Source organism: Agelaius tricolor, unplaced genomic scaffold, assembly GCF_023055355.1.
Source record: "Agelaius tricolor isolate 1412-34295 unplaced genomic scaffold, bAgeTri1.0.p SCAF_2, whole genome shotgun sequence".
In the NCBI taxonomy this organism is placed as follows: Eukaryota; Metazoa; Chordata; class Aves; order Passeriformes; family Icteridae; genus Agelaius; species Agelaius tricolor.
Genome location: NW_027269262.1, coordinates 94308925 through 94380798, shown reverse-complemented (window position 1 = coordinate 94380798; position 71874 = coordinate 94308925). Strand labels below are relative to the sequence as shown.

The following is a 71874-nucleotide window of genomic DNA, read 5'->3' as shown; positions in this document are numbered from 1 at the left end:
GGGTTGGAAGATCACCTCATTCCATGGGCAGGGACACCTCCCACTATCCCGGGTTGTTCCAAGGCCCATCCAATTTGGCCTTGGACACCTCCAGGGTTGGGGCAGCCCACCTTACCTGGGAAACCTGTGCCAGGGCCTCACCACCCTCTCAGAGAACAACTCCTTCCCAATATCCCATGTAAGCCCATCCTCTGTGAGTTTAAAGCTGTTCTCCTTTGTCCTGCCCCTCCATACCTTGTACCAAGTCCCTCTCCAGCTCTCCTGGAGCCCCTTCAGGCCCTGGAAGGGGCTCTGAGGTCTCCCTGGAAGCCTTCTCTTCTCCATGCTGGACATTCCCAGCTCTCCCAGCCTGGCTCCAGAGCAGAGGGGCTCCAGCCCTCAGAGCATGTCCACAGCCTCCTCTGGACTTGCTCCAAGAAATATACATGATATTTCCAACAGAGATACATGAAATCCTGAGACAGTCTTGGCTGAATTTGGGGCCAAAGGTGGAAATCCTGGATTTATATATATATATATATATATATATATATATATATATAAAATAATCCAAGATTTATATTTTAATTTTATATATTTATAATTTATATTATAAATATAAATTTTATATTTATAAATTTATATTATAAATATAATTTATAATTTATATATTTATAATTTAATTTTATATTTAATTAAATATATTTAATTTTATAATTTATATATTTATAATTTAATTTAATTTTATAATCCATAATTTATATATATATATATATATATATATATATATATATATATATATATATTTATACCTGGACACACTCTGTGGTGTGATAGCAGGCTGGGCCATTCCTTGTGGGGCAAAATGCCCTTCCTTGCATGAAAGAACTGAAAGAAATTTTCAGTTCCACAGTTCCTGGTGTGAAGAGCTCAGTGCCAGGATGGTGTGACTAAGAGCTGCTCCCTCCCTTTCACAGTACATATATTTAGATCTCTGTGTGCATCTCTATCTATTCCATATAGATCAGTATCTATAGCTACATCTATCTATATCTATATGACAGAATCATAGAATGGTTTGGGTTGGAAGGGATCTTAAAATCATCCACGTCCAGCATGTTCCACTATCCCAGGTTGTTCCAAACCCCATCCAATCTGGCCTGGAACACTTCCAGGGATGGGGCAGCCACAGCTTCTCTGGGAAACCTGTGCCAGGGCTTCAGGACCCTCACAGGGATGAGTTTTTTCCTAATATCTGATCTAAACCTATTTTCTGTCAGTTTGAAGCCATTCCCCCTCATCCTGGCACTCCATGCTCTTGTAAATAATCTCCCTCCATCTTCCTTATCATCTCTTTCAGGTCCTGGAAGGCCACAATTAGTTCACACAGATTCTCTTTTCTGGGCTGAACATTCCCAATTCTCTCAGCCTTCCCTCACAGCAGAGCTGCTCCATCCCTCTGATCGCCTTGGTGCCTCCTCTGGAGTCGCTCCAGCAGCTCCAGGTCCTCCTTCCCGTGCTGGGTTCCAGGGCTGAGGCAGCTCTGCAGGTGGGGTCTCACCTGAATGGGGCAGAGGGACAGAATTCCCCCCTCTCCTGCTGCCCAGACTGTGGGATGAACCCAGGACACTTTTGAATTTCTGGGGACTGGAGCACACATGGCTGGGTCATGTCTGGCCTCTCACCCACCAGCACTTCCAAATCCTTTTCCCCAGGGCTGCTCCATCTGCTCATCCCCAGCCTGGATTGATGCTGGGATTGACCCTGGAGTGGCACCAACACTTGGTCTTGTTAACAAAAGCTTAATACAAACACAATATTAATACAATTAAAATATTAATATTGGTACAATAGAAAAAATACTAATTTTTTAATGCAAGCCTATTTCCCACTCTCCTCTTTTTTTGTACTGGGAATGGAGATAAATTCCTCTTAAATCCTTTTATGCTTCCGGACCCTCTTTTTGCAGCAGCTCCAGAGCAGAAAATTAGAAATTTTCTCCCAGTTCCCCCTGTATCTCCTGTAAACCATGACTTGGAAGGCATCCCCTGACACAGCATATACAAACCAGCATTTTCTTCTCTGTCCAAACTGCTATCCCAGAGATTTGGAGGGTGAAAATCCTGTCTACAGCCGACCTCAGAAAAGGTTTCTCAGCAGGATGTGTGGCTTTCTCCTACAAGCTTCACTTCATAAATTATCTTTTGACAGAAATAATTTGAAACAAAAACAAAACAACAACAACAACAAAAAAGCAACTTTAAAAACAATGAATTGTGTGAATAATGAGAGAAGCAAATATCCTTGAACAGGTTGTCACCTGCCTGTACCTTGCTGAGGCTTTAGCAGGAGTCAGTGTGAGTTTAATTAACACCTTCCTTGGCCCAAAATCACTGCATTGTTCTCAAACAAGGAGTGACACCTGGGTGAGAGCCTCCAGGTTTTTGTTATTTGTTTACTTTTTGTTACTTGTTATTTGTTATTTGTTGTGAGCCTTGGTTAATCCAGGTTTTGCTCCATCTCCTGGGACAGCAGGCTTGCAGCAGAGTACCTGGTGACAGCCCTTGTCACACCAGGGCCTCCCAGATGTGCCCGGAGTCTCGGGAAGCCCAGGACACGACTGTGCTTGCAAACAGCATCCAGTGGCTTTGCTGGATCTGTGCCTCTGCTCCTCCTCAAGTGCCAGCAGCACAGGAGGGAATTTCTCCTCTGGATGCCCTCACAGAATTTTAGTGACAAGAGTGATGCCTCAGGTTTTAGCTTTTATATTTTTCAGATTTCGTTTTTCAGATTTTGTTCTGCTTTAGAGTGTGGGTCTGGGCTTCATATTAGGGGATGGTAAGCTCTCTTCACAGAGTGGGGAGAAAATTCCTTCTCTAGCTGGGGACCAAGGACAGCCAATCCAGATTTCAGGCCCAAGAGCATAAACAATGTGGACCAAAGAGAGAAAACAAGAAGGATGGGCCTTCATAACTTAAAGCTCTAATTGCACAATTAGCTCCGATATGCAAATGGACCAGAACTTATAAAAATGTGAGATGCCGTGACCGGTCGTCCATTTTGTGACCATTTTGTGTTGTGCTGCCCAAGGTGGATCTATTTGAGGCCTCTTAATAAATCCCTGCTTTATTCTTTAGCTCCATCTAGTCTCTGTTCTAGGTCAGCCTTCATGAGGTTGAGCACAAAGTTTGCAACACTGGAGTGGAATTGGAGCCTTTTGGAAAGCGAGGGAGGGCAGCAAGGTCCAGATGCTGGGGGAGCCTTGGCTGAACTCTGAGAGCTTTTCCTTTAAACAAATCCTCTTCTTATCTCCCGTTTTCCTGCAAGGCCTGGAAGGGGATTAGACTTTTGATGTTGGCCCACCTGGGAGCAGTCTCACCCCTTATCCATTTTGGTCCATGCTGTAGGATTTGACTTTGCTGTAAGATTCATCCCCTGACTCCCTGCCCTACTTTCTGGGGTCATGGGAAGGACATTGGACACTGGATGGTCCTTCCTGGCCGTGCACAGGATTTTAAACAGATTTAACATCTGCAGTCCCTGAGATCCAGGCTGGATCATTCATTTCTAGACAGGAACAAATGAAAAAATGGGATTTGAACTAAATTATCCTTAATGTCCCTCCTAACACAATCCAATCTCCGCTACTACAATTCTTAATTGTTTTCAGACCTTTCAGGAATCTGCCTTCCATCACAATTTCCATAGGAGACAAGTTCAGACTGTGTCTTCCAACAAGTCCAAAACATTTTAAGGCAAAAACTTTGCCTTTTTTTAAGGGCAATGTATGTTTTGCCATTTATTTTCAGAGGATGCAGGATTTTACCCGCTGATTTCAGCTTCCAGCAGACTGAGTCATCTCCTCAAGATCATCTTAGAGATTATAATTTCTGAAGGGTGAAAAACTGAGATAAACAGGGAGTCTTGGAAGCCAGATGTTGCATTAAAATTGTGGAATTAACCCAGGCGCAGTCACCTTAACTCTGACCCTTTCCCATTTCTCACAGTCTTGTAGATTTTGTATTTAAGAACCAAGCTCTAGGATGTCATTTTTGGTACAGATGACTGCAAATCCAAGTATGCTGTGCTATCTTTATGGCGTTTTTAGCATAATAATATATTCTGTTCAAAACTGGTGATGTATGAACATAAATATATCTTATTTGCCTATTAACGTTAGACAGGAAAAGTCATTCTTTGTGCAACATCTGTAATGTGATCATTTCAATTTTATCTTCTCCTTTTAGGTGTCTGAGCAATAAACCTTGAAAGATATTATTTATGGAATTTGGTGCAATACCATCACTGTTATTACAGAATAAGAATTTTTCTACTCAAAAGAAGTTCTAAAGGTTGTTTGTTTTTATTTTTTCTTGTCCCTCTAGAATTCTGATGTGGGATGATTCTGGTATGTATCAGAAAATGCTGGAATGGTTTGGGTTGAAGGGACCTCAAGGATCATCGAGTTCCACCCCCTGCCATGGGCAGAGGTTCTCTGGGACACTTTCCACTGCCCCAGGTTGCTCCAAACCTCTTCCAACCTGACCTTGGTCATTTCCAGGGATGGGGCAGCCACAGCTTCTCTGGGCAACCTGTGCCAGGGCCTCACCCTCCTCACAGGGCAGAATTTTTTCCCAATAGCCAATTTAAACCTATTTTCTGTCATTTTGAAGCCATTCCCCCTTATCCTGTCACTCCAGACTCCTGCAAAGAGCCTCCCTCTTTTTTCAAAGAGAAACCTTGCTGCAAGAGAGAGGGAAGGCGTCACTTCCATGATTTTAGGTTGCATTTTTGAACGAATGGGCACCATGGCCTTGAGCATCATGAACAGAAATTAAAACTTTACTAACAAAGAAGAGACTCGTCCTGGTTGGAGACAGCAGCAAACCCAGCCCTAAAAAAATGTACACACTACATTGGGATGAATAAATAAAACATATTTGAGGGGATTTTTTTGGCTCCAGGACCCCCTGAAACAACATGGATCACATCCAGGTGTGTGACCTCTCATCCTCATCCCCCTGAAAGAGGGAACACTGCTCCTTGGACTTGCTGGGAAGAGCCCCTGGCTTGTGTTGTGTCCAGATTATGACAATTTTTTTTTTAATCTGAACCATTAAGAAGGAATTCTTGTCTAAGAGGGCTGTGAAACACTGGAACTGGCTGCCCAGAGAAGCTGTGGATGCCCCATTCCTGGGAATGTTCAAGGCCAGGTTGGACAGGGCTTGGAGCACCCTGGGATAGTGGGAGATATCTCTGCCCATGCCAAGGGGTGGAATAAAATGGGCTTTAAGGTCCCTTTCCAACCCAAACCATTCCATGACTCCACCCTCAGTAGGTTTGATCATTTAATTATTAGTACACAGATCACCTGTGACGTTCTCACCACACCTGAAGGTTTTTATCTGCTCTCCATGTCCTGTGCAGCTGCACAGCCCAGTCACCAAAAAATCAATGTTTAAGTGGAAATGAATATGAAAATGATTGCTACTGTGAGGCAGGGAATAAAAGACAGAGGAGGAATATCTTTTCTAGTGATAACATGTGAATAAATCCCTGTGGCTTATTTTGATATCGCTGACATTTTTCATAAAGACATTCTCCAAGGAGCCAAAGACATCTGTCAGCACAGAGTGAAGTGTGTACAAATGAAGCGCAAATCCACCCTCCTGAGGTATGACAGAGGTGTCGATAATTTCAGTAGCTGGGAGGGAGCAGTTCTGATGCAAAACCTGGAGGAGTGAATCCCAGCTCGAGGGGTCCTTAGCTCAAAATGTGATCACAGTGACGCAATCGTGAAACGGCATCACCCTGCCCAAGGAAAGCTGCAATCCCTGAAAATGCACCAGGCGTGTGGAAAAGAGAGGAGAATTCAGGATATGGCATCATGCCTGGCTTCTGCTGTGTTTCTAAAAATTTGTCTTGCAGGTCTCTTTTGGGAAAACAATAATTTTAAAAAGTTTCGTTGTTTTTTTTTAAATATGACAGAATTCAGTGAAGCTGCAGAGAGTACCTGGTTCCTGGTGTAGTGAAAAGTAAGGGAACTGTAAGGAATCAATCAAAGGAAATTCCAGGGGGACCAGGGCAGGGGTTGTCCCTCTGTGCTGAAGTGTCCAGTTCTGGCCCCTCATGACAAGAAGGACATTGAGAGGTTGGAGCGTGTCCAGAGAAGGGAATGGAGCTGGGGAAGGGTCTGGAGCACCAGGACAGGCTGAGGGATCTGGAGGGGCTCAGCCTGAAGAAAAGGAGGTTCAGGGGGGGCCCTCTCACTGTCCACAACTCCCTGACGAGAAGGTGCAGCCAGGTGGGGCTCAGGCTCTGCTTGCAGGGAACAAGGGACAGGAGGAGAGGAAACAGCCTTAAATTGCATTCAGGTTGGACATCAGGAGGAATTTCTTCATGGAAAGGGCTGTTAAGCATTGGAAGGGGCTGCCCTGGGTGGTTTGGAGTCCTCATTCTTGGAGGTGTCCAAGGAAGGCCTGGACATGGCACTCAGAGTTCTGGGCTGGTGACAAGGTGGGGATCGGTCACAGCTTGACCTTGATGGTCTTAAAGGTCCTTTTCAATCTAAATAATTCAATTCTCTGATACTCAATTCTCTGATAATTAAATGTCTCTGTGAACCTGTCTCTTCCTTTGGCACTTACAGCAGTGATTTTTAGCCTGTCTGCCCATCTATTTTTCTGAAGCAGAAAGAAAAGCTCCAGGACAGTGACCTTGACTGCAAACATCAGCTGCAAAATATTTAAGGGCTGTAAACTGGGAAATATTAAACTGCCCCGGGGCAGCGTTGGAGGTGAACAATGCCCTCACATTAACCCAAGAGCAATGCTGAGTCACACCTGGAGGACTGCAAAACTCAGATTATCTTTTACATCCTCCAGAAAATACTTGGGAATTTTGTTTCCTTTAGAGCAAATCCCGGCACAAACGTGCCAGGCAGTGAAACTCCCACTAGAACCCTTGGGAGATTTTATTGTGGCGTAGAAGGTTCCTTTATTCTTCTGATAAGTCAGAATTTGGGGCTCTGAGTGGCTGGGGACAGCTGCATCCTGCAGCGATGTGTCTCCCAGGGCAGAGCATCCATTTGGGATAACTGAGGGAAATGGGAAATGCTGATGTTCAGCCACCAAAACTGATCCTGTGCTTCCCAAAGCTGCAGGAGAGTTTCACTGGCTACAGGGGAAGGGCTCCAGGATAGTGTTGGTTTCCCAGCTCCTATACCTTGGACATGTTTGGTTTTCAGGGATTAACCACCATGCAGGGATCACAGTGGGAATACAGGCAGATTCCAGGCTTTCTTCAAAGGAGAAACTTCTTTTCTTGATCTTGGCATCGAGATCTTCAGCCAAGGAATGGAAAATGTTGGGGCAACTGGGAGAAGTCACCAGCAGGTCCCAACAGGCACCAGCTCTAAGGAAGAGAAGTGCAAGAGAGGGATCTCAGGGTTGGAATTGTGCTTTTGTCTGGTTCACTTCACTCTTTTCCATATTATTGTTCTCTCCTTTCCTTTAAAATCAACCCCATCCTGGCACACTATGGGTAATATCCATTTAATTCACCTTTTATGGAGAATCTGCATCAAAAAGGGACACAGGATAGCTTGAAAAGATCATTTAACCCCTATTTCATATAACCATGGGACATTATGCAGCAAAAGGAGCCCCTGTGGATAAAAAAACTATATGAAATTTCCTTTAAAAATCTTGGAATTATGTAAATAGCATCGTTCACATGGGAGACCACAAGAATTCAGACGCATTTTTGCATTTCTAAAGGCAACTTTCTTAAAGGCCCCTCAAATATAAAGAAGCCTGGGGAAAAAAGGAAAAGTCAAATGTTTATCATTCCAAGCCCCATCCAGCCTGGCCTTGGACACTTCCAAGGATGGGGCAGCCACAGCTTCTTTGGGAAACCTGTGCCAGGGCTTCCCCACCCTCACAGCCAAGAATTCCTTCCTAATATCCCATCAAACCCTGCCCTCTGCAGTGGGAAGCCATTCCCTGTGTCCAAAGTCCCTCTCCAGCTCTCCTGGAGTCCCCTCAGGTACCAAAAAGCCACAATAAGGTCACCGCAGAGCCTTAAATTAAACTCTATCCCTATTTTTTTCATCTGAACATGAGAGTTGTGGGGTTTTAGGATGTGGGGATTGATTGATCGTGGAGTCATAGAGGAGCATCATGGAATTGTTATGGTTGGAAAAGACCTTCAAGATCAAGTCCAACCTTTGACTGTCACCACCACTAACCCATGTCCTCAAGGGTCGCATCCACAGGTTTTTGAACAATTCCAGGCGATTCCACGCCTGCCCTGGGTGGCCTGTTCCAATGATTTACAAACCTTTCAGTGAAAAAAATTCCTCATATCCAACCTGAACCTTTCATGGTGCAACTTGAGGCCATTTCCACTTATCCTATCCCTTGTTCCCTGGGAAAAGAGACGATCCCACCTCACCACAGCCTCATTCCAGGGAGCTCTGGAGTGTGATGAGACCTCCGCATGCCAGGTGTGATGCTCAAATTGTTTTTGAAGTTCTGCTTTGCCTCCATCGTGTTGCTCCCCAGGACCATGAAGGAATTCTGGAGCGGCTGGTTGGATGAAAATGTTCTTATCATCCAAGGAAAATCCAGGGATAAACTGAGCACTGTCTTGGACCATGGAGGAAGTTTTACTTTCCTGCTTTCTTTTTTTTTTTTTTTTCCAAACCTCTCATCAGGATCAGCTCTCCCCAGCAGCTCCAGGCTGATGCAAGTTCCAAGCACGCTGGGATTTATCCTTTTTTTAAAGCTCCAGTTTTAGGAAGTGGAGAGGGGCGGCTTTTGCAATTCCTGAATCATTGTGGAATTCAGTCCTGCCTACACACTTAAAAGCTTCTCCTATTTTCCATCAGGGCCTTGGCTCCCCTTTTTTTTTTCCCAAAGAGTTTGCATGATAATGCAATTGTTATTTTCTCAAGGTTCTCTGTACTGAGATGAATCTCAGACAGAGAGAGGAGAATGGTTAATTAGCCAGACTAATGAGACCTGAGATCCCCAGTTTCAGTGCAGAGTTACAGAGGGCTCATTAAAGCAGAAACCTCATGGAATGAGCCAGCTCCAACAAAAAGGAAGAAGGAGGAAAAGCGTTAACCCTTAAGGAGGCTTTGATTTCCATCCAGCATGGATGGAAGAAGGAAATAACACAGGGAATGGGCTAATTCCATCCTGAAATGGATTTTCTGGGCTGCTGAATGGGCAGGTTTCCCATGGAAAATAAACCAGCACTGTTCAAGTAGTGACAGTTTTCCCATGGGAAAGGAGGGAGAGGGATAAAGTGCAGGAGGCTGGGTGAGAATCCATTGGGGTTTTTGGAAGGGTACAGAGAGGAGCCCACATACATCAAATGCCAACAAAAAGGGAAAAAAAATAAGGGTTATCCTTTCCCTGTGAAATTCAGGGAGGCAAGGAGATCATTCCTGGTCAGCTGGGAATAATTTCTCCAGTGTTCAACCAAATAAATGATGAGACACAACCCAGTCATGGAGGTTGTGCTTTTCTCTCCTCTTTGCTGCCTTGGTCATTGCAACCTTTGGCACATTTGGGTGGTGATCTCCAGGTTCAGGTTAAATATTAGGAAAAATTTATTCAGTGAAAGAGTGGTTAAGCATGGAACAAACTTCCCAGGGAATGGTGGAGTTACCATCCTTGGAAGTGTCTCAAAATTGAGTAGACCTGGCATTTCACCATCTGGTTTAGTGGGAATGGCGGCACGTGGTTGAAGGTTGGACTTGATGTTCTTGGAGGACTTATCCAACCTTTAATAATTCTATGATTCTGTGATTCATTGTCTTCATTTCTGTTGCTCTCAAGCCCTTTTGCTGACATAAACCCCCAGCTCTAAGGGAGCAGTTTTTATGTATTTTATATATATATATATATAAAATTTTTAAATCTACTCTACAATGTACTAAACTACCAAGGGAACAACAAATTGATTTACACAAAGCCCAGGAATTCACAGAGCAAAATAAACAGACTGAACCTTTGCCTTGCACTTTTGGTTGTTACACTGGTGTTTTCTTTTCTTTTCTATTTATTAATCCCTGTTTTGAAAAACAGAAGGGGTAAGAAAGGGGGGGGAAAGCTGTCCAGGAGTTAATGAAGTGTTTTGTTTTGCTGCTCTTGCATCTTTTTTTCTCATCTGCTTACCAAAAAAAAAAAAAAGAGAGAGAGAGAAACACAAAGAGGAGCTGGTCTTTATACATTTTATCCTTTGGAAAATATTCCATAAGCTGTGTGCAAAGCCAAGCTAAGCCTAATTTTTAATTCTGCCCTCATTTACAGGGACACATCTCATTGACGTAAATCCTCAGTGGTGTAGAATCCTTTTCTCTGGGGGCCCTGGAGGATTGGATTCAGCTCTGGGGAAGTGGGTGGGAGCTGCTTGGATCAGCACAGCAACAAAGCCTGAGTGCTAAAGAAGATGCAAAAACATTTGAAGGAGGCAAAACTGGAGGAGGGAAATTGGGGAGTTTTAGAATTCCTGGGAAATTGGGGAGTTCTAGAATTCCTGGGACTACCATTCCTGGGCAGCCAGGGCTGGACATGGTGGTGAATGGCCCTGTTTAGGTTAAATGTGATGATAATGGCACGAATTATGCAACTTTTTCTCCTTTTCTGCTGTCACTGGGTGAGAATCAGTAATGGGCAGCTCAACTGTGTTAATTTCAGTGTTAATTAATAACACCCTCCCCGTGTAGATCACCTCATGGGGTAGAAATGGTTTTGGTCTTTTCTCCGACTTAAAAGATGGAAAATATTGATATGGGAGTTAAAACCAGCAGCTCTGCTCCACTCAGCCGATGGAATTTCTGTGATGGATGGGATAAAAATGTTATTAATGAGGCTTTTTGAAAGGACAGCACATCTACAGAGCATCAACACACAGAGGAGCAACAATGATGAACCCAAAAGGGATTCCAGTGAGAGATGATGGAAACCACCAAGAATCTCACACCGAGGGATGCTCATGTGCTTGGGGAATGTTAATGATCCAAAATGAGATGGAAAAGTCCTGTTCTGTTATATTACGATATCCTTAAATGTTGTATTAAGGAAACTGAGGCAAGGAGCCAAATGGTTTATCTGGCACCCAAAAGATCTTTTTGGAGGGGAAAATAATTGGTGGATGTGACCATTAATAAAATACATCTTAGTTTTCAAGAGCTAGGGAATGTGTTCGGAAACCTCACAGATTAGAGAAACTCAAATATAATCAAGAAATAGAGAGATTTTATAATGTAAAAGTAGATCTGCCCTCTCTCACTTTATTCATGGATGTGAGGATTGTTTGATCGTGTTTATTGTTATTGGCCAACTCCAATATCAATTTTCCTTATAAAAAACACAATTATTGAGTGCTTTCTTTCCAGTTCTGTACTACAGTTTACCATCCAGTAAAATATTTAGATTTGAGTAAATTATTCTGTCCAGAGAGATCTTGTGGATTCCCCATCCCTGGAAGAGTTCAAGGTCAGTTTGGACAGGGCTTGGAGCAACCTGGGATAGTGAAAGGTGTTGGAAGAGGTTGGAACTGGGTGATCTTTAGGGTCCCTTCCAAACCACACCCTCCCATAATTCTGTGATTCCCGAAGACAGAGAATCAATGAACATCATAAATAAACTCAACTTCTTTATGCGTTGACCTTTTGCTTTTATTTTTAACAAGTTTTTTCTTGATTCAATTTCAGTGAATTGCTGTTTTTTACACCTTTGTAAAACTAAAAACCCATAATATTTCCATTTTCTGTCTTCCTTCCTGTTAAATAAGTACTGGAGAATGGGAATTTTCGGCTTCACAGGGAACAGAGTGGGGACAAGGGACAGGAATTGTTAACAGTATAGGGTGGACACCCACTACACCTTTCTTGATCTCTTCCCAAAAATCCCATTAATTCAATGCTAACAGGATGATTTATCCTCTTCAGGTTTTTATGGAAAACTAAGTGCAACCCAATATTGAGCAGATATAAGCCCATTTCAGTCCAGTTTGAAATGGTGCTGAGTTAGCATGCAAATGAGTCACTAAAATTCAACAGGAAATTACAGCCTGGAATATGAATCATCCATCGATCCCACAACCGTTTGCAGGGATAAGTGAGAAATTTTGGAGAACAGTGTGGATCCAAGGGAATGATGTCAGAGAAAGATGAAATTGCTGGAAAAGATAATCAGAGTAGTTAAGGACATAAATTTTTTTTTTTATGTGCACAGCATGGAAAAAATCATACTTCAACCTGCAGAAATGGTCTCTTGCCTGCTTTTCCCAGGAAAAATGGAAAAAAAAAAAATGGAGATGGGTTAAATACCAATGGTGCTGCCTCCCAGCCAGGCAAAAATCCATATATCCTGAGGAAGTGTCCATCTCTATAGAGGCAATTAAGTTTTTGCTTTATAATTCAGGCTTATCAATAGCTCACGTCAAGACTGCTGCAGCACTATTTAAAACCCTGATTTGTAGATGGGATAAGACATCAGGAAATGTGTTGTATTTTCAGGGCAAGGAATAAAACAAGATGAAAAATAAGCTTTTTTTTTTTTTCCCTAAATCTTGTTACTTCAAGAGTAACAGAAAATTGAACAAACTCAAGAAGTAATTAGCAGGTGATTGGGGGAAAATTATTCATTTTGCTTCCTATTTATTTTCAAGGGGAAAAGAGAAATAATCCTTTCTCTGTTTAAAAAAAAAACCAACCTGTTATTTTGATGGAAAAATTTTAGGAGAAATTAGATATTAATAAATGCAGCCCTAATATACCTATCTCCAAAGGTAGGGTGATGCTACTTTATCTTGGCAGAAGAGTTGAAGGAATATCAGTTCTCCAGGAGACTTAAATATGCCTCAGATCTTGTGTCCAGTTCTGAGCCCCTCATCCACAAAAAAAAGATATTGAAGGGCTGGAGCATGTCCAGGGAAGAGAATGGAGTTGGAGAAGGGTTTGGAGCACCAGGAGCAGCTGAAGGAGCTGGGAAATGGGCTCAGCCTGGGGAAAAGGAGGCTCAGGGGAGACCAGAACTCCCTGATAGGAGGGTGGAGCAGGATGGGTGTCAGGCTCTGAGAGGACAAGAAGAAATGGCCTCAAGTTGTGTCAAGGGATTGGGTATTCAGAAAAAATTCCTCAGGGAAAGGTTGCAAAGCTTTGGAACAGGCTACCCAGGGAGGTGGTGGAATCACCACCCCTGGAAGTGTTCAAAAACCAGGTGGATGTGGCATTTGAGGATGTGGTTTGATGGTGAGCATGGTGGTGGTGCTTGACTGAAGGTTGGGTTTGCTCTTAGAGTTTTTTTCAAAATGTAACCATTCTGTGATTTTCTGATTTTCTCACTCACAGCCAATTGTTTCTTGTCCTGGTGTGGGTGACAAGTGCACAAAGCCTCAACAGCAAAGAGCTGGGATGCAGTGGTTTGGTTTTTGTTCAAGGTAATGAAGCCAGGTGTGGGCTTCATTAACTCAGCTGTAGTGAGAAGGATTTTGATTTCATCTTGGCCTGGCTGGTTGATGGAGCAGTGCAGGAACAACGAGGCTTTCAGAGCTGCTTTAGGTATTTTTACACTTGATTTTCACCTTGCTGTGCCTGACAACCCAACTCAACCAAGCAAACCACTGGAAAATGCAGCAACAGGCTGCATATTGGGATTCAAAATGGTTATCAAACCATCTGTAAAAAAACGAGTAAATACATTTCCAAATGAACAGGATCAGATAAGGAGTTCATATTTATATTGCAGCAGTGTTCCAGCTAAGAAAAAATAATCATCAATGATTTACCAGTAGTAGCTGAGTACAGAAGGAGATAAGGTTCATGGCATGACTTCAGGGCTTTGGAATAACCTGTCCTGGCACAATTAAGAATTTTAGAACTCCAGCATGGGTTTGTTTTTGCTTTTCAGTATCCTAGAGTGTTATTTCTGCCCTTCAGATTGTCAGTGTCTCAAAGGAAGACTGCTAACCAAAATCACCACTTTTATCTTAATTAAGACATGCCATGAAAACGAATTACCTGTGTAAATGGGTAAAAAGGAAACAAAGCTATTGGAAAAGCTTTTAAGATATTTGTTCTACATCAGAATAGAGCTGAATGAAGATATGAGGGAAATGGATCAGTGGAGCAACTCACAGGGGTGATATGAGCCAACAATGGGTCTAAAAACTTATTTTAGTGAATATATTCCTGATGAAGCCAATGGAGACAGCAGGATTTGAGGCCCTGAATTTTATATTTTTATAGATCCATTAATAAAGGGGATTGAGAACATCTGATGAGGAGCAGCTCAGGGAGCTGGGAGGCTCAGCCTGGAGAAAAGGAGGCTCAGGGGGCACCTCCTGGCTCTCCACAACTCCCTGACAGGACGGGAGAGCCAGGTGGGGTTTGGGCTCTGCTCCCAGAGAAGAAGGGACAGGAGGGGAGGAAATGGCCTCAGGTTGCACCAGGAAAAGTTCAGGTTGGATATTTGGATAAAATTATTCACTGGAAGAGTGGTCAAGCATTGGAACAGGAACCCTAGGGAACCAGTGGAGTCACCATCCTTGGAAGTGCCCAAAATGAGCAGATGTGGCACTTGGTGATGTGGTTTAGTGGGAATGGTGATAATCAAAGGTTGGACTTGATGGTTTTGGAGATCTGCTCCAAACTTAACGATTCCATGATTCCCTAAATGCCACTGAGGTCACTCACCAGCGACAGGAGTGGGAGTTTACATTGCTCATATCAATTAATCTATACCTTAACCTCCTGCTGATTTCACCCTCAAGGCTCTAATAAAAAATTTAAATGGGTATTAACCACTTCCTTATCTGACTCACACTTTCAAATCCATGTACCACAACTTTTAACCTACAAATGGAACAAGCTGATAAACCACACAGCTGAATATTCTGCAATTATACTTTTTATTCTACTTCTACCCTCTTTGCAGACAGCTTGTTCCAGCATTCCCCAAGGGATGCACAGCCTCTCAGTGGGCCTGAGATGCTGCTAACAATAATTTAAAAAATACAATAATTTTAAAAATTATTACTATTACTGTAATTTTCTCTTGAGATATAACCTGCCTGCACTGGCTGCGTCTGTCAGACTTTTTCATGTTGGACTATTATTTTCCACAGCATGGAATTATTAAACAAAACACAGGTTTTCCATGGAAAATGAGGGGATCAGTTTAATTGAATATTGTGGCAAGAGCAGATTAAAGGGTCAGGAGCCTTTAGAACAGAAATTGTCTGTTCCTAACAGAGATTTTAGAGTAGACCAAGTGAACTATACCAGAAAATTGCCTGATTTTTGTTAACTGTGAAAGACCCAAGGAGTGATCTGACGGGCATCTAAAGTGGTACAAACCTCCAATATTTCCCCCAGTTTGGAATTATCTTTTTATCTGTTTCCACTGGCAAGGGGAATGTAAAATTTATGGGGAAGTGTTGAGTCCCCCCAGCCCAGGGAATGCTCCCCTCTGCTTGGGCAGGGGTTAATGAATGCTTTGTGCACAACTTCCCGTTATTTTCCTAATTTTCCTGTGAGTGGGAACGTGGGGTTAAGCCACTTACTCTCGTGTCTGATAGTGTCAGTCAGGGAAGATAAGCGGTGTGGAACGTGATGAGGTTGTAGGAGTGGTGCACCTGAGTGCAATAACAGGTGGGGTTTGCTGGGATGCTCCTCTGCCAGGATACAGGGAAAATCCAGGGAGCTGCACTGCAAGGAAGTTGTTCCTTGCCCTACAAATGTTGCTTTATGAGTACATATATTAATGCTTTATTTTCTTCTCTTTTAATATCAAACAATTAAAAATTGCTGTCTAATTTCCACTTAGGATGCAGCAACAGGGGGTGAAGAGAGAGCAGGGTTTTGTCAATTAGGGGACACATAATTTTTGGAATTGATGAAGTTTGGAGAACAGTCTGTGTTACAGACATTGAGTGTCCTGAAAACACAGAATGGATTCAGTTTCCAGCTTTTTCAGGATCATGGAACCACAGAATGGTTTGGGTTGGGGGGGATCTTCAAAATCATCCAGTTCCAACCAGTTCCATTGGACCAGGTTGCTGAGGACCCCAAACTGGAGGCTTTTGGGACACTTTATGGCACCTTCCAGTGCCTAAAGGGGGCCTGAAGGCTGGAGAAGGACTCTGGATAAGAACATGTACTGACAGGACAAGGAGAAATGTCTCAAACTGGCAGAGGGCAGATTTAGACTGGATATTAGGAAGAAATCCCAATGATAAGGCACTGGAACAAACTTCCCAGAGAAGCTGCGGCTGCCCCATCCCTGGAAGTTTCCAAGGCCAGGCTGGATGAGACTTGGATCAACTTGGCTTAGTGGAAGGTGTCCCTGACCATGGCAGTGGGGTGGAACTGGATCATCTTTAAGGTCACTTCAAGCCCAAAGTATTATATGAGCCATTTAAAAACAAATAAAATACAAAAATCAAAAACTTTATGGTTGCTCAAACAAACCCCTGAGGTCCTTATGAGTGAAACCTGCTGCTCAGTTGGGTAGGAAGGAAGCTTCTGGAAGAAAAGCTTCTGGATTTTGATGGATCCCTGCTGGTCAGATCCATAGATTGCTCCTGATCCCAGATCTGGGATCTCAGAGCATAAAGAGCAGCTCCAGTCTGACAAAATGCAGTCTCCCAGCACCAATGTCTGAGTATTTCATTACAAGTATGTTTTAGTATTCCAACTGCCTGGTCCCATAAGCTTCAGAGAAGTTAGAGCTACTTGGGATTCCAGAGGAATACTCCCAGACTTAATAAAACTGTCTTGGGGACTAATGAATTATTTAAAGACTGCATAAAGAAAATGTAACCTATGCATTTAAAGTAGGAAAATCCACTTTAAAGTCATCATTCTTCTGTCTTTATCAATCTTACAACGTTTTTTCTTCATATATTGGTATTTTGTTTGTCTAGGATGGATGAATTCCGAATGGGAAGTATTGTCATTTAATTTAGGCCAATACTTGGCTCTGCATAAATGTATACTGATAATAAAGTCTTTTGCTTTATTTAGATATTTGCCATATTAAACAATAAAAAGTGCTTCATACAAAATTGGAAGGAATAACACAGAGGAATCACATACTCAGGTGTAACTTCCTTGGGGGTGTGGATGTTTTTATCCTGGAGCTCACCTTGACCATGAGGATCGAAGATCTTTTTCTTTTTGCAGAATAATGGGCTTGAATTTCAAGTGGTGAGAAATAGAAGTGTCTGGAGAGAAAACCAAGTAGCTCAAAAACACCTTGAGAGGTCAGAAACCTCCAGTGAGATGAATGTGGAGGACTGAATAGGGAAGAGGGGAAAAAAATAGAAGGTAAAGAAAAACCTCTGAATAATGTGATAGGCATGAAAACTGGAAAATCTGGGCTCTGATCAGGTGCTGAGCCTGCTCAAAGAAATGAGGAGAAAGTGCTGGAAAGGAAGGGAAAGAGAGAAAATTCCATACTGGGGTCTGAGATGAAATCGGCAGAGGCCAGAGAGCACGAGCAGCGATGGCATCCCTTCAGCTGGAGCTTTTGAAGCTTTTATTATTCGCAAAACCTTTGGGGATTAAACACAACCTCCCCCATGAAGCAGCTAAAGAGGGTGGTAACGTCCCTGGAGCTGGAGTTGTTTGGCATTTCTTACATCCCCTATGGATCATGGAATCACTGAATCACTGATTTTGGAAAAGACCTCCAAGATCAACAAGTCCAACTTTTGACCAAACACCTCCATGCCCAATAAAGAACATCATGAGAGCCAAATGAAATCTTTCCTTGAACAATTCCAAGGATGGTGGCTCCACCACTTCCCTGGGGAATCTGGGCGCTGGGGATAGAAAAAGAGGGGGGGAAAAAAGTGAGGCAGGTAAAGTAGGAAGCTGAGAAAGAAAGTATTTTGTGCGTTATGCACAATTTTCAGCTGTGAGCCCTTCCTGAAGCAGGATTGATTTGGTTTATCCAAAGTTTTGGTTCCTGTGATGGAAACTGCCATGTCCCACTCCAACAGGAACAATCCACTGGGAAACTTTTGCTTGGCAAATCCCCTTGAGGAGGCAAAAACACGAGGAATAGCAGATATTGCATTTCTTCAGCAGGTAAAGGTTTGTTTTTCCAGGTTTTCCAGTGCTGGATTGGGAACAAACAGCACACTTAGCAAAGAGCTTTCCCATTCAAGTCTATTAATCCTCAGTGTTTAAGATCTCCAGGAATCACTCCCACGACATCCCTGGAATGGGATGGAATGGGAAGCATCACCTTTGCTGAACAGAGAGTGACTGTATGAGGATAGAACTCCTTCAGGTGATGTCCTGCTCCCCAGAGAGAAATCCCAGGGGAGATTTCTGGAGAATTCAGGATGTTTGGGAATGATGAGCCTCGCTGTCATTTCAAATCCAGCCAGCTGATGGCTGTGTCGGGCAGGAAATGAGCTCCCAAAAGCAGTGGAAACTGCCGTTTCATCCCTGTAGGGAAACTGGGAGGGCGTCTGAACTTCCAGAAACTCAGATTGAAGCTCCAAAGAGCACCCAGAGCCTCTGCTGGGCTCCAAGGGGAGCATGGAATGATGGGGAAAGGTGAGGAGGGCACTGACAGGGAAATTTGGGAAAAGGAAGAGAGGGGACAGAGGGAGCATCTGTTTGGGAAAGAGCAGCAGGGATTAGTCCCAAAAGGAAAGCTGCTGAAAGCCTGGGAATGTTCTGGGAAGAAAAGGATTTGCTTGCACTTCTCCCTAATGATGTACAGGACCTTCTAGTGGCAGATTCCCTGCCTGTGGAAGGGGGGGTAGGAACTGGATGTTCTTTGAGCTCCCTTCCAATCCAAACCACTCCATAATTCCCTGATAATTCTGTGATGTAAACCACCAGCCCCTCTGCTTCCCACAGCTGTTCCTCTTCTGCTCAGGAAAACTTTTGATTTTGGATTTTTTTTTTAATCCTGTCAGAACTCACCCAAAGGTGTCAGTTTTACTGAAATGTGTTCAGAACCACTCCTCCTCCTCCCTGCAATACAGGATTTTGATAATACTGTCAACAACTTTTTTTGAGCTGGTGCAATTGGATTTTGGGTTCACTTTTTTTTTTCTCTAAGAAAAATTAGTGGTTTTTTTTGTTACTTTTAAGAGCTAAAATGCAGAAAGAAATAATTTCTACTCAGACATTTTTTTTTCTGTTGGCCTAATTTTTAACTTTGCTTTTTTTTTTTTTAATATTTCTTCTAGTTCTTTCTGCCCAACACATATTCTCTTAATCTTGGAAGGGAAATCACCTTCAAACTGCACCATTTCCCACATTCTGGAAAGTCCTTGATAAACTCAACTGCAATTTAGTGTTAAGGACCTCTAATCGTGGGTGCTGGATTTTTTTCTGTGTGAATTCCAGGAGTAATTCCCTCAACTTGCATGGGTAACAGAGTTGCCTTTCCCTGCATCACTTCTTCCTACAGAGAGAACACTTATTATTTATTTATTTATTTATTTATTTATTTATTTATTTATTTATTCCCCACCTCTGGAAGTGTCCAAGGCCAGGTTGGATGGAGCTTGGAGCAACCTGGGATAGGGAAATTGTCCCTGCCCATGGCAGGGGGGTTGGATATGGATGATGTCTAAGATCCCCTCCAACCCAAACCATTCCATTATTCCCTGATAAATGCAAAAATAAGGACTTGGGTGGATTTGGCCAGGTTTTTGCTGCCTTTTAAGAGAAATTTTTTTTTACAGCATTCACACTGGATATTCCCTCAAAACCCTGTGATATCTTTATTTGTTATATTTATTTGGGATAATTTCCTGACGCAAAGCCCTGTTGACCAAAGAGCTCATCCCCAGCAGGAAGCCAACAATTTGCTCTACTGCCATCTCATTCCTCCCCTTCTCCCCAGTCCCAGAGAACAAATGAAATCATCAGGGATTTCAGTCTGGAAACGTCCCCTCCAGATAATAATACAGATTTCTCTGTGAGTGTTTTATCAGTTCTTCCAGCACGCTCCATCACCACAGGAATACACAGCTTGTGTCTATCTTTATAGATATCACTATATATCAACTTCTTCTTGAATATATATTCATAAACATTACTGAACATATATGCAGATTTATATAAGGATCCTTAAATCAACTTTTCTTTTGATGGCAATTTCGATTTGGCAATAAAAAGTCAATGTGATGGATGTGGCTCTCTTTTCCGTGCAAAAGCTCAATATAGATCTTTCAGTATCAATAATTCCAGCCGTAAAATACGTATCTATAAAACACTCCAGTGCTTAAAACTGGATTAAATTAGTGAGATTAATTCTGATACCTATGAAAATAAGTTAAAAGGAGTTAGCTGTAAATTTGGCTCCTGTTTTCCCCTCTCTCCTTACCCTGGCAAAGAGAGACACATTTCATTTCCCACTGATCCAGCAGCCAGCAGTAATTGGTCTGCAATTTATTGTGAGTGGAATAAGAAAGGCAGGAGAAAGGAACTGCAGAGGAGAGCTGCTCCTGGTTTGCCAAGAAATGTTCCAGGCAGCCTCATACAGCTGGAATTATTTCCTTTCACCACCTCCAAGCACTTGGAGGATATGGGAATAGAGGAATCCCCTCCCTAAGCCCTGCTGTTGATCCCAGCCAAGGGAAGTCCTACACTCAGATCTATGTAGGACCGGAGAGATGATGCCAAACATGTCCAGAGAAAAGCAAGGAATTGGGAAAGGGTCTGGAGGAGAAACTGGTGGAGCTGGGGGTGTCTCAGCCTGGAGAAAAGGAGGCTCAGGTGCCTTCTCACGCTCTACAACTCCCTGGCAGGAGCTTGTGTTGAGGTGGGCATTGGTCTCTTCTCTCAGGAACAAAGCAACAGGGCAAGAAGAAACCACCTCAAGATGTGCCAGGGAAAGTTCAGGCTGGATTTTAGGAGGAATTTATTCACTGAAAGGGTTGTCAATCGCTGGAGCAGGCTGTCCAGGGCAGTGGTGGAGTCACCATCCCTGAAGGGACTTCCAGGATGTGCAGGTGTGTCGCTTGGGGACATGGTTTAGTGGTGGCCTTGGCAGTGCTGGGTGAACTTGATGACCTTAGAAGTTTTTTCCAGCTGAAATGATTACAGGATTCTCTGGAATTTGCTTTACACAGCCTCTCTTTCAATGCCTCTATCTTTGTGTTTCTCAGACAAATCCATCAGGCCAAGCCTGAGACAACAGGACATGATGACACCAATGGGAAATAACCCACCTGAACTTGGTGAAAATTGGGCAAGAACCAAAATCTGACTTATTGTACAATTTCCAAGCAGGAGAGGAAAGGGAATTTTAGGGAGTTGTGGCCTCTACAGCCACATATCCTGATGCCATCATCACCAGAGGATAGGGATTTCTCCGGAGAAGTCAAGAAGGTGTTTGTCCTCCCAGGAACTCAGAATCCACCTGCAAAGGGCACTGAGAGACCATGGCTTGGCTCCAGGGCAGGCACAGGAAGAAAACTGGTGGATTTGGGAAACTGGAGTGGGAGAAGAGGAGATCAACAGGGGCATTTGGGAGGAGGAAAAGTCTGCCAGGTGGAGAAGGGATGAAAAGAGCACCTGCAGCACCACTGCCCACATCTAGAGCTGTTCTTTCTCTGAGCAGAAGAAAGCCACAGTGCCCAGGCCAAGCCTGTTTCACATTCATGGAAAGTTAACATCTTAAAAACCTGAATAATTAACACTGTTTAATCAACAAAAATTTTGGTTTCTGCTCACGATAGGTGAGGGTAACTCCACAAGATGATCCCAGCATAGGAGGGCAGAAGGACTTTCACTGCACAAAAAGGGAATCAAACTCAACCTCCAGGTGTGTTGAAAACAAATTGACAACAGAAGCTGAAAGCAGCTGAATCCAATAATTTTATATCCTGGAAATCTGTCCCATTGATCTTCATGTGTCCTGATCCACATCTCTGTTCAAATTCCCATGTCAATTCTGCCACCCCACAAACCTTCAGCCTCTGGCGTCACATTGCACCAAAGCCATGGATGGGATCTACCCGAGATTCAGCCGCTTCTGCCTCGTGCTGAGCCCTGGGTTTCCTTTCATGGATCATTACAATAAGTTAGATTAGAACTACAGCTAATTGCTGTTGCTGTAATAGTTTACAGGAGATGTTGTTACTGTTTGTACATCATGGAGTTGGCATAATGACATGTTGTCTTTCCTAATTATATCAGCCAAATAATTCCCACTAAGCACTGGCATAGTGTTTTAATTAATATTATTACCCCTGGAACTGTCACAAAGCTCAAAAGTCTGGAGCTGGGAAATGACTTCTTTTGTTTTCCTTTGTACCTTGAAGAAAGTTGAGTGGAAACCTGGAGGTCTTGGATCTTTTCTCCAAGCAAGAGTGAGCTGGGTTTGATTGTTATCTTTGCCAAGGGCATAACCGTGGGTAAATGAGGCAGAATTTCACTGTCTCTCTGAAAAGGAGAGAGAATATTTAATTTTTTTTTTTTTTTTTTGTCTTCAGCATATGGGATTTGAAGGAAGTCTTGACTTAGAAACTGAGGCTTTAGTGAGTTGTAATTAGACAGAAAATGAGCTTGTGCTTCAGGCCTAGGCTCACCTACACTTAGGTGTTTAAATTAACAGTTAGCAATTAGTGATTGGATCAATTAGGATTCAGTTACCCAGGCTGTTTGCAGGTGAAGGGAAGCAGGAAAGCATCTCTGGAGGTGACCTTGATCATTAGTTTGCTGTTTTTCCTTATTTAAATAGGATTTAAAGTTATTCTATGACACTGTTAAGTGGCTAAAACAAGGTGGGATGAGGTGGAGATCTGAGGAACTTGTGGTCAGAGGTCCAGGACCCATCCACATCTGCATTTCTTGTCTCAGGTACCCTCAGGTGGGATTTGTGCTCCTGTTCTGGGAACTCCACTGATGTCCAGACCAACCTTCTACACAGAAATTGTGTAACTGAACCATCAGACATGGATGAGCAACCTGGTGTGGTGGAAAGTGTCCCTGCCCATGGCAGGGGGTTGGGATGAGGTGATTTGAAGGCCCCTTCCAACCCAAACCATTCTGGGATTCTGGGATTTGGTGATTCGCAAAGTCACAGAGTGGGTCAGGCTGGAAGGGACCACAGTGGGGTCATCTGGTGCCACCTCCCTGCTCAAACAGGGCCATCCCAGAGCACCTGGCACAAGGATTGTGTCCAGAGGGTTCTGGAATGTGTCCAGTGAGGGAGACTCCCACTCTCTCTGATGTCTGTTCAGGGCTTGGTCACTGCCCAGGGAAGAAGTTCTGCCTCATGTCCAGGTGGAATTTCCTGGGATCAGTCCCTGCCTGTTCCTCTTGTGCCATTGCTGTGACACCCAGAGCAGAGCCTGGGCCCTGCTCTGAGCAGACAGGGATGAGGTCCCCTCTCAGCTGTGTCTCCTCTCGAGGCTGAACAGCCCCAGCTCCCTCAGCCTTTCCTAATCAGAGATGCTCCAGTCCCTTCATCATGGTCAAAACCCTCCTCTGGACTGCTCCAGGAGCTCCATGGCCCTCCTGTCCTGAGGAGCCCAGAAGTGGACACAGGACACAGATGTGCCTCACTGAATGAGTATTTATTTCCCTTTGACTTGTTGGTGTAAGTTCAGCAGTGACAAAACTGGCCTCAAAACCAGAAGGGAACATCCCGAGTGCTGAGGCTGCTGTGACTCCCAGTGTGGAAATGCATTCCCTGAGTGATGGGAGCAGTCAGCTGCAGGAGCTTGGTTTTTCACAGCTTCACAATTATCTGCTCCATAAAAAGCTGCTGATGGTTTTGTCACGGTGTGAGCACTGCAAGATGTGCAGGGGACAGTTCGAGTTCAGGAATTTGTACTGTGGGGATGAAGCACCCCATGGGGCATTAAGGGGGGGGTTTTAGAGCCAGCTGGATCTCTCTGAGCTTCTCTGGGAAAAGGTCTGTGTTGAAAGGGCTTTGTCACCTCTAAAATGGGAACATGGATACACTGAGAGGGGGAGGTAGAGCTGACATAAGGATGAGACAAGGGATCTGGTGGGTCAGGCTGTCATGATCCCACTGCTGACACCAAAATAATGTTATGGTAGCTGAAATAATGTTATTGTTAAAAGATGCCTCTGCCTGAATTAAGGTGCAAAGGAGACCATAAAAATTAAGAGTACAGCTTTTATTTAACAGCAAGTGTGAGGTAAAGGGTGGGGGAGGAGGACTAAGAGAGGCAGATTAAATAAAAAGAGTCATCCCCACATGGGTCCCTGTGGTGTCCAGCTGGCCCTTCTTCTTCTGGTCTTCTCAGTGTGGACATCCCCAAATATTCTTCTGGAGGTACCACTTTTATACAGCCCCAGTCCCAGGTATCCAGAGGCATCCATTCCATTCCCACAGCTTGGGATGGGCTGTGTGCAGGCAGTTGCTTCCTTTTCCCACAGTTTGGTGGGAATTTTTGTCTGGGTCGCTTACCCAGATCTGCCTCACCAGCCCTGGAATCTTCCCATTGTTGCATCTGCACCGTGGGATCTCATCCAGTAGGCAAAGCCCAAACCCTCACCTCTGTTTAGGTCTGTTATTAACACCCTCCCCTTTGACATCTGGGCCTACCTTAAGTTCCTCTTATGGTGGCTTTTCTTGGGGGATTTTCCTTTTTTGGCAGTGCTTTGGGATGAGTTGACTGAATTCTTAAAGTCCTGACAAAGGCACCAATGGGAAGAAATTTGGGAGGATGCAGTGGATTCATGCCTTTGTTGGCCTAGGTACTGCCTTGGGTCAATACAGACCACATTAAAATAGATCTCTTGCCACACGGAACTCGTCCTCCTTGAGAATATAAATCATATTCTGTGACTGTTTTTTCCCATCTGTCAGAACAGGACAGACAATGGATTTTCTGTTTGTCTAGAAATCTTTTTCCAGTTCTTTTTGAAGCTGCCTGGAAGAGAACCAGGTAGTGGCAAGGTATCACATGATCTTTGGAGGCCAAAAGCTTCAGTTAAATCAAAACATTTCATTTAACCAAAGCAGAAATGGGCTCCTTTGATTTTTACTTTTTAATTTCACTCTTTATGACTTAACAGAATATACAGTCAGTGGAAGGGAAAAACTAAGAATAAAAGTAATTTGGAAATGAAGAATGAAAATGTTATGTGCTGGAAAGGTCAGAGAGGCAGTTTCAGCTTGATTGGAACATTTTACTCTTTTTTTTTTTTTCAGTTTCCCAAGAGATACTTAATCAAAATCCACAGAATGTTCCTTTACCAATGAATCAGCAGGGCAGTTCTAACCCATCTATTTAACAGGATCCACTTTCACACATTTCACACCTGTGCCACAGTCGTGCCACAGGAGGGGACAATGACCCCGTTCTGCCCAAGTGCTTTTAGAGAGGGCACTGCTAGGCCAGGCTGATAAAACAGCTGATTCAGCCAATTAACACTCATTAGTGTGCCTGGGTGAGGTGTTATCCTGACCCAGAAGACTGCTTGCATTTTCCACATTTGCCCTTCAAAATGTTGTGTGTTAAGAAGCCCAAAAACATCTCCCAGGTTGGTACCAGTCCAGATGGAAGCAACACTGGGGAACTTTTCATGGGATCATTTATGTAGGAAAAGGCCTCCAAAATCATCAAGTCCAGCCCTTGACCAAACCCCACCATGCTCGTCATAAAGTGCCACATCCACTCATTTTTCAACACTTCCAGGGATTGAGATTCCATCATTTCCCCTGGACAGTCTATTCCAATGCTTGACCGTCCTTTCAGTGAGTAAATTTTTCCTAAAATCCAACCTGAACCTCCCCTGGTGGAACTTGAGCCCATCTTGTGCCATTCCTTTGTGTGCAAGGTCTTTGATTGCGATGGGTGACTTCCAGTGAAATTGAGTTAATGCACAGTGTGATTTGATAAGAAAACTGCAGGAATGAAATTCCTGAGACTGATGTGTGTGTGCCCATTTACAGAGCTCTTGGAAGCCCATCCAAGAGAAGAGGGGTCTGCACTTGCTGTGGTTTCCAGCTGCAACCAGATATTCAAAAAGCTGGGTGAAAAGTGAGTGGAGAAATTTGGTTTTTAACTAGATTCTTTACATCTCCATGTGGCTGTTGGACATGAAGATGGCCAGAAAATAATGGAATTATGAATTGGTCTGGGTTGGGAAGGATGTTAAAAATTATCTAACTCCATCCACCCTGCCTTGGGTCACCTTCCACTATCTCAGGTTGCTCCAAGCCCCATCCAACCTGGCCTTGGACACTTCCAGGGGTGGGGCAGCCACAGCTTCTCTGGGCAACGTCTTTCAGAGCCTCAGCAACCTCAAAGGGAAGAATTTCTTCCCATTATCCCATCTACATCTACTTTCATTCAGTTTGAACCCACTTCCCCTTGTCCTGTTTCTCCAGGTCTTCGTAAATAATTTCTGTCCATCTTTCTTTTTGCCTCCTTCAGGTAGTGGAAGGCAGCAATTAGATCATCCCAAATCTTTTCTTTTCCAGGCTGAACATCCCCAACACTCCCAATTTTTCCTCATAGGAAAGGTGCTCCATTCCTCTGATCTTGGTTGGTGACCACTGTGCCATTGCTGAGCTCCCCAGGACACCAATTCCCTGAACAACCAGCAAAGAGCTTGATGCCACTAGAAATTAGAAAGTGAAAACAGAATTTAGTTCTTCCTCGTTCTTTTTAACACCCCAAAATTTCTGTCACATTTTGTCCCATGGGCCTGGGGGGAAACTTTAACGCACAGAGAATTCATACAGCTCATCAAAAACATTCTGGGATATCACAGGCACTATGCTGCAGTTGGAAAAATACTTATTTATGAGTCTTGCATACTGTTAACAAAATAACAGCTTTCATTTTGCTTTCATATCCCATGATTCAGGGTGTTTACAGAATAAGCTGAATCTCATTAAATTTCGAACTAAGAGCTGGCAAAAGCCCAGCTTGGCTGAGGTTCCACTCTGAACAAAAGCTGAGAATGCACCTCAGAGGTGAACAACAGGCCTTGACTTCAGAAAAAAAGAATGGAAAAATGGAATGCTTGCTGGGTTTAGGGGCCACAGATTTCAGCTGAACTGAACAAAGTTCAGTTTTACCCATTTGTGATGGTTTGGAATGATGGTACAACAGACACAGATTCGGAAGATCTGGATTTTATTCCTCAGCTTGTCGGAGATACTCTGTACAAAGCACTTCCCCTTAGCCCAGCCATTAACTGGAAGTGACAGCCCTGATTTTAATAGGGTTCTCTAAAAGCTGCTGTCAGGCAGCCTGGCACTGGGATCCTCCCTGCTGGAATAACTGCTCAGAAAAATAACAGCACCAGGCTCATTTGCCTAAAACAGGCTGAAGGCTTTTATCCCAGTGCCTGAGCCAGGAAATCAATCAGGAACTGATTTCCATCAGGCTGCAGTGAACAGGGGAGTTGATGGATCTGCCACCTGTGTGGGAAAATCCCAGGGATAAAGCTGTTCACAGCTCTTAGAATCATGGAATTATTTAGGTTGGAAAGGATCTTTAGGATCATTAAGCTCTGCTGTTAGCCCAGCATTGCTAAGTCCAGCACAAAACCGCATCCCCAAGTGCCAAGTTTTTAAACACCTCCAGAGGCTGTGACTCCACCACTGCCCTGAGGACTCCGTGCCAGGGCTTAAAAGCCATTTTTAGGTCAAGAATTTTCCTAATATTTGACCTAAACTTCCCCTGGTACAACTAGAGGCCATTTCCTCTTGTCCAAGTACTTTCTTCTGGTGCTTCAGACCCTTCCCCAGCTCCATTCCCTTCTCTGGAAATGCTCCAGCCCCTCAATATTTTCCTTTTATTAAGAAACCCAGAACTGATCCCAGGATTTGAGCTGGGGCCTCAGAAGTGTCAGTACAGGGGGACAATCCTTGCCCTGGTCCTGCTGGCCACAATTTTGCTGTCACAGGCCAGGATGTCATTGATGTTTTGGATGCCTCCTCCATGTCCCTGTTATCCAATGCTCAGCCCTCAGGTGTCTCTACCAGAGCCATGGGGTTGGAATCACAGCACAAAGGCCTGAAATTTCCTCATCTCGTTCATCCGAGGTTGGAAAAAAACATCTGAAATCCTTGGCATGATCAGGATTGGTTTGAAATTGAAATTTGGAAAAGGGTGGAGAGATAATGAGGTTGGTGGGGTGGAGAAGGAGGAGGAGGAGAAGGAGAAGGAAAAAAGGAAGGGAGAAGGAGAAGGAGAAGGAGAAGGAGAAGGAGAAGGAGAAGGAGAAGGAGAAGGAGGAGAACAAGAACAAAAAGGACAACAAGGACAAAAGAAGAAGAACAAGAATTACAAGGACTTGCAGTGAGAAAATAGGGAAATACAAAAGAATTAAAAATAGCAGTGAAGGAAAGAAAACAGCTGCGGGCAAAAGGATTTGCAGAACAAAATGGAGTAGACCAAAAGAAGGAAAAGTTTAAAGTTTTTGTGGAGGTGAGAGGAAGGTGGAGAGCAATGGGTACAGGTGAAAGCAAACCAAAACCAAGCAGAGCAACCTAGACCAAATGAGGGAAAAAAGATTGGTGTCAGTCTAAAGGACTTTATTTCACCCCCAAATTATTGCTGTGCTTCATTGAGGGCTTTTTACACCCTCTATTTAACCTCTCCACCTTTTTCTTCACAGTAACACTTAAAGGACCAGTATAGAAATCAGAAATCAAAATGTACTCAAACACATTGAAAGGATCCAAACAAAATTTTTCAGCATTCATTAGAATTCATTGAAACACTGGAACACTTTATCCATTCCTCCAACTTTCACCCACCTGCATTTTCTTATGTTGCTTTGTAGAGGAAACCATTGATCTATGCAGGCATAATTACTCACTTAATTACAACCGTTCTGAGCATCCTGTCTTAAACCAAATATGTACAAATTTATTATTAATTTATTTATTATCAAGTAGAAATCGTGATGTTTTCACCGTCCATCCAAAGGGTTGGACTGGTCCTGTTTTAAGAGGGAGAAATGGGATGTTTCCAAACTGCTCTGTCAGGATGGTGTTGAGGGATACAGAGATTTATGGGTGTCACCTCAGCTGGTGTTAATTGCAGGGCAGGGTAAAATCCAGGCTTGGTAAAACCCTCTGAACAATTTGGTTTAAAAACCTCTGAACCCTCTGGGATAAATGGGATAGAACTGGATTAAATGTCTGTATTGACACAGCCAAGTAAACAAGGACCATGGAATGGGATGAAAAAAACCCAAACCAACAAAACGAGGTGTAGTTTAGGAGTTAAAACCAGCTGTAAACCTTCTGTAAAAGACAGTTGGGATTAATCCACTCTGCTTTATGGGGAAGGGGTGGGAGCATGGAGTCAGGCTTTGTCATCCCAGCTGGAGTTCAGGCTGGAGAAGAGCTGCAGACCTTTAAATTTTCTTGTGCTGAATAACTCATGGAGCAGAGCTGACAACAGGAATCCTTCAGGGGCAGGATGTGTTGTTTTGGGGTTTTGGGTTTTTTTAATTGTTTTTTCTGAGTCTCTATTGCAGACTTTCTAGCCCAGACTTAGCACACTTTGACCACATCCTGACACTGTCTGAAAGAACACAAGGGGAATACATCCCTTTCTTAATATCCCATGCCCTGCTTTCCTTAGGCAGGGAAATTATGGATATACCCTTGGGATGTCCTGGTGTGCACAACTGCAAGTGAGGCTGGACTGCTCTGTGGAATAATCTGGTGCTGCTGATGTTGAAACAGAACCCCTGGAGATGCTTTTAATGTGAGAACAGCAAAATACTGCGGGAAAAAATCTTGGTGGAGAGCCAGGACATGCACTCCAAACTCTGCTGCTCTTGCAGGAGGAGATGAAGCACAAGATGCTTTCTTTGAGGAATTGCCATCTGTTTTCCAGTGGGTTTTTGTCTGACCTTTGCTTTCAGTTCTTTGGTTTCAATCCTCACTTGTCCAAGCAGGTGCTGGCTTTGCTGACCCCTGGCGTTTCTGGAGAAGATGACTTTCACCAGGATCATGTTTTCAATCTCTTCAGGGAGCACTGAGTGCAGGCCAGGAGTGGGAGGCTGAATTCCTGGTGGGAGTGAATAAGTGACCTCAATGATGCCAATTTATAGCCTTGGAAAAGCTGCATCAGGACGTGTGGCCCCATCTGGGCTGTGCAAGGTTTGCAGGGTTAGGAGGATGCACAGTCGATTGTCCTCCTTCCAAAACCATGTCCAGACATATTGTGCATTTCCCGGGCACAATAAAATTTTAAAAATTCATTTTCTACTCTACTCAACCACTGTGTTTTAATTCTTTTTCAGTGCTTTATGCAATTCAGATATAATTCTGTGCAAGAACCTGTTTAGGAAACACCATTGGGCACTGAACTCCCGTGGTTCAGTGGAAGTTTAGAAAAACATTAAACAAGCAAATGGAGATCTCCTTATTCAGAGGGAATTCTGACCTGATTTATTTTGATTCTCTCTCAGTTTGAACTAAGAAGGCTTGAGTTGAACTCACTAAACCTGTGAACATGAGCCAGTGCTCACAAAACCAATAAAAATAGTCATAGGTCCAGACCTAAGATCTGAGCTGGGTCCTAATTGAAAGACAGACTCTGCAGCCTAAGGAAGGTATTCCCAAGGTCTGGACTCCAATGAGTTATTAATCCATTGTTTCCCACATTTAAGCACCCAAAGTATAAAATCCATATATGAAATCTGGGTCATTTGTCCTGGTGTTTATTCAAATTTTACCTAGCAGTAATAATGATTAATAGATTGTTTGATACATATTTCACCAGTGGTTCCTGAATTAATTCAACTTCTTATAACCAGGGAGAATAATTGAATACCCTTGTTACTCATGTGTTCACAACCCTCCCATTGTTGTAATTGGGTCACTCCAGTGCTCAGATGAAATCAGGTTTTAAAAATAAGCCATATTCAAATGGGTAAAAGGGAAATTGTGACATCAAACCTCAGCAGAAAGTGCTTGTTAACAATTCAATAAACAGCCTACGTGTCATGCTGTTACCCAGTACCTGGATGAGGATGTAAGAAATTATTTTTTGGATCAGAATTCTGTTCTTCTGGCACAGGATTCCCTGTCCAGCACGGAAATTTGGAATTGGGGGGGGTGAAAAACCTCGTCCCCTTTCTGCAGTTTATTCCCTTGCACCCACAGCTGTTCTGTTCGAGGGAACAGTTCAGCCAATTCCACTTTCTGACTGTTTTGAGTATCTCTTGCCCTTACATTTTGTTGTCTGACTCCAGTGGCATGGACAGCAGAGAGTCCCACATTCTTTCTGTTCAATTAAGAATCAATCTGGCCTTTTTTCTGTTCTTAATTTTGTTGAAAACCAGTCCCCATTTGGTTATCCCACCCTCTTCATGATTTTTTAATTCCCAGCTCCATCCTCCACTTCCCCAGATTTCTTCTCTCCAGACTGAAGAGTCTCTGCAGCCTTGTCAGTCTCTCCTCTAAAAGCAGATACTCCCCATTCCTGATTATTTTACTTTATCTGGGCTTTCTCTTCTCTCAACTGGGTCTTTTTTGAGAGACAGAGAACAGAACTGCACAGACAACTTAATGTGAGAGGACCTAAAAATTCAGTGTAACAGCAAAATCCCTCCCTCTGTCTGGTTTCCAAAAACCTCCTTGGTGATTCCCAGCTTTTTTTGCCAGAATTTTTGGCTGTTGTGGCACAGGAAGCCAGGGATTTCAGGGTGCTCTCCCAGTGATAACCCCAGGATGTCTTTCCTGAGTTTTCACAGACACTTTGGAGCACAGCAGAGTGCAGGCATGGTTTAGATTGCATTTCCATGGACACAAAAAATATTTATTTGCAGTCGTTTGTACCAGGTTATTTGGGAATCCATCCAACCTGGGCTCAACAGACGTTTTCCTATTAGTTTAATTCAAATCCCTGTGAGGTTCCTGTGGAGCTCCACTTGGAATTTCATCCCACTCTTCTATATCCTGATATGCAACCATTCCGTCCTACTTTTCCTTTTAAACTCTCTCTCAAAGGATTGGAACCTCTTCCCCAATCCTCTAGCATGTTATATTTTTAAATGTTCCTTTTGGAAGGAATTTTTGGAAGAGATTTTGCCTTTTGAAAGCCCAAACTGGATCTCCAGCAGACTCTTTCTCTCCCTGAACTGCTGCTCATCTGCCTTTACAGAGCCACACTGGCTCTTTCCCAGCGATCCATATTTGCCATAAACTCATTCTTTCCTACAGAATACTGATTTTCCAGGGAACCAGGCAGGAATTTTCAAGGCATAAAGAGTGTAATGCTAATTATCCCGTATTTTGTAGATGAGAATTGGATCAGTTGTTTCAGCCTCTGAGAGCTGTGGCCATTGGTAATGCGAGGTTTTATACCTCAGCCAAAATTTTATATGTGAGTTCCTTCAAGATTCCAGTCCAGAGGATACTTTGGCATTGAACTGATTTGTTTAATTTGTGGGTATCAGGAATTAACAGGCAATTACAGATGAGAAAGTGGGATTGATACAGATATTTTTTGGTACAAAGGCAAGAAGTTATTTAAGGGGATGTTTGGGTTGGATATTAGGAATAGGTTTCTCATCCAGAGGGTTATGAGGCTCTGGAATAGGATCCCAGGGAATGGTCACAGTCCCAAACCAGAGCTCCAGGAGAATTTGGACAGGCACAGGGTGGGATGGTTGGGATGGCCTGGGCAGGGCCAGGAGTCGGACTGATCCTTGTGAGTCCCTTCCAACTCAGAATATTCCATGATCCTGTGATTTTTCAGTATCTTCTGGGCTGCTCAGCAGCCAGCCAAATGCAGCAGGACCCTCTGTTCTTAAACTGAATTATCAGTGCATCAAATCTTTGGTAGACAATCATAAAACTGATTATAAATTCATTTAGAGCAAACATGGGTATTTCTATTTTTCATTTCAGCACCCAACAGTCCCAAATAAAAATAAATTCTTACCAGCATGAAAATCATTACTGAATTAGGCTGAATTTAGAGGCGTTTTCACCCAAAATTGCAAACCATTAATGTGGGAATATGTTTAAATGTCAGGGTAATTCCCCTATATATTTTCTAAAAGAAAAGTTTCACTTTGGAAATGCCAAATCCCTTTGTTTTGACATTTTTCTAAGTTAGACCTTTTCATCTTTAATTTAAAAATAGCAGCTTTTAATTTTGAAAAATTGACTTCAGTATATAATAAATGGTTGATTTTTTTATAGATGGACTAACTTGAAGAAGCACTTCTGAGTCAAAAGAAAGAGTTTAGCTTTATCTCAGGTGCTGTTTCACGTTTTGGTTTTCCCCCATTGGGAGGGAGGAGAGGTAATGGAGAGGATTTTTTTTTTCCATGCTGATTTTTGTTTCAATTCTTAACTGCATCAATTGCTCTGTCCTATCTGCAATATCTAGGAGGCAGAGTTTGAGAGAAATCCCTCTGGAAAACACATGTAATGTAATAATCACAGAATCCCAGAATAGTTTGTGTTGGAAGGGACCTAAAAATCATTCAGTTCCACTCTGCTGCCCTGGGCAAGGACACTTCCCACTATCCCAGGTTGCTCCAAGACCTGTCCAACATGGCCTTGGACACTTCCAGGAATGGGGAATCAATGATAAATGATAAATGATAAATGATAAACGATAAATAATAAATAATAAATAATAAATAATAAATAATAAATAATAAATATCCCAGGTTGCTCCAAGACCTGTTCAACCTGGCCTTGGACACTTCCAGGGGTGGAGAATAAATAGTAAATAATAAATAGTAAGTAGTAAATAGTAAATGATAAATGATAAATGATAAATGATAAATGATAAATGATAAATTATAAATTATAAATTATAAATTATAAATTATTAAATAAATTATAAATATCCCAGGTTGCTCCAAGCCCTGTCCAACCTGGCCTTGGACACTTCCAGGGATGGGACAGCTTCTCTGGGCAACCTTGTGCCTGGGTTTCACATCCTGAGGCACCCTAACACTGCTTAATGTAATCCTTGCTCCTCTCCAAGAGGAAAATTATACCCAAAATTACCTTATTAGTGGCTCCAGGCTTCTATACAACAATTAGCAGGGCTGGAGGAGCTGTCAGAATCTTCCCTTCTTACCTACACCCATTTTTGGATCTCTCTCAGAGCAGGTGAACTGCTGGGAGCTGACGTAGCTCCCATTGTGAAGCCAGATCACCCTCTTAATTTCCTCTTTCTGAATCATTCGTCTGACAATTGTTAATTACAAGATTAATTACCTGTTGAGGTGCACAGGTAGTGACAGCAGCTCCTGTTACATCATCTCTCCAAACCGTTTCCTGCTCCTCTGCTCCCGTCAGCTCCCGGCAGAGTGGGGTACCTATAATTCTCCCTGATTGTGTTTTAACGATCACATACCTCCCACTCCCACCTCACTTCCAAAGGCATCCTGCAACTGCACCGGCTCCATTTCTGGGGGGATGGACCCTGATTCCAAACCCTGATTCCAAACCTTCTCCCTGCTGGTGAGTCAGAGAGCAGGAAGGGCTGGCAGAAGGGAGGGTGATTTGCTTCTCTTTGCCTCCAGGGAAGGGATGAAACAACAGAGGAATTGCTGAAAGGTGTAATTACAGGAGCGTGCTGTCAGGGAGAGGTGGTTTTGTTTGGATGTTTTGCTGGAAAGCACAGGCTTTGGAAGTACAAACCTCTGGTAATCCCTGATGGAATTAAACTTCCTGCAATGTCCTCAAAAGGAAAGCTACGGAACAGTTGGAAAGGCAGGAAAACGAGCTCAGAGATGGGTTTCTGCCACCTGATTTCAGATGTCATCTCCCCACACTGATTTCCTTTATTTTAATAATTAGAGTTGGTTTGTTCAGCCTGGAGAAAAGAAGGCTCCAGGGAGAACTTAGAGCTCTTTCCTGTTGGGATCTGAAATGCAGGGAATTCTCAGAACTTTGGGCCTGTAAACCAAAGCTTAGAATTGAACACAAGATTTGATTTGAGACCTTGTAAAAGGCTTCAAAACATCGGTGCTAGAAGCAAAAATATGGATTTATAGTTTAAAGAAGAGACATGTTAAGTGGAAGAAAGTTTAGAGTTTTAAAGATGCAGAAAAAATAATAGTTACAAAGGTAAACAAGAAGTTTAGAATGCAGTACTGTAGATTTGTGTATCATAACATGATTGGCTAAGAAAGCTTACACTGTAGCCTGAGTCCATAAGATGAAATATTTAAGGATTAGGTCAAAAACATAAATATCCTTGTTGGCAGTGTTTTATTAGTCAGTAAATCCTTAAAAAGTCTTGTAACTAGGGGTCTTGTGACCTTCTGAACCATGCAGTAAAGATGTGAGTCAATCTCAATTTCCTAGAAGAAAGGAAAAATAAATTGCATCATCAAAAACAACTCAGAGGCCTTGTCTCTAACTCATTCAAAAATCCTTCCAAAATCCTCATACTTCCAATGCCTAAAGAGGCTCCAAGGGAGCTGGAGAGGGGCTTGGACAAAGATCTGGAATGCCAGGACACAGGGAATGGCCTCCTACTTCCAGAGGGCAGGGATAGGTGGGATATTAGGGATAAATCCTTCCCTGTGACAGCAAACTGGACTCCAGCACAGGTTTCCCAGAGAAGCTGTGGCTGCCCCATCCCTGGAAGTGTCCAAGGCCAGGGATTGGAGCAACCTGGGATTGTGGGAATTGTCCCTGCCCATGGCAGAGGGGTTGGAACTGGGTGATCTTTAAGGCTCCTTTCAATCCAAACCATTCTATGGAAATAAAGAACCTCCAGAGATGTTGTTTGTCTCCCCTTGTGCAGGTGCAGAGTGGAGATCACATCCCAAACTCCAACAATCCCATTGCCTTGCTCTCCAGGGGTGGAGCAAGGAACCTCCAGTGATATTTCCCAGCTGGAATCGCATTCATCAGAAACACCCACCCTAAACTGTAGAAAAACAAAATCTCCAAATTATGGAACAGCCTGAGCTGGGAGGGACCCATGAGGATCATCAAATTCTCATTTCTTTCCCTGGACAGCACCAGACAAGCCCACTGTTGGTATCCTGAAAAAAAAAAATATCCCCGGAGCTCAGGATCAATGTGGATCTTCTGATGGCAAATCAGGGTGAAGGAATGACCCACCTCACACCTCTTTCTATTCTCCTTTCAAGCCACAGGCCTCACTGAAACCAGGAGTTTTTTAATAAATCTTCCTCCTGACAAATGATATTGAAATTATTTGCTGGCTATATAATTCATTCAGGAGGAACACAGGAAAAGGAAGAAAGAACAAAAAGAATACGAGGCAGTAAAACCACATCAGGTGATAATGAATAGTTTAAGCTTAGTTTTGTTTGGATTTCATGGAGAAAAAGCAAACAGAGAAAGGTTTTCTTTGAAGTGCTTGGTAGTTTAGCTTGTTCAGAGGGATTTAGTTCAAAGTTAGGCCATTAATTTTGTCTTAATTTTTAAATTAGCCCTTGTTATTTCTCTTGAAAAATGAATGGAATCGAAAGAAGTAGCATTGGCAAAACGTCATGAAAATCACTTTCATTCCACTTCTTTTTCCTTGTGTTTCCACAGTAAGAAGATGGGAAGTGTGAAGTTGAAAAGTGAGAAATCCAACCTCTCAAAGAGAAGTGAAAATGTTCATCTCTTTAAAAGTCAAAACAAGCTGCAAAACTCTTCATTAAGTTGCTGGTTGGAATGTTTTTCATAACAACATTGAAAATGCCACTGAAACGGGTGTGATTTATCTGAATGTTTACATTTTAATGGAATTTGTCCTGTTTTTTTTTTATGGTGAAAAAAATTCATTCTGTGGTTTTCCATTAGCAAATGTAATACTAAAGACTAAACTGTCCTGAAATCCAGGAGTGGGAGTGGAACAGTCTGCTCTGAAGAAGATTTTACACATTGAAGGGGGAATTATGAGGCATTCCTCAATTTACACCATCTGCAGAATGTGGTTGCTTCTCATACTTTGCTGACAAAATAAGACTTGTTATAAATCTGGAAGAAGATAAAATGGCATAAAAAAAATTACCTTTTCTATTTTTTTTTCCTACAGGAAATTGGAAGGGAGAAAAACAGCCAAAACCAGACATGTGTTAGACAAAAAAATAGATATTTCACTCAGAAGACGCTGAGGAAAAACAAGTCTGTCAGCAGGGTTATGTCACCTCAAAGCTGTGTGATACCAAATACTTGAACCTGGATTTAAGCAAAGGTTATGAAAGAGGCCAAAGTAAAGAAGAGTCTAAAAACTTTACTTTCAATTTTTTAATTATTTATTCTTTTCATTTTGTTGCTGAGATAGAAATGAAGATGGAGTGAAGACAGAAATAAAATTCGCCCAAGCTCCATCTGACAGTAACTGAAAGCATTGCAGCCACTGGAAAGCAGGAGGAATTTCTTCATTAGGAGTAATTTCTGCATGGAAAGGGTGGTCAGGAACTGGAATGGGATGCTCAGGGAGGTGGTGGAGTCCCCATCCCTGGAGGTTTCCAAGGAATGACTGAACATTCAGTGCTCTGGGCTGGTGACAAGGTGGGGATCAGGCACGGCTTAGACTCGATGATCTTGGAGGTCTTCTCCAACCTCAATGACTCCGTGATTCTGGGAATTTCAGCATTATCCAAGGAGAGAGGCATTTAGTAGGGAAGTTGATTAAGCTGAGGAGAGAGTTTAACATTAAATCCATCATTAAGAATTTGATCTCGTGTTCTACATTTTTTGTAACATATCCCCATGATGCAAATCATTGAGTGCCTGAGAAAGAGCTGTGAGACTCTGAAATCAATCCAAGGGTCAGGAGTGACAGGAAAAGGGGGAATGGCTTCCCACTGAGAGAAGATTTAGATTGGATGTTGGGAATAAATTCCTCCCTGGAACGGTGCTGAGGCCCTGGCCCAGGTTTCCCAGAGAAGCTGTGGCTGCCCCATCCCTGGAAGTGTTCAAGGCCAGGTTGGATGGGGCTTGGAGCAACCTGGGAGAGTGGAAGGTGCCCATGGCAGGGGTTTGGAACTGGGTGATCTTTAAGGTTTCTTCCAACCATTTTAGGATTCTACATCTCTTTAAAGCTGGTTTGAGTCACCTGACACACAAGGAATCCTTCACAAGAGTCTGGGGGAGATCCCAAGCACAATACGGAGGTGCTGCCTTTCCTCTCCTGATTCTTGAGGTCTCCACCTTCACTTCTCTGCTCCAGTTCTAAAGGTTGAAAAGCAAAGCAGCATAGTTTTGATTTTTCTTTCTTCCCCTCTGAGGAAACTCCCACTTTCTAGACCTGCTCCAGCATTTCCACTGCAATGTTGATGCTGAAAAATACATAACTGGCATTTTTAATTTTATAAGAGTTTATCTGACAGAGACTCTTGGGTGGAATATTTGCTAGAGACATGGACTATCCATGCTGCAAATTATCAACTGTAAGAAATAGGATAAACTGGGATTAACAGGGATAAACTGGGCAGCTGAGCTAAGGGATCTGCTGGGGTAGAGAATCACAGAATCATGGAGTTAAGTTGGGACAGACCTCCAAGATTTTGTCCTCTTAGCATGAAGTTCCTGGATTCTTCAGCTCGGACCTCCATAGAAATGGAAACAAGGGGAAGGGAAAAGGTTTTGGGGTTTTAGTTTCTTCTCTCTGCTGTTTCAGAAGCTGCTAAAGGTACCTATTTCTTCCAAATATCTAACCACATTTTGGTGCTTTATGGGAACTTGTTGGCTGGAGCTGTATTCATTCACATAAATCCATTTGCAATGGAAAATGAGATCCAGAAGTGAAAAAAAAAAATCTCCTGCTTTATATTGGTTGTTAGGAAATTTCAGGAGAGTTGCTGCTTCCTCGATTGACTGTCAGTGCATAACCTGGGAAAAAATCCCAAAACAGTTCTGCATCCTTGTTGCCTATCATTAAAATAGGGATAAAAACCTTCCTTTTTCCATATGCTTTATCTGACTTCTTTTCCTCATTTGTAAATGCTTGGACATACTGACTATCTTCGATTAAATATATATAAATAAATGGACAATGATCATAATTTTTCATTTTCTTTGCAGTGTTCCAGCTGATTTTTAATTTTATTACAATCAGCACCACTGCAGTGATTTCTAGTTCAGTTTTGAAGAGACACAAAGAATTGTGATGGTCACTGATCTCTAATAAGGGTGGTGCTCACTTGAGAACAACTTTTACATTGGAGGAAATCAATAGAATTTGGAAATTTTGCCTCCATGACATGTACAGGTGACAACTGAGCAAATGGAAATTCCCATCTTTGCTTACATGTGTAAAAAACTTAATTTTCTGAGGAAATCAGGTTGGAAAAGCATCTCTTGAGGTGTCATTTAGCCTTCAGTCACTGACCTTGAGATTTCAAGAATTTCACTGGAGAATCATTGAGTTTTCTTAATGCTGACTAAAGTTCATTATTGGGCTTTTTTTTTTGTCGTTGACCAGGTTGTAGAAAGTGGTCTTGTATATATTGGTATTGATGGTGAGGATTAGAGATAAGCTAAAGTTAAAAGAAAAAACAGAATGAATCCAAAGAAACCTGGGCTGGATGTGAAATATCCCATCAGCTCTGTAAATGAGAACCATTAAAACAATAAAAATACCAATCTTTATGTTCTGAGGGGTTCTGGGCAATCAGGAAATCCATCAGAGGAGCTGCTTCCTCATCTCCTGCTGTCTTTTTCCACATAAAGTCATATTTCTCTTGGCTGGGGTTACATCCTGCCCAGCCTCCTGATGCCAGGAATGAAACTTCCAAATGTTTTCTCTTCTCTCTGTTAATGAATTGCAGTTTGGATAATTGCTCTTGTTTGTTGGATGGTAGGGGTGGTTTGTTTGAAGATTTTGTTGGATTTATCCTTTTAAATAATTATTTTCCAGATTTTTGGATGTGATTCTGTGTTTGGTTCTTCTTTTTTTGGCTGTTATTCAGGTTGTGGCATTTCCTTCTCATATGGATTTAGTGTCTGCCATCAATAAACTCACTCTCTCATGAGATACTTTCCAGCTTTATTGCTTAGGAAACCAAGGATTGGTAGATAGAAAGTAGGAAAATAGAGAAAAAAAATCAGAATTGACATGAATAAACATAACTACATAGCTACAGCTGAGAAAAATAATTCAAGTACAACTGCAACCTCAGCTGGGAGAAAGCAGAAAGGTCACCCTGTGACTAAAGAAACCTTTGGATGTCCAGACAATTCAAACATTTAGATGGGATATTGGGAAGAGATTCTTCCCTGTGAGGATGGGGAGGCCCTGGCCCAGGTTGCCCAGAGAAGCTGAGGGTGCTCCCTCCCTGGAAGTGTCCAAGGACAGGGTTGGACAGGGCTTGGAGCAACCTGGGATTGTGAAAATTGTCTCTACCCACATCAGGAGGTAGAACTCGATGATCTTCCAGTTTCCTTCCAACCCAAACCATTCTGGCATTTTATGAAATAAATCCTGCAAGTGTGAAAAATCCCATTGCGTGAGAGTGAAAAGAGGAGGTTGTCGATACGGAGATGTCACAGTTGTGGACAAAATCCCACTTTTACTGTGGAATGGTCACTGGCCTGTGAATTTAGGGGGACAAATCACCACTATTGTTATTTACAACCATGTCTTTCCCTTGTGCCTCACAGAAATCAGAGCATCAATGGGCCACGAAAATCTCAGCGTGATCTTCCACTGAGGAATGAGTGAACCAGCAAAAAAAAGGAGCAGGGAATAGATGGGGAATTAATTCTGGATGGGAAGTTTTGCTGTTCCTCCACATCTCAAGTGAGGAGAAACTCAGTCCCCAATGATCCCAGCCAGGCATTTTTAGTCAAACTTACTTGCTTTCAAAAGGATTTGTGCATTTGTTGCCCTATCACTGACATAACCCCCAGCCTGATGCGATCCATGCAAATCTGCAGGCAGAGGGACCCTTTCTCAAGGCTGCCATTGCTGAAGGGTTGTTTTTCCCTTCAGTGCTGTTTTTCTTCATCCCAATCCAGTGCCAGAGCTTTGCCAGGCATCTTCAGAACACCTCAGAACGGTGGTAAACAACAAGGAATGAAAGTTCCTGTCATGGCATTTTTCCTCAGAGCACCCCGGGAAGCAGCTTGTTGCCCACAGTAACAAAACAACATAAAAACCTTCTAGTAAAACACAAATGAGTCAAAAACATTGAGCCTGTTCTCCAGGAGATGAGATTGCTCCCCGTTTGTAAAAGGAGCTGATGTTGTCCTCAGGAAAGTTTTGCCACACTGTTCTCAGGATAAGGGTAAGTGGTAGAGAATGACCTGAGCTGGGTTTAATATTCATATTTGTGAGTTTCATTTGCTCACAAATCAGGACCTGGTTCAGGATGCAGCTGAGCTGGAACTGGTGGTGAAGAAAATTCCTCTTTTTTCCTCATCCTAAAGTAAAGGTGTGAATTTAATGTAAACACATTAAATATTCCAAACCTCCACTCACACACAGACATCGCACCTTAATTCCTCTTGGCTTTTGTCATTGGAATTCAGCAACAACTTGGGGATGAATCTGAACTCTCAGAAGGCTTCAGTGAGGAAAATCTCTTCCTGTCAATCCTCCTTTGGGGTGTGAGGGAACACTGACCTTCAGGGGATGCTGAAAAGGACAACAGAAAGGACCTGGAGCTACTGGAGTGAGTCCACCAGGATGATCAGAGGATGGAGCAGCTCTGCCATGAGGAAAGGCTGAGAGAATTGGGATTGTTCTGCCTGGAAAAGGTTCTGGGATGACCTAACTGTGGCATTCCAGTGCCTGAAGGGATCCTGCAAGAAGGAAGGAGAGAAATGTTTTACAAAGGCCTGGAGTGACTTGAAATGAAAGAGAATAGGATTAGGTCGGATATTAGACAATTTCTTTAGTGTGAAGGTGGTGAGGCCCTGGCACAGGACGCCCAGAGAAGCTGTGGCTGCCCCATCCCTGGAAGTGTCCAGGGCCAGGCTGGATGGGGCTTGGAGTAACCTGGGATTGTGGAAGGTGTTCCTGCCCATGGCAGAGGGGTGAAAAAAGGTGCCCTCTAAAGACCCATCCAACCCAAGCCATCCTGTGATTCTATGGAAACAAAGAGGACACAATTAATCAGAAGAAGCACAGAGCATGGAATCATGGAAAGGCTTGGCTGAAAGGGACCTTAAAGATGATCCAATTCCAACAGTCCCACCATGGGTAGGGATTCTCCCCACTAGACCATGTTTCTCAGACTGGGTATTCATGCTCTGACCACTGGCCTTCAGCAGAACACTGTCTTTATGAGGCAGTTCATTATTTAAGAAACTATTTCCAGTCTTTTAACCTTCAGATCAGAAATCTGTATCCATTCACCACAGAGAAAAAGAGGGCCCAGATGGCTGGATGCAATAAATTCATTAATTTCATTAATTCCTGAGGTGTTTTGTTGTTTTTTGGGTGTTTTTTTTTTTTTTTTTGGGTTTTTTTGTTTTTTTTTTTTTTGCCAAGGTTTTGTTTTACTGCCAGAACAGATGAGTCGTAAATTGATGTTCAGGAAAACTTTCTTTGCTGCTACTTGAAACAAATATGGGATGCTGGTAATCAGAACCATCATTTGATGGTGTTGGATATCTCTCAGCTGCTTTCCTCCAAAGAAAAAGAGGAGGTTGAGACATAGGATGGATTTAATGCCAGAGTCTCCGCACAAATCTGTCACAGACCACTGTGGGGACAGAGTCTTCTTGCTGATGGGGCTTTGTCATCCCTCAGCACAAATTCCAGCTGCTTTAGAGGACAATACTTTCCTTTCTCTGGCTCACCTCACCTTCTCTCATCCCTGATGTGTTTACAATGAGCTTTAAATCCTCCTGGAGCTCACCAAAGGACGCTTGCCTCACATGGATTCTCCAGGAGAAGGAACTCTCAGATGGTTACGTTGACATTTGTGCTATGAAACAACTTCTCCCTACTTTTCCCATGGTGCCTCTGTTCATATTTGAGAATTCCCAGGAGTGGATTTGTTCACAAAAGGGCTCTTGGAGGGAACAAAGGAGGGATCAAGGCCTGTTGTTGAGGAGTGGGACCCATTGTACTTTTCCTGGGGCTTTAGAGGCTGAGTGTAAGATTATTCCTGGAAATTCTTCTGTACTGAGGGAACAAATGGTTGTGCAAAACTTAAAAGAAGACTTGTTGGTTGTTTGGACCTAAATCCAGAAGATTTTTTACCTCAGCAGAGTGCTACACTGTTTACTTGTGCTAGCTTTAGGATATCTCCAGAACACACTTTGACCATCCTTTGTCTGACCGACAAGAGGTTCCTGATCCTGCCTGGGCCTGGGATAAAAACCAGCCAATTCAGCCCCTTTTAGGGAATCCAAAGATGTTTTGCAACTCAAAAGTGTGCATTAATATGCAGACTTTTTGTGCATATTAATATGTGCAAGCAAGGCTTCTTGAAAACAACATCAGCAGAGCCATCACCTTTTGCCCCTCAGTGCAAGAAACTCCCAGATCTAATCAGTGTTCATATCCTTGGGAAGCAAAAAGAAGAGAGAGAAAAGGATGGATTAATGTGTAAAAGATTTGTACAGTGTCTCAGACAGCAGCTGGAGCCTTACACTAGCCAAACTCAATTTCTTGCCAGAAGAAGTTTATGTAGTCAGAATCAATATTTATTATTTCAGGGTTCACCATACAATCCCAATCCATTGATCAGGCACATTTTTACAGCTCCAATGAGTTGGAGTGGTCTGCTGGCCCTGGGCCTGAGCAGGGCTTGACTTGAGCCAACCTCCCAGTTTGCTTTGGAATATTATGTTGTCTTTACTCAACCACATGAGTAAAATTTTTTGGAGGCAACAGATGAGTTAACTCTGCAAGTCAAGCTAGAAATAAACAAACAAGTTTTGGGGTTTAGGGGTTTTTTTTTCCAGTCAGTGAAAGAACCATGAAGATGGTAATTATCACTAGAAATTCTGTGTGGAATGGCAAGAAATCCTCTGATTACCTTTATGTATTAACCAATTCACCTAACCTTATACTTCTCTTGGAGAACCCTCTATGGGAGGCCCAAAATACATTGGCAGCTCTCTGCCAAAATTACCCCAAAGGAGTTTCTACAGAAGGCACTGAAGTCTTTTAAAAGTCCTCAGTGTCATGGTCAGATTTTGTATCAAGGGGGACAAGATGGGAACAAGATACTTCAGAATTAAATACACAAATCCTTAAGATGATTCCAAAGCCTAAACAGTCAATGTTTTTATCTTCCTACAGCATCCTTACCAAGTGTTTCCATAGTGGGGTTTCCATACTGCCACTGTATGACAAAATAAAAGGAAAAAAGGAATGGGCTGGATGCAATAAAATGGGTGGTTGATAGTGGACAATCTTACAGGCTTAATAATACTTTCCCTCAGTTCCTGAAAAAATAAAAGGAAAACACAAGAAGATAATCAGCTAAAGTGAGCTGGTCTTCCTTCCCCTGGTCAAGAACCGGTACTCAGCACATCCCTCTGCTTTGGTGGTCTCAGTATTTCTGATATTCCTAAGCTTTCCTGATGTTTGTTCCATAATAAATCCTACAGGTTTAATAATTCCTCATTATTTGTGCATTTTGAGCTGTCACGTTGTGGAGCTGCCTCTGAGAAATTCCAGGTTTCAGCCCAAAAGGAACTCCAGTCTCCAACTTCTGTCCTGCCCCAGGTCTATCCCCTGCTCTCCTGGATTCTTCATGAATTACTGTAGATCAACCATTTATTTCTACCAATCAACTGTTTAATTACTATAAATCAACTATTTAATTACAATAAATCAACCCTTGTCAATGGACATAAGGGTAAGAGCACTGCTTTCCTAAGGAATTCAGGAGGTCACTCAGATGTTAACAATGATGTTCATTAACATAAGACTAATGAGTAGGACTAAGTTAATTGTTTTGCAGCACTTTTGGAATAAAGAAGAAATCTAAGACTGAATTCCCAACCTAGTTTAATTTCCTAAAAGAGTTCTCTGAAAATCCAAACTGCTGAGGGTGGAGTAACTTCTTGCAAACAAATATTGTGAATTATTTAAACAATCTGAGACAGCCAGCAGCCATCCCTCAAGGCTGCTCTGCCTGGGAGGGACCTGTGCACTGTAGGAGTTGAAGGATGGCTTAAATCGGGACAGATTTTTCAGGATCTGGTGTTTTCCTCGGGCAATCTTAAATGATAATTCAGTAAAAATTTAATTTCATTCTGTATAAAAAGTACAACAAGAGGAGGAAATTCCAGAGAAAGCAAACATAGATAAAAGTACAATATTAACCCTTCATCACTGTAGATAACTCCATGACCATGGCGATGCTAAGGAATAAACTCCAGTGATGATTTTAAAAGATCTGGGTTACGATGACACAATTTTGGGCAATTCATTTATGCTGAGGGCAACTCTCACAAAAAAAGAGTGGAATTCTGAACGGGAGAGAGCTGCACAAAGATTCATCTCAACTCCCAAATAGGAGTTTTTCAGACATTTCCACCCAAGCAAAAAGAAATCTTGCAAACTTGTTCAAAGTTTGTGAAGGGGCACAGGATGATCCCGAGTGATGTCATGGATTTATGGCTGAAAGGTGATGCCAACAATCTGCCTGCTCACATTTTATTTCCTCAAATATCTGGGGATGAATTTCCATCGTTTTTACCTTTGCTGTTACAGCCACGTATCAAGTGTGGTCAAAATAATTGGGATAAGGAAGCTGTTTCTCTTCTGGAATTCTTCAAAATGCCTTATTTTATCAGAATATTTAATCATTTTAATTCATATGCTTGAAATGACTGTGTTTATGAGCAGAATTCCATAAAGCATTGTGTACCTTGAGCGTGGGATGTAGGGAAAATCAGGAAGGATATTGCTGTTATGTACAATGGGACCTAGGAGAGAGAAAAGAAATGGCCTGAAATTAAAAATATGCTCACTTGAATAATTTTCTAACAAACTACTTATGCTGTTAAGTCCTTATCCAATCAATACATCACTGACTTCACTTTAAATGATGACATTTTTTTCTTATATGTTGTTAAGTCTAATTAAAAGGAATTAGTCATGAGAGTGACAAATTTGAAGCTCACTACAGAATTACTTCACGTGGCATTTATTAGATGTCAAACACGGAAAAAGTTTGAATCAAACTGGCAAATTCAGCAAAAGTTGTGTCTTGGCATCAAAATTCTTTCTAAAAATTAAGTATTTGGTTATTAGGGGGAGTCTTATTTTTTTCTCAAATAACTTCTTTTTCTGTACTTTCTTTTTGTTAGGACTGGAGAACACAGAAATTGTATAATAGTGAGTAATAAAATCCGTCATTCTCGTGAGTAATGCTTTGTAATTAGATGAAATCAAAGTAAAGTAAGTTGAATTGTGTGGAGTGCAGGGCTGGGGGTGGAGTGCTGCACTCAAAGGTTTTTGTATTATTAATGATGCTGAACTTTCAGTGCTGGAAGGTTCTGTTGGAATTGACATCAAAATCTGGTTTATCTCTATATCTCTACTTTGGGCTCCCAATGCTGCCACAGTGACAAGAATTTGTCACACAGGGAGAATCAGGATGATCTTTCTTTGCTGCAAGCCACAGGTGTGAAAGTTTTGGGAAGAAAACCCCTGAAAGTCTGACTGGCTTTGCAATCCAGCCCCTCCGTGGCTGAGTTCCCCTCTCAAAGGAACACCAGGGCCTGCTCTGCCACAGGATTATAATTTCCCTCCTCCCAGAATCAACCTTGCTGCTCCCATTGTGCTCCTTTTGCCACAAAAACTCATGAAAATGACAGGACCTTTGAATGAAATAATTTATTTAAAATTTTCTTCAGGTTCACAGAATCACTGATTTTGGAAGAGACCTCCAAGATCATCAAGTCCAACCTCCAGCTGGATCTCCACCACATCCACTAAACCACACCACAGAGTGCCAGGTCAGCCTGGTTTTTTGAACACTTCCCAGGATGGTGACTCCAACCTTTCCCTGGGCAGCCTGTTCCATTGTTTAGCCCCTCTTTTAGTGGAGATATTTTCCCAAATATCCAACCTGAGCCTCACCCGGTGCAACTTGAGGCTGTTCCCCCTTTTCCCATCTCTCGTTGCCCAGGAGAAGAGGTTGACCCTCACCACACCACAATCTCTTTTCAGGGATTTGTAAAGATGCAGAAGGTCCCCCCTGAGCCTCCTTTTCTCCAGGCTGAGCCTTTTTCCCAGCTGCTCCTGGTGTCCCAGTTCCTTTCCCAGCTCCATTCCCTTCTCTGGACACTCTCCAGCCCCTCAATGTCCTTCTTATCACGAGACCCCCAAACTGACCCCAGGACTGGAGCTGCCTCACCACTGCCCAGTTCATTCCATGACCTTTAATCAAGCCCAGAGCTGCGTTTCTCAAAGCCAAGAACAACTTTCCTCACATTGTGTTGGTCCTTTGCTGGATTTATCCAGAGCTGGGTGTTTTATCTGCTGTGCCCTCTCCAGCTCTGGAGCAGATGGCTCTGATAGGGCTGTTCCAGAGCTGGGAATTTGGGGAGATGGATATTTCCCAGCCTTGGGCAGTGAGATGGAGGATCTGCCCCAGAACTGGAAGTGCTGGGAGCCACCTGCAGCTGCTCAGTGCAATTAGTATTCTCATTAACCAGCATTTAATGGGCTTCCTAATTGCCAGCTAGTAATGAAGTGTACGGGAGTGTCAGATTTACTGAGCAACTTCTGGGAGCTTGGAGATTACAGTTTCATGGAAATGTGGATGATTTTTGCTTTTTTCCTCATTTAAAAGATGTCTTTCAAAAGGACCAACAAAAGGTAAATTCTGTTTTTCAGCAAATTCTGCTGTCTATTTCTGTCTCAGAGATTTCAGGGAATACTCAGTCTACTCTGTCCACTTTTAAACTACAAGTGAATATAATTAATTCCACTTCTTGGAAATACTGTCTTATTTCAAGGCTAAATTCACATAAAATTCAATTTCCAACACTTTGATTCAGGCAACTTCCTCTTGCATAGCTCAAAATTATAAAGTTTTCCCTCCTTGCTATCTCAGATATTGTGTTAAACACTGAAAACTTCGCAAGAAAACTGCTCCTTATCCACTTGAATGAACTGATGTGATTGTGCACCTTAAAATTAGTACAGGATCATGGAATCATGGAATGCTTTGGGTTGGAAGCATTATATAGCCATATATATATATATATATATATATCCTTATATCGTCCAGTTCCACCCCCCTACCATGGGCAGGAACACCTTCCACTAACCCAGGTTACTCCAAGCCCCATCCAACCTGGCCTTGGACACTTCCAGGGATGGGGCAGCCACAGCTTCTCTGGGAAACCTTTGCCAGGGCCTCACCACCTTCAGAGTAAGGAATTTCTTCCCCAAAGCCCATCTTTTTCAAACCATTTTCCCTTGTGATAAAAATATTGAACGATATTTGCTCAGAATCTTCTCTTTAAGGTGATTGCAGCGAAGATAAAAAATCACTGCAAATCCTTCTATCCCCGTTAAAATTAGAATTTGCTGGACTGAGACGGGTTTTAATTGATGTAAGATGTGTCTTTTTGTTCCTTTATTTGGCAGCATCCTCAATCCTGAAGGCACCTGGTTATAATCCAGTGGAACCAAAGTAGGTTTTATCATCATGACTTTCGTTATCCCCCAGACATGAAATCTCCTTGAACAGAGAACAGATTTCTTTGACGAGCCCTACTTTCCAGGGAACAAAGTCATCTGGTGCTGGAGAGATATTTTTAACTTTGAATTTTCTATTTTGGAGAACTTCTGAGCTAACAGGGATTTTGCTTGTTGAGGATGAAACTTTACAGCCCAGCATTTACCACATGGAATCACAGAATATACTGAGTTGGAAGGAGCCCTCAAGGACTTGATGAAATGTCCACAGGCCCTCATTCCTTTGGAAGGTCTCCAGTTTTTGAAAATGTGTTGAGAGGTATTCAATCCCAAAACAGCTTCTAAAAGTCTTTACATTTTTCTAAGGAGTTGGAATATCAACTTCCATGCTGCTGAAATTCTCCAATATTTCATTGCAACACTTGTGGCCTCAGCTGGTAAAAATTTAGGTGGATTAGCCTCATCTAGGAAAGGGTCCTTGTCTAGGAAAAAGTCCCTGCCCATGGCAGAAGGTTGGAATGAGATGATCTTGAAGAACCCAAACCCTTCCATGGTTCTATAAATGTTTATAGGTTAAATCTATTGGATATTTACTGCCATAATTGCATTCACTAATCCAGGTGCACTGGGAATATTGCATCACTCAGCCAATGGATTTTCACTACAAGCTTGGGGTTCCCAAATGATGGGAGAATTTTGGTGCCTCCATGTGTTACAGCCCTTCTCCTTCTACATAAAAGAATTTACAGCTCCATTTTGTCAGCCCAAATGTGTGTTTAGGCAGCGTGCTTAAACAGTGGCTCCCCCATCATGCCCAATAAAACTTAAAAGATAAAAATACGCCGTTATTTCTGTGATATGTTCTCTGCAGCCAGAACACCGCAATGTTCCCTGAAAATTCAGGAGAAAAGGGTTGTTTTCTGCTTCCTTGTCCCCACCATCCACAAGGCAAGAGTGAAGGTTGACTGCTGTGCCACTTCCAGCCCCTGTTTCATCTCCATGTGCAGAGAGAGATGCAATTTTCTTACTGGTACAGCAAAGTGCTGAATTCCTTAATCTGTTTGTCCTTTCTGCAGCAGCACCCTCCGCTTGGTAAATAACCCGGAGATGGGAGCAATCAGAGTAGTGAGGCAAAGCGAAATTATTATGAACTTGTTGAAATGTATGAGGGATGTAAAATGTGAGACGGAGAGGAAAAGGGAAAAAAGAACGTCCCAGGGGCACATTTCATTGCTCAGGAGGCATCAGGTTGAATAAGTTACAAATAAGCTGTCATCTTAAAAGGTGCCAGACACTGACGCAAGAGGAAAGTTAAAACAGCAGCTCTTTGAGTATTGCAGGCAACAGCTTTTGGTGTTTTAGTGCAGTCTTCAAAATTGAATTGTGCATTTGGCATGGTGCATTGACAGTGACTTTGCTACTAGACAGCTCATATTTTGCTTTTCTTTGGATTTTTTTTTTAACTCTGGATGGTCTCTGTTCTGACTATACTGAAGATACTGATTATACTGAAGAATAAATGTCCAGAATGTTGTTGCTGGTAGGTTTGTGGCCTAGGAAGGTCAGCTTAACTTGTGGGGACCATCCCACTATTTGCACACAAGAAAATGTGGATTTATTCCAAGCTTTGAAAAGATTGAAAGGAGCCTAAATCTGAGAGCCTAAATTTATGCAGATGCTTGTTTCTTCTCTCTTGTTTATGTGGTTTTCCTAATTCGTGGAACTACAGGTTGCAGGAGTATTTGTGGCTCCATCCCTGGAAATGTTCAAGGGATTGGATGTTGCTTGGAGCAACCTGGGATAGTGGAAGATGTCCCTGCCCATGACAGGGATTGGAACTGGATGATCTTTCAGGACCTTTGCAAACCAAACCATTCTCTGATTCTTTGATTCTTTGATTCTACTTTGAACCTTGTTTTAATACCTTTCCCTACACGGCCATTTTTCCAAATTTCCAGTCTTCACCAAAAGTTCCTCCTAAGTTTGCTGGCAAATATGGACAGAGGCATAAATCAGATTTAATCTAAAGCTTTTAAGTGCTGTCCTCTCTCAGCTCCCTTCAGGATTTGGCCAAGGGGTGAACTTTTCTCTTGGCTCTCTCAGGAACACACAGTTCAGTGTTCTCCAATCCCTTATGCTCTAATCCTTAACAACAGAGAGTTTGTTGTGTAAAACAACCCTTGCTCACGTTCGGAACAAGTTTTGCAACCTGAATTTGGATGTAGAGGGACTGTGGCATTCATGGTTCCAAGGTTCTCTTCACTGAATTAGAATTACTGAACCCTGGAATGGAAAAAAAATGGCAGAGATGGGTTTATTTCCAGACCTATAATGTGTGACCAGAAGGTTGACAGACCCCACCTGGAACAGTCTCCATCTTTGAGGACCCTGACATAAGAGGGATGTGGAGCTCCTGGAGTGAGTCCAGAGGAAGCCATGGAGATGCTCCAAGGGCTGGAGCCCCTCTGCTCTGGAGCCAGGCTGGGAGAGCTGGGAATGTCCAGCCTGGAAAAGAGAAAGCTCCAGGGAGACCTCAGAGCCCCTTCCAGGGCCTGAAGGGGCTCCAGGAGAGCTGGAGAGGGACTTGGGACAAGGGATGGAGGGACAGGACAAGGGAAATTACGTTAAATTGGCAGAAGGTGGGATTAGATGGGATATTGGGAAGAAATTATTCCCTGGGAGGGTGGTGAGGCCCTGTCCCTGGTTTCCCAGAGAAGCTGTGGCTGCCCCATCCCTGGAAGTGTCCAAGTCCAGGTTGGATGGGGCTTGGAGCAACCTGGGATAGTGGAAGGTGTCCCTGCCCATGGCAGGGGGTTGGAATTCCATAATCTTTCCGGTCCCTTCCAGTCCAAACTATTCCATGATTCTGTGACTGTGGAAGGTACCACAAGAAGCCACAAGTTTGCCCTCCAGAAGAAAGTTGTGAAGAAACTTCCTAATGCTGAGATGAGTCAAATAGTGATATAGATTTCCCAGGAATTTCAGGCCTCTTTGAATAGAATTCTTAAAATCATCTCAGACTGATTTTTCCAGGAATGAGGAAAGCCATGTAAACAAGACAGAAGGGACAAGTACCTTCATAAATTTAGGCCCTTGGATTTGGGCTCCATTCAGACGTGAACTGCTTCAGAAAATAGAGTCACATCTCACTTGTTATTTATTAAGGCTGAACTAAGAGACCAGATCAGTATCAAATAAAACCCTCAAGGTGAAGTTAAATGTTCCAGGCACCACTGAGTACAAAAAGATTATTTTTCCATTGTTTCGTAGTTCACAAATTTGATTTCTTGTTCTGCAGCACAGAGCAGAAGTTTCCCTTTTTGGCTATAAAATCCTCTTACACAAGTTAGAGAAAGGAAAGAAAAAAAAGATTCTTCCCCCCAAACTCTGCCCTCAGGCTCATGAAGGCCAATCTGGGCAGCCCTCAGGAATCTGCTTTCCATTTCTGCAGTGGATACCTATTCTTAGCTACTTTCACATGAGTTTTTATATGAAAACAGCACCTTTCTCATCTCCTCAGCCAAGACTCTGACATTCCCCACTTTCCCCGTGAGCCGTGGATGTGTTTTCCCCCTCGTGTGGTGCAGGGATTGCTCGCGCTCTACATAGCAGGGAGGCAGAAATAGAGGTGTGCACACGCCTGTAAATCCCCTTTTAGAAGGCAGAAAATCCCAGTTCCTCCAGCACCTCCAAGTCCACTCCATAAATCTCAAGTGGGAATTTTGTCTCGGCAGGGCACAACTTTGGAAATTATGCACATATTGAGGAACTTTGCTGGAAAAGTGGGGCAACCCAGTGTTATTTTAAAATTATGTCTTCATAACTTGCTGCCTTGCTATGATATTTTTCTGCAGCTTTAACACTGGCTGACCAATTTATAAAGGATTGTGTGTGGAATACTGAAATGAATTTCTAACCTCTCTGAATATTGATGTTCCATGGAGAAATAGGCTTCCAAATACCTTCTGGAAGTGGGAAACTTTATCAGGGCATTTATAAAAGTATCATGAAGTCCCTTCAGACCCTGCATCTTTATTTCTCATAAACACATTTTCCAACCCAGAAATGACCCCCCTTAATAGGAGACCTTGTGGAAAATGGATTTATTATTTTCCTTGTGGTCTGCAGCAGAAAGAAAGCCCAGTAGCCTATTTTGCATAAAATCTGATCAAACATTGTTTTCCTCTGGTAGACTGGAAAGCTGATAATGCTTTCACTAGAAGGGAATGTTTCACTTCAGTGCCCAGATTTTGATTTATGTTCAAAAGTACTTCTGATGGAATAAATGTCATTTCCAATCAGAAAATCAAAATATTTTTTAAATGAGAGGCTGCATCTCCTACACATTTTCTGCTTCCTGCTGTTTTTTGTTTGTCTGTCTGAGACCGACGAATTTGTGAAACTAAGACAAACTCTGGAATAATTTTGAATTTACAAAACAGGCATTTTTCATCTGTTTTTAACATGAGAATTTAGGTTTAATGGAAACTTCTAGTGGCAAGAGTGACTCAGGGCTAACTAAATGTTCCTCAGAGCTGTGACCTCACATTAATGTGTCTGGCACATGATGTTGGGAATTTCAGAGCTACTATAGCATCAATTTAAAAACCCACAACACCCTTAATTACCATTTAAATATGACTTAGTTAAATCTCTTACCATGTTAAATTGTAATGAGAGATGAAAATCTTCAATCAAAGCTCCGGTTTAAGTAAATTCCAGAAGGTCTCTGATTTCTACACAAGAACTCTGATTGAACGTGGCCTTCTCTCTCTGTGTCAAATGAGCTGAAGCCACAAAAAGGGGCATTTGGAGTTGCTTCTTAATGCAAATTATCCCCAATTCCAGCTTTAATAACAATCCTATCATCCGAATTAGTGGATGATTGAATTAAACAGAATGGACTCAAATCCACCACCCCTTTCCCAAACCATCCCTACAAAAAACAGCCTTCAAGTTGCCTTTGAAATCCTTGGAATTCTTCTTTTTTAAACCCCTGGAATGTGTCCATGAGAGAAATAATGGCTATTGCTATTTTCTCATAGGTTTGTACTGTGCCCTCTGGACAGAGAGGTCTTCTCCAGAGACAGGAACATTTCTCCATGATTTTGGTGTCGTGAAATGTGTCTGGATTTTCCAGGCAAGTTTATTGGGAAGGAAGGCAGTTATTTATCATGGAATCACAGAATAGAATCATGGAATGGTTTGGGTTGGAAGGCGCCTTCAAGACCATCTCATTCCAACCAGGTGGCTCCAAGCCCTCCTCCAACTTGGCCTTGGATGCTTCCAGGGAAAAGGGAAGTCACAGCTTCACTGGGCAACCTGTGCCAGGGCCTCATCACCCTCTGAGTACAGAACTTCCACCTAAAACCTGATTTAAATGTCTCCTCTTACAGTTTGCTGGCACCTGCCTGGATGGAGCTGGGCACCCTGAGGGAGTGGGCTGAAGGTGTCTTTCAGGCATTTCCAGAAGAACTTGGACACCCAAATCATCGACAAGAACTTATCCATTGTGGGTGGGCTAAGGCACACCAGGTTTCCTTGTGCCTGAGGATTCCCACCAACTCCATACTTGGGTGGTCCTTGGGATGGGACAGGGAGTTCCATAAGGAAAGGAAAAAAAACTACAAGTCATGACCTGGGTTGGGTAGACAGATGGGAAAGACCTAGGAACAAAAGCAGAAGTGCGATTCAAGGTGCCATCAACAAAGACATTTTATTATTATTTTCATTATTTTACTATTTATTATTTTTATATTTATATATGTTATTGATTTTTATTAGTGATACTATTATTTATTATTATTTTTACTTTTAATTTATTTTAATTATTATTACAATTTTAATTATTTTATTTTAAATTATTTTAATTATTATTACAATTTTTAATTGTTTTTATTATTGTTGTTGTTTTTATCAGTTATATTATGATCTATAAATTCAGAAAGTTTCTTATTCAATAATGAACTCATTTTCAGGGATTTTATTATCTATTATTTTGTTTTAGAGCTGTGTTTCCAATACAGTGTCTGGGCTGGACTGTGGTGAATAAGAGAAATGAACATGTTCATGGGCAAAGGATCACATCAGGAATTTCACACCCTTAATTTTACTATCAAACCCATCAGAATGATGGGACATTGCAGACTTTACCCTCTGCACAGGAGTTTTAAGCAGTTTGGACCTGTGGGGGTTTGTCACATCCAGCTGGAAGTTTTTAGGCCAGGCAGGGTTTAACCCACCTCAGTTTGCAGCAACCAAAAAATGTTAACAGCAAAAATGTCTGGTCCTGTGAAAGAAATGGGGAGTGGGGGCACTTTTCTATCTTTAGGGAGCACCTTGACTTAGCTGCTTTCTTGGCAATCTAATGCAATTCAGGATGGACTGTGTGGAGGAATTTGGTTTGGGATCCATTTCATCTCATTTCACAGAACTCCATCCCAGGTGGTCACATTCAGACCCCCTTACAACAGAATCATGGAGCAGTTTGGGTTGGAAATGAACTTTGAATGAACTTCTGGTCTTCTAGTCCAACCTCCTGCAATGATCAGGGACATCTTCAACCAGATCATGTTGCTCAGAGCCCCATCCAATCTGACCTTGAATGTTTCCTGGGATGGAAATTTCTCTGGATAACCCCATCTGGTGTTTGACCACTCTCACCACAAAATATTTCTTCCTCAGAGCCAGTCCAAATCTCCCCTCTTTCAGTTTAAAACAATCACCACTTGTCCTGTCCCTCCACATCCTACAAAAAACTCTGTTTCCCTCTTTCTTATAAACTCCCTTTAAGCATTGAAAGACTTCAACAAGTTTTTCCTGGATCCTTCTATTTTGCATGCTAAATAACCCCAACTCCCTCAGCTTTTCCTCACAGGAGCAGTGCTCCATCCCTCTGAAGGAATCAGATGAGTGAAACTTTCAGGATTCCTCCAGCATTAGAGCCTTTTCTGATGCACATATGGGAAAGGTTCAGGCTGTTTTCATGCTGAGAATCACAGGATCTTTCAGGTTGGAAAAGACCTTGAAGATCCTGGAGCCCAACCTTTGACTGATCCCCACCCTGTGACCCAGCACATGGTGCCACATCCAGGATTTTCTTGAACACCTCCTGAGATTGTGACTCCTCCACATCCTGACCCTGCAATGTTCTTGCCCCAGAACGAGCTGGGAAAAAAAAACCAAAAACCAAACAACAAAAAACTATTTAGGTGGGAACTGTGAACTGCTCACCTTGCTCTAAATTCTCACCCAACTCTGAGTTTTACAGGCTCAACTCTTCTTTCTTGTCCTGAAATCCTGGGTGTCATCAGGCGGTGGCAGCGGTGGCGTCTGCCAGACTTGCTGGGGCTGCAGAGGGACACACTTGTCACTCGCCCAGCAGGAAGGTGGCCCTCATAAAACAAAGCTTTTTGCCATGACCTACAATTGCCAACACCCAACCCACCCCACGTGTGGGCTGTGTCTCCTCCTGGGGGAAGCCCAGCAGCTGCGTGGGGGTTTTATCCCAATTTGTTTTCACGTTGTCAGTGAGAGAAGGAGACATCCTGGTGTGTCCTGCGTGACAGAATCCTGCCAGCAACAGAGACTCCCACTGCTGCTGGGGAAAAGATAATTTATTGGCAAGGCTGGCCACAGTTTTACAGATATTTGTGCTGTTTCGTGGAAAGAATAATTTTATTTTAAGAATTTATATCTGCCTCTAAGCCTGGGTATCTATAGCCCTCTCTGCATACAATACTTGGCTGGCATTTCTCAAAGTCAGCCGTTTAATTAACAGAAGTTTGGGCTTTTTTTAATCCCTATGTATTATGAGTTACCAGCCTGTACCCTTCCATCTTAGGGACTAAAGATGAAACTCCAGGCCCCTTCTCAGAGGTTTAATCATCAGGAGATTGGATTCCACATGCCTGGAAGTGCTCAAGGCCAGGCTGGATAGGGTTTGGAGCAAGCTGGTTTAGTGGAAGGTGTCCCTGCCCTTGGATAGGGGGTTGGAATGAGAGGATCTTTCAGGTCTTTTCCCATCCAAACAATTCTGAGCCCTTTGCTGTTATTTTTGTGTTGCTGGAGCCAAGTGAAAGGGGAGAGTGGATTCTCACTGCCCACATGACCCAGAAGGAAAGGACAATATCCCAGAATCCACAAGATCCTCCCTAGGTGTGGTGGGTCGTACCCAGAGCTCCAAAAACACCACCTTGGTCAGGGTGGGGCCTGGAACCCCCCCCAAAAAATGGTTCAGGTTTCACTCTTAGGCTTCACCACCCATGGGAGATGCCAACAGCTGCTGTTCACATTCCCTGTCCTGTCCTAATGGACACAACAACCCCCTGCCACCCACTTCTGCTTCCATTAGGAAGGTGGGAAAATTATGGCCTTTCTGCATCCTGGAGAGATTCTGGGGAAAAAAAAAGAAGAAAGGTTGGTTAAAAATAACCAGGCTGTGGATTTACAGGCAGAACTCTGCAATTAGTTGGGGTCTGTTACTCAAGGCTGTGAGAACAGAGTGAAATGCAGCAGATGGGGGAAGACTCAGCAAACACAGTTTGTTGTCTTCAAAACTTTCCAACAACATCTTTTTTTTTTCCATTTTTTCCCCTTTTCCCTCTGGCTGTTGCTTGATGACCATAGTTATATGTTTGTAATAAATCAAAAGCCTGATAAATGCACAGTTTATCAGCTGTTGGGGGTTTTTAGATGTGGTTTATCTCCACTCTACCTTGTTAACCATCAGGAGAAACTTTATTTGGATTATCACTGATCTTCAGCCTTAATTTGGGGCAAAAAAAAAAAAAAAGCTAAAGGAGGGTGGATTAAATTAGATTAGGTATTAGGAAGAAATGCCTCCCTGTAAGGGTGGGGAGGCCCTGGTATGGAATTCCCAGAGAAGCTGTGGCTGCCCCATCCCTGGAAGTGTTCCAGGCCAGGCTGGATGGAGCTTGGAGCAACCTGGGATAGTGGAAGATGTCCCTGCGCATGGCAGAGGAGTTGGAACTGGATGATCTTCCAGGTCCCTTCCAAACTAAACCATTCTATGATTATCCAATTAAATTAAAGTCCTTTACTAAGAGAAATATAGGGTTTGGTGCTGAAATAATTTTAAAATTCACTGAGGGCCAAACATTTTTCCCCTTCAATTTCCTATATATTAACTAAAAAAGAAGCCCTTTGCCTCATAACCTTGAATTTAGATTTGTCTTCCTTTAAGTGGGAACCCTGAGTTCAATCATTTTCCAGTTTTTAGGGAAGGGCTGAGGCTTTGAAATCCTAAGAAATACAAACCCCACCCTTTTCCACCAGCTCTGGGACATTTCCATGAGGGCAGCTCTCAGCCAGAGACAGAGGGATTAGAGAAGGCATTAAACAATCCAGGCAGCAATTGTGATGGACAAACATTATTCACAGATTTAATTATTTCCATTTGCATAATCACCCTCAGGGACACGGATCTGTGGCTAAACCCCCGGAATCTCCCCCTCACGCAGCTCTTGTGCTGCTCATTGATCCTGAAGGATTTTTTTTTCACAGGGAAAAGCTGTTGATGTGGCAGGAGGAGGTCTGACCACCCTCCCAAAAAAAACTCAGCTCCGATTTCCACCCATCCCCCAAAAAAGATTCGGCACCACAGAACTCCCAGAGCTGCAAGGAGACCGATGGAGGCTTCACCCCTCCAAAACCATGCTGGGATTAAAATACCCTTTAATAAATGTCAGATGAGCAGGAGCTGGCAGGTGGCTTTACCTCCCTCCCTGGGGACATTTCTGACTCGGCAGGGTCTCCTGACTCACAGGCAGCGCCCGGGGGGCTGCACCAGCCCCCTCCTCGGCGGGGGAAGGCAGGTGGGCCAGGCAGAGCCCCAGCCCCACAGGGAGAGAGATGCTTTTAGCTCTGACTCATCCCTGGGCTGCCTTTGGAGGGAGGAAGAGGCAGCAGCTCCGCAGAGTGGGAGTTGCTCTGCTATTTTCTGTTTACCGGCTCTGCTGGCTGTCATTTCCCACCTGGGGGGACAATGGGTTTGAAAGCCCGGAGTGCAGCATTTTGTGGCTGGAACATGATTTTTTTTTTTCTCTTCTCATGATGGAGGGTGAAAGTTTGGTGCTGGAGGGAGAAGGTGGAAAATGGGGAAGGGGAGAGGGGGAAGGAAAATCTTATTTTGGGCAGGGAGGGGATATCACTGTTATTTTGCTCCTGTTAACTTGAGAAATATATGGGGAAGGGGAAAAATGAGCTTTCCCTGCCCCCAAATCCTGGCTAGATGTTTGATCCAATGTCATTCCTGCCACACAGGACCCAGATCAGCTACCAAAAGTCCCTTTAGGTCAATATTTCTATGCCTCAGAGCTGTCAATCTTCCCATCAAACTTGGTGTCACTCGGGTCCATTTCCCGCTGGATGCATTATCCGTGGAGAATCAATTGCACGGCTTGGGGCTGGGTTATTGATGCCATTATCTTGTTTACGGCTTGTGGATGTTTCTGGATTTAAAGCAGTGCCCTTCTAACACCCGAGTCAAAGAAAAGTCCAATTATTCCCATATTTCAGATGTCAGAATGGAGATGGATCCACTCAGGGTTTTTGCCCCACCAGGCTTGTCCTGTTTGCAGGGCTTGATCCTGTTCTGTGCTCTCTGGGAATGGCATAAAATGGTTTTGCTTGGAAGGGACCTTAATGATCAACCTGTTTTAACTCTCCTGCCATGGGCAGGGACACCTTCCACTATCCCAGGTTGCTCCAAGCCCTGTCCAACTTGGCCTTGAACAGTTCCAGTGATGGGGCAGCCACAGCAGCAGCCTGTGCCAGGGCATCACCACCCTCACAGGGAAGAATTTCTTTGTAATATCCCATCTAAATCTACCTTCGACTCCTAAAGCCATCCCTCCTTGTCCTGTCACTGTTTGCATTGCAAAAAGCCCCTTTCCAGCTTTCCTGTATCCTCTTTTAGGTACTGGAAGGCCACAGTACAGTCTCCAGGATACCTGGTCAGCAAACTCTGAAAGTTCTTCTCAGACAGGTTGAGGACTTGAACCTCATTTCTTATCTAATTCCAAGAGCAAGATCCAATTTATATCCTCACGTGTCTCCAGCAGCAAATATTTATAGGAGTAGGTTGGCTTAGCCAGGAGAGATTTTCAGACCTGGATCCTAAATGGAGACCTCCCAACAGCCTGATGTGACCTGCCTGACTTCCAAACAGATTAGGAAGCTCATACTTCCCCTTTCCCAACAAACCCTATGGAGCACCTCCAGCTGGAACTTGCAGTCTCAGATCTTGGCAGGGAATGTCTGTCTACCCAGGAAAGCTCATTGTGCATGGCTGGAGCTGCCAAATTCACAGCTGGAGCAGCCAAATTCACAGTTCATGCTTAGCCATAGTGCAGCAGTGGAATTTTGGAGGAGAAACCAAGGGAAGCTACAACACAAACCCTATATCTGAAAGGGGTGAGTACCTGGAGGAGTTTCCCGAGGCTGGAAAAGAAATTCCCAGTGCTGAGACAGAGCTGCACACCAGGATTGGATCAGAGCTGTGATTTCCATGAAAACACAGAACCTCCTGTCCTCCACACATTTCACTGCCATGTGCCACAATCCTTTTCCATCTCTCACACCCAGGTTTTTCTCCTTGTTAGAGATTACCTGTTTTTTCACAGACAAATAATGAAGCTGAATCATTCACCCAAACTTAAGACTATGTAAAGATTTGGATCTCACTATTGAAGCAGCCACATCTAATGGGAGAAGAGATTCTTGAGTGCTGCATCCAGCTCTGAGTTCCAGCACAGGAAGGACATGGAGCTGCTGGAGCGAGTCCAGAGGAGGCACCAGGATGATCAGAGGGATGGAGCAGCTCTGCTGTGAGGGAAGGCTGGGGGAATTGGGATTGTTTGGCCTGGAAAAAAAGGCTTGGGGTGACTTAATTGTGGCCTTCCAGTACCTGAAGAAGGTGACAATGCTTCAAACTGAAAGTTGGTTTGGATTGGATATTAGGAAGAAATTCTTCCCTGTGAGGCTGGGGAGGCCCTGGCACAGGTTTCCCAGAGAAGCTGTGGCTGCTCCATCCCTGGAAGCATCCAAGGCCAGGTTGGACAGAGCAACTTGGGATAGTGGAAGGTGTCCCTGCCCATGGCAGGAGGGTGGGAATGAGATGATCTTTGAGGTCCTTTCCAACCCAAACCATTCCATGTTTGCTTCTAATGTTTGATGCTTCTTGCACTGGAATGAAGCACGTGGGTGAACTGATGACCTTCAGCTGCAGGAAGTTGCTCTGAAGGGAGATAAAGATGCTCCAGATTTTTCTTCCATCTCCACATGTTCTGGAGCCTTGCTGGATCCTGGTGTAAACTTAGGGAAACTTTGTGGTTTCTCTGCTTTTCTTCTGAGCTGAGGGAAACCAGGAGGTGTCACCGCTTGGAGGTGTCCATTGCCTACATTCTCAGATTTATCCTCACTCTGCACACAGATTTTGGATGAGGACCCTCTCCAGGTTCCCTCTGAAATCCCTGGCACAAGGAATGCTTGGGAATGCTCAAGAAATGGAGCTGGATTCCTAAGCAGCAGCACTACCAAAAAACATAGTCCTTGTTCTTTGCAGTTTTGGGGACTTTGATTATAAGTCAAGTTGTTAAACAAGAACATTTAGAACATTTAGATGGGAAAATTTCTCTTATTTTTTGATCTCAAATAATTTACATTTAAGCACAAATTTACCCCCCAATCATTTCTAAATGGATTTCTTTTTAAGACAATTTAAGACAGGGAAAATTAGGTGTTATTGGATGCATACTGGGGAGCACAAGTCTTATTTATTGGAGAGGCAGCAATGAACTGCATATGTTACATAATTATATAGAAGATAGCAGAATTGCGGTGTTCTGAAACAAAAAAGTGCCAGCATTTGGAAAAAGGAGGGATGATTTGAGGCAATTTATGTAGTTTAGAGTGATTTAAGTGTAGTTAAACAATTGCACATTTTGGTGCAATGTATGACATAATAGTCCAAGAGAACTGAAAGGTTTTCAAGTCTGTTTTCCATGTCAGCTTCCCAGCTGATGCTCCATAGGGAAAATTCTTATTTGTGGGGAGAGGCTGCTCCTGGCCTGGGTTTTCCTGAGATTTGTTCTCTCTTGCTTTGTTGTGTGCTCAGTCACACCATTCCAACACTGGAATAGGCTTCCCAAAGAAGCTGTGGCTGCCCCTGGATCCCTGGAAATGTCCAAGGCCAGGTTGGATGGGGCTTGGATCAACCTGGGAGAGTGGGAGATGTCCCTGCCCATGGTAGGGAGTGAAATGAGGGGATGTTTAGGTTCCCTTCCAACCCAAACCATTCAATGATTCTTCTTGGAGAAATGTTAGGCAAGCTGCTTTGAATAGTGAAAGTCTGACATCTCATCATGTTCCAACAGGTTTTGGGAAAACCCTAACCCCAGCAGGGCTGAAGTAGCTCAGCTGGGAGAGCGTTAGACTGAAGATCTAAAGGTCCCTGGTTCAACCCTGGGCTTCAGCACACTTTTCCTGCGCTTTTGCATGCCCAGCCCTGCCCTCTGCACTTCACCACAGACCTGGACACATCCAGGACAGAGCCCAGCCCAGCCCAGCAGCCCTGGCAGCCACTGCAGGGGACACCAGCAGCTCAGCTGTGCCCAAAGGAGGACAAACTGGGCCCAGTGGCCCTGACAGAGTCTGGAGCTCCCTTCTCTCACACATTCCCATCTGGAGGCGCTCCTGCCCAAGGGGCTGCAGGTCCTGCTCCAGCAGGGCTTTGGAGCAGGGACCTCATGGAGCAATTTTGGGACTATTTTGGATCAGGAATACCAGAATTTGGGAATTCCGTGTTTTGGGAATTTGGGGAATATTTGGGATGGGAAATTCTGGGATTTGGGGATTCCCAGGAATATTTGGGATCCTAATTTCTGGGATTTGGGAATTCTGGGATTTGGGAATTTTGGGAATTTTTGGGATGGGGAATTCCAGGACTGGGGAATTTTGGGATTCAGAAATGCTGGGATTTTGGAATTTTGGGACTATTTGGGATGGGGAATTCCCGAATTTAGGAATTCCTGGATTTGGGAATTTGGGGAATATTTTGGATGGGAAATTCTGGGATTTTGGACTTTTGGGAATATTTGGGAATTTTGGGATTGGGGAATTTTGGGATTTGGAAATTCTGGGAATATTTGGGAATTCCCAGGAATCTTTGGGATCCCAATTGCTGGGATTTGGGAATTTTGGCATTCAGGAATTCCTGAATTTGGGAATTCCCGGATTTGGGAATTCTGGGATTTGGGAATATTTGGACGTCAACCAGTCAGAACCTGTGAAAGAGGGACAGGGTTTTAGAATTCCAGTATTTTAGCAAAAATCGTGATAGCAAAGGATTTTTATTCTTTCCACTGCCTGTTCCCAGTCCTGTGGCATGGACTGGCCTGAGAAGCAGCAGAAAGGTTGAACCGCCTTTGGTGTATGGCCAAGCAGGAAAGCAAAGGTGGGTTTGGGGAAATAGGAAAAACCCCTTATGCATGAAAGTGATTTTCAGCATCAATCACAACTGAGCTTGAAGCAAGCCCTCTCCCTGAAATTTGTATTTTCCAGGCTGAAGGGCTCCAGTGTGTTTACCTGTTGTTTACAGGGAAAAAATATTTGGTGCCATGGCTGAAGTAGCTCAGCTGGGAGAGTACGTTAGACTGAAGATCTAAAGGTCCCTGGTTCAACCCCGGGCTTCAGCAGGCTTTTCCTGCGCTTTTGCATGCCCAGCCCTGCCCCCTGCACTTCACCACAGACCTGGACACATCCAGGACAGAGCCCAGCCCAGCCCAGCAGCCCTGGCAGCCACTGCAGGGGACACCAGCAGCTCAGCTGTGCCCAAAGGAGGACAAACTGGGCCCAGTGGCCCTGACAGAGTCTGGAGCTCCCTTCTCTCACACATTCCCATCTGGAGGCGCTCCTGCCCAAGGGGCTGCAGGTCCTGCTCCAGCAGGGCTTTGGAGCAGGGACCTCATGGAGCAATTTTAAGAATATTTCGGATCAGGAATTCCAGAATTTGGCAATTCTGGGTTTTGGGAATTTTTTGAATTTTTGGGATGGGGAATTCTGGGATTTGGGGATTCCTGGGAATATTTGGGAGACTAATTTCTGGAATTTTGGGAATTCCAGGATTTGGGAATTTTGGGAATTTTTGGGATGGGGAATTCTGGGATTGGGGAATTTTGGGATTCGGGAATTCTGGGATTTGGGAATTTTGGGACTATTTGGGATCAGGAATTCCAGAATTTGGGAATTTCAGGATTTGGTATTTTGGGAATATTTGGGATGGGAAATTCTGGGATATAGAAATTCCAGAAATATTTGGGAATTTTGGGATTGAAAAATTCTGGTATTTCAGAATTCTGGGATTTGGGAATATTTGGACCTCAACCAGTCTGAGCCTGTGGAAGAGGGATAGGGTTTTAGAATGCCAGTATTTTAGCAAAAATCATGATATAAAGGGATTTTTGTTCTTTCCACTGCCTGCTCCCAGTCCTGTGGCAGGGACTGCCCTGTAAATTTGGGGTAATTTTGAGCCACTGGTGTGGGGGGGCTGCTTAGTCTGGAGTGAGTCCAGAGGAAACCACAAAGATCATTAGAGAGAGAGAGAGCTCCTCTCTTATGAGGAAAGGCTGGGTTTGTCCAGCCTGGAGAAGAGAAGGCTTCAGGGAGACCCCAGAGCCCCTTCCAGTGCCTAAAGGGGCTCCAACAGAGCTGGAGAGGGACTTTGGAAAAGGGCTTGGATTGTCAAGACAAGGGGAAATGGCTCCAAACTGACAGAGGGCAGCATTAGATGGGATACTAGGAAGAAATTCTTGGCTGTGAGGGTGGTGAGGCCCTGGCCCAGGTTTTCCAGAGAAGCTGTGGCTGCCCCTGGATCCCTGGAAGTATCCAAGGCCAGGTTGGACAGAGCTGGGAGCAACCTGGGATAGTGGAAGGTGTCCCTGCCCCATGGTGGGGGCGTTGGAACTCAGTGATCTTGAAGGTCCCTTCCAACCCAAACCATTCCATGATTTTATGATCCTTTGAGGACAATCACTGGTGCCCAACCACCTCTGCCAGGCACCTTTCCAGGCTTTGAGCAGCACCAGCCACAGCTGCAGAGTCATTACTGCCAGCAGAGCCCAGATCCTTGCTGGAATTAATGATCTGAGTCTGCTTAATTAAAGGTTTCTCCCTTTTGCCCTAAATGTCAATCCCTTCTCCATCCATGGAACTGCACAGGGCCTCTGTGAGCTCACTTCTTGGTATTTTGTGTCAGTGAGGCACTGAAAGAGGGACTGGATCCTCCTCCCTTCAGTGTTGCCCTCTCCCCAGAAAAGCAGAAAGAATGCTTTGATATCACATTACATAATTTTCTTCTTATGAGCCCTTGCAAACACCTTTATCACAGAAAAAAAAAAAAAAAAAAAGAATTAAAGAAATAACTTTTGAACTTCAGAGAAAAGGAAAAAAAGAAATCCTGGCTGACACGGATTAAAACTCATGATTCATCAAGGGTAGAGCTGAGATGAGACCTGAGAAAGACCTGCTCTACCCCCTGTAGCACATATCTGAAAAATAAAGGTGGCAGGGATGCGGTGGTGAGTGATACAGCCGCAGAAAAACAGGTGTGAGTGCTGGGCAGGCAACACAGCCAGGGAATACAACAATCCCTGGAGACCAGGAGAGGCTTGGCAGCTCGTTCCTGCCCACTCTCATGGTTATGCATGATTTGGAGTGGCCGCAGGGGGCTGCCAGGTGGGAACTTTTGAGATATTTGAGATATTATCCCTTCTTTTGCAGAACCACAGTGTGGATCCAGATGGATCTGAGTGCGGGTGCTGCAATGCAGAGAACTTGTCTCGCCCTTCATTTGCAAAATCTGCAACTAGAAAAAACCCCCAGAGTCCTGCTCCCTCCTGTGGCAGCCCCTTATTCCATCTCATTTCCTGCTTGGCTCTCCATGATCCCAAAATCTGGGATCATTTCCTCTCCAGACAGACTGAGCGCCAAGAAGGACAAAAACGCTTCAGGAGCTCCAGGGATTGCTGAGATTGGATTTAAGCAGGAAATAGAACAAATTTCCCAGGGCAATCTCCTGCTTGTGGCCCGGATGCCTGGGAAGAGGGAATGGATTGACGGAGGAATGGTCGTAAGGCAGCAGAAAAGAGGGACTGACGTCAGAGCTCCTCATTTCCATTTCTACGTCACCTAGCAACACTCCAGTTAAGGACTGAACTTCCGGGACGTGGATTCCCTGGGAATTTTCCCATTAGGTGGCACCACTGGCCTTGGGAAGGCTTTCATCTACTCTGGCTCCATCCAGCCAGATACACCTGGATCCAAATGTGTTGATCTCCCTCCCAAAAATTCAGAAACAGCTGAAAATGGATCAGATTTGTGAAGACCTAAAAGTGCTGTAGATCCAAATGTGTTCATCTCTCTCTCCCAAAAATTCAGAAACAGATGAAAATGGATCAGATTTGTGAAGACCTAAAAGTGCTGCAGATCTAAATGCGTTGATCTCTCCCTCCCAAAAATTCAGAAACAGCTGAGGATGGATCAGATTTGTGAAGACTTAAAAGTGATGTGGGTTGTTTGCTGTAATTAATTTGTAGAAAATATTTTGATAGGACCCAGCCTATCTTTAATAGAGATTCTGGAAAACCCCATAGAGAGACAAAACCTGGCTGCTCTTGGCTTGAATTAAATGATCCTGAAGGTCCTTTCCAACCCCCCAAAAATTTTATGATTGGGTCAATTGTAGAGATTTGCCTTTTTGGCCTCAGAGAAGTAGGTGAGATGAATCCCACCCCAGGAACCTTTTCAAAATTGCTGTGTTTTACAGAAGAAAATGTCATGCCAGATCTTCTCTTGTGGTCTTCACTCCCTGTCACATGGATGTGCCCACCTGGCCTTCCAGGAATTTGGAAATCATCACTGCTGGTAATGCCAAACAGCTCGCAGCTGCTCAGGGAAGAACAAAACAGAACTATTTCGCAGAATTAGAGGCTCTGATGTTTCAAAATAGGCATTGGTCTGTTTTGATTTGCTTTCAAAGAGAGAATCTTTGAAGAAAAATTAAGCCTGGAGCAAGTCCACACTCCAGACGTTAAAAACTCTTCAAAGCAAAGCTTTACATGTGAGTAAACACTTAGGATAGACTCCAAAATAATCAGCTAAGAAATCATCTGGCTGTGCAATTCTCACTTTCCTTCATCATCCAAGTGTGGAAAAAATATCAAGAAGAGTGTTCTGTTCCTAAAATCTGATCCAAGATGTACTTGTAAGATCCACAGTCACTGAGCTCAAGAAATTGCTTCTTTAAAAACCTTCTGCAGATAAAAATAACCTGCTCTGAGCACACAGCCTTGGTTTGGGGATGACCTTGCAGAGATCGCAATGCGAGAGTTTTTCCTCATCCTCTTTCATGGGCAATAGGAAAAACTTACTGGGGTCAATGCCCAGCTTCCTTCCTCTTATGGATGCTGAGGTCCTGGTGGAGATGAGAGAGACACAACAAGAATGGCTCATTCCCAGTTCAGGACTGAGGCCTCATTACCCTCCTGTGGCTCCAATTAATTCCTGGACAACACTGTAAATCCCTATCATATCAGCAGCTCTACCAGACACAAAATGGAATTGGTCTGGGGAATTTTTTTGGGGGTTATGTTGTCTGTTGGCCGTGGTTTTTGTTGGCCCTGGATTGTTACATTATTTTTGCACTTTTTTGTTGTAGCTTTCAAAAGCTGGATCTGGAATGTTTTAGGTCACATAGAGGAGACCATTTGTAAGTCAAGAAGCAGAAATTCTGTAGCTCATCTGTCCAAAAATTGTCCACCTGTCAAGCACAAAGATGCTGAGACCCTCAGCCAGCCATGACCAGTTCCTCAGTGACCATGGGTGGGAATCACCACTGGGATCCAGTGCTGGAACTGTTTTTGGAGAAAGAAAACCCACTTTGGGAATGATCCTCCTGCCTGGATATTTCAAAAGATTCCGTAGCCTAGTTTGGGAGCCCGAGATATCAGGAACTGTTATCTAATAAATGTCAGTGAGGAAATATCAGCTGCTGTCAAGCTGAACATTCAAACCCAGATTAAATATATTTCTGACACCTTTCACTACCAGATTGTTAACAGACATGGAAAACTCGCTGCGCTTTCCACATATGTATTTTGGGAATACATATGTGAATCTGAAGCTGGTGAAAGATGGGAGATTGTCCTGGGAGTGAATAATTTGCAGGATAAGCTGGTGGGATGGGCAAACATCTCCCATATCACTGCATGAAGATGCCTGGCTCCCATTCCTTAGGTGGAGAGAGACAGATTGATGTGAAAAGATTAGCCAGGCTCCATGGATAATTCCAGATCCTTCCGTGGGATCTGTGAAAAGGTGTCAGGAAATTCTGTTCAATGCTACTGCTCCTGGCTGGTTCCCAAATCAGGGCTGCTGTTTAGTTCCAGATTTAGCCATGTTTTATCACAGAATGCCAGAATGTTTCATGTTGGGAAGGGCCTTAAAAATCATCTCTTTCCAATCCCCTGGCATGGGCAGGGACACTTTCCACTGTCCCAGGTTGCTCCAAGCCCCATCCAACCTGGCCTTGGACACTTCCATGTGTCTTGAGCCATTAATTCTGCTCTCAGTCTGTCTCTATCCTGTTCCCTGAAACAATTCTTTGGTTCCCAAGAAAAAGTCAACCAAAGGCTGCCTGAAAAGGCTGAAAAGTCATCATGTTCCAACAGGTTTTGGTAAAACCTCAGTCCCAGCAGAGCTGAAGTAGCTCAGCTGGGAGAGCGTTAGACTGAAGATCTAAAGGTCCCTGGTTCAATCCCGGGCTTCAGCAGGCTTTTTCCTGCACTTTTGTGTGCCCAGGCCTGGGCTCTGCAGTGCAAGAGAGACCTGGAGGGATCCAGCCAAGGGTCAGGAAGGCGATCACAGCATCACAGAATGGGTCAGGCTGGAAGGGACCACAGTGGGGTCATCTGGTGCCACCTCCCTGCTCAGACAGGGTCATCCCAGAGCACCTGGCACAGGATTGTGTCCAGAGGGTTCTGGAATGTCTCCAGTGAGGGAGACTCCACACCCTCTCTGATCTCTGCTCAGGGCTTGGTCACTGCACAGGGAAGAAGTTCTGCCTCATGTCCAGGTGGAATTTCCTGGGATCAGTCCCTGCCTGTTCCTCTTGTGCCACTGCTGAGCCCCACAGAGCAGAGCCTGGGCCCTGCTCTGAGCCCTCCCTGCAGACAGGGACAGACAGGGATGAGGTCCCCTCTCAGCTGTGTCTCCTCTTGAGGCTGAACAGCCCCAGCTGAACATAATGAAAGGACTGGAGTGTCTTTTTTATCACAAGAGGATGAGAGGGATTGGTTGCTCTGAGAGTTTGTGGAGTTTCCATTCTGACAAATTTTAAAATGCCACCTAGCTGAGGCATTTCCCTGGGTGACTGGCTCTTTGTGGCCCCGCTGGAGCAGAGAGTTGCATTGGAAGATGTCCAGAAATCTCCTCCAACTCCTCAGCAAGTAGAGGACAAAGACAAATTTTTATGTACAGGGCAGGGAAAAGCCAGGGCAATGTCATCCTCAGGTTTTTCCATCAGCAGTGTCCACCTGGCCAATCTGCACCATCATCCTGGCTGACCAACCAGCCAACAAAGAGCTGGGACCAAGATTAGGGCATCAGAAGAACTAGACCTACACATGAATTAAACCAAATTTAAACACTCCTATCCTTAAAATATTATCAAGGTAAAGTTCTCCTCTTTTCATTTTTTTTCCTTTTTTTTTTTTGGAGTCAAAATAATAACTCTAAAAGCATAAAAAGACTCCTTCACTCCTTCAAATTGAACTCCTCACCCTCTCTGAAATCCCGGTGCCTGTCATCTGCTGCAGGATCTGCAGCGCGACGTCACACCCAGAGCCCCCAAATAAACTTCCGCTCTCGTTTCAGGCACCATCTGTGTCCCATTTCTGCAGTGCCTGGCAGAGATTGCTTCCCTTCTATGGAATGTTCCTTTCCCCTTGCCTGAGCTGCAGACTTCGGAGGTGGGGAAGTCGGCGGGTGGAACGGATCCCAGCTCTGCGCGCTGTGCTGCCTGTCCTTGGGTGCTGGGATGATTTTGGTGCTTGCCCCTGGTCAGATGGCCTCAAACCAGGCTCCAGAGCAACACAAAGAAGAGGTAAAGATAACATTTGGTCATCTGGCTGCAGGGAACGGGAGAGGCTTCACTGGGGTGTTAATGAGGGTGGGAGTGGTGAGGTGAGGAAGAGCCAGGTTGAGGATAATCATGGAGGGGTCCAAATGCACTGGAACATGGAACTGTTCTGGGTCACAGAGTCACAGAACCACAGAACTACAGAACCACAAAATAACCTGAGTTGGAACAGACCCCCAGGGATTGTCCAGTCCAAGTCCAAGGCCCATCTCACCTTGTGCCCAAGAGTGTTGTCCAAGCGCTCCTTGAGCTCTGTCAGGCTGGTTCTGTGACCACTGCCCTGGGGAGCTGTTCCAGTACCCAAACACCCTCTGCGGGAAGAACTTTTTCCTGAAATCCAACCTAAACCTCCCCTGACACAACTTCAGGCCTTTCCCTCGAGTCCTGTCACTGTCACCACAGAGCAGAGATCAGTGTCCACCCCTCCTCTTCCTCTCAGGAGGAAGTTTTAGACTGTGATGGGGTCTCCTCTTATTCTCCTCTTCTCCAGCTGAACAAACCAAGTGCCCTCAGCTGCTTCTCACACGGCTTCCCCAGGATGGAGTTCACAGTCTTGTCTTTCTCTTATGCAAATAAATTGAACTTTAATGCATAACTCAGGCAGCTGCAATCCAAACAGATAATGAAAAGCCTTGCCTTAACCTCCCCACCAAACCAGCTGAATCTCTGCCAATTCCTGTGCCTCAGTTTCCCTCTCTGCAGCACTGACACTTCCCTTCCTGAACAATGGGAAGAGCCAGCTTGCAGGTGAAAGTACTCTGTGTTCCCAGCTTGTTTTCTTGTGTTATGCCAGCACGTGTCCCCAGGGATGATGCTGGATTACTCATACACCTCTCGAGTCCTCTGCTTCTCTAATTCCTTTTATTTGCAAGAATTAGGAACAGTCATGCTATCCAGGAAAACACAGCCCTCACAATGCCAGCACCGGCGTCACGGAGCTGTGCTTGGCAGGCTGTTCCTGAGAAACTCCTGGGACTTTCAGGTGGATTCACCTCCAAGTGGGGCAGAAATGAGGAGGAGGGAGTGATTAGAAAGGAGAGGACAGATTGCCTCAGAACACTGCAGGATGAGGTAAATAATTAGGAAACCATGTGGGAAAGCAGGTGATTCAGAATCCTGGGTCACCTTTGGTACAGAACTTTTCAAATAGCCAGGAAAGACTTTGGGATTCGTCTGGAAAGGGAGAGGCTGCTGGAGATGAGAAAAACTTGGAATGTTTTGCCTATCATGGCAAAGGTTAACCAGGTTGAGTGTTGATGTGGATCTGGAGTCTGTGAGGATGAGGAATTTGTGGCAGAGGCAGCGGTCAGCATTGTAAGGAAGGGGTTTAAATTGGTTAAGGAGGTGAAAATTCCAAGGCTCATACCTGTCAAGACAGGGCAGCTCTCAATGAGCTCTTTCCTGTCCTCCAGAAAGAGCAACAGATGCCAGAAGAGGCTTGTTGGGACTTTTAGGAAAAGGGTTTTGCCATGTGGTTGCTGGGAGCCACCTTCCCATCCCTAATGTTCCTTTTGCTGCACAACCCTCTCTGTTGCCATTGTGGCTGATCCCTCTGAGGATGCTCAGGTCTCATTAGACACAACAAAGTGGATGAAGAAGGTGTGATGAATCAAATCCCTCTCTTCCCCATTCTCCTTCCACTATTAGTTTTCAAGTGTGAGGTTTTTTTGGTTTATTTTCTTCTTATTTTTTAGTGAAAAGCTGAGCCACAAAATTCAGAGGTTTAACCTACTTTTGAAATTGTATTGCCCTTTGACTTTGAGGGTTGTAGCCCCAAACTCTGACACAGGCAGCTATGGTCCAGTCTTTATTTTGGTTCTCCCAGCTGCCAAAACAAGAGGTATTCAGACATCTGTTGCCTTGGTGCTACCATGTTTAAAAACCCTGGTTATTAAATCGATAATCCTGGTTGTGAAGATTTTTTCTAAAAGTGTTAAAACACTTGATCATTTTGATAACTTTTTGTTCACGGGCTCTGCTTCTCATTGTGGACACTTGCACATTTTGGCAAGAGAAGTGGCCATCACACAGAAGCAGGGAGAGGAAAAAGATACTCCTAAATCAATCTCCAGCAATTTTAATTGATTTAAAGCCCTCTTTGTTCAATTCCTGTATTCACATGGAGACCCCCATTCCCTCAAATCCCAGTT

The 71874-nt window shown here is 43.6% G+C and overlaps 1 long non-coding RNA gene and 3 other non-coding genes across 4 annotated transcripts; 3 read left to right on the top strand and 1 right to left on the bottom strand.

Annotated features, from left to right (window-relative positions):
* Window positions 1-37150: 37150 nt before the first annotated feature.
* On the bottom strand, window positions 37151-49606 carry LOC139587495 (uncharacterized). Its single transcript, XR_011678412.1, has 2 exons — window positions 49536-49606; window positions 37151-37576 (listed from the first exon to the last, which is right to left on the bottom strand). It is a non-coding gene; the product is annotated as an uncharacterized lncRNA (long non-coding RNA).
* A 12326-nt stretch (window positions 49607-61932) lies between these two features.
* TRNAF-GAA (transfer RNA phenylalanine (anticodon GAA)) lies at window positions 61933-62005 on the top strand. The gene has a single exon. It is a non-coding gene; the product is annotated as a tRNA-Phe (tRNA).
* Window positions 62006-63149: 1144 nt separating this feature from the next.
* On the top strand, window positions 63150-63224 carry TRNAF-GAA (transfer RNA phenylalanine (anticodon GAA)). Its single transcript has one exon. It is a non-coding gene; the product is annotated as a tRNA-Phe (tRNA).
* Window positions 63225-68283: 5059 nt separating this feature from the next.
* On the top strand, window positions 68284-68356 carry TRNAF-GAA (transfer RNA phenylalanine (anticodon GAA)). Its single transcript has one exon. It is a non-coding gene; the product is annotated as a tRNA-Phe (tRNA).
* Window positions 68357-71874: the final 3518 nt, after the last annotated feature.